Below are 68,439 nucleotides of genomic sequence, written 5' to 3'. Positions count from 1 at the left end.
ACGCAGCTTCATCGCAGGCAGGGAGATGAGTTCTGTTGGAGAACTCAAGCAATCAGAGACGTGAGACGACTGGCTGGTAAGCACGTGTTCCGTAGCCTTGGAACAGCTCGAACAAAATCCGTTTTACTATGTTTCTTGATTAGTGTTCAGTTGTTGTTTTGACCTGACTCTTTCAGAACCTGATCCTGCTAATAGCTGGGCCAGTCTCTGGTGGTACAGGGTGGCTCACCTGCCCTGCCATACCTATTTTGCTTTGCTTCTTGTATGAGTTCAATTGCAGCAGATGCAGTTGCTCCAGCAATGTGAGCTGTTTCCCTTAAACACCCCTTAAATGCCTCAGACAGGTGATGTTCAGCCTGGAATGTTTGCTGTGTGACACTAACTAGTTTGAAGATCTTCAAAGTTATTTTTTTTCCTGTCAATCTCTTCCTGCCCTGCAACATAACAGCTTTCAGGCTGTGGCGCCTGCAGAAGGAGCTGCTGAGCAGAGAGGAAGCCAGGTTGCTGGAAGTACGTGCCCTGCTGGAAAAGAAGCGGCTACGAAACATTTTCCAGTTGTGGCAGTCCCAATGCTTAGAAATGAAAAAGATTTTACAACTGACAACTTGTATCCAAAGAAATTTAATTTCCCGGTAAGTTGATGGGGTGTATTTTTAATGTGAGAAGTATTCACTCTGAAAGTCCAAGGAATTATGGAGCCAACCTAGACAGTGATGCATTGTTCCATCTTAAAGCCATTGCACTCTTCATGTTTTAGGAGTTGTTAAATGTAGTAGTGTCTTTTGGTTGGAGACCATTTCAATTTAGTAATAGCAGAAATTTAATTTAAGGGACTTGGAAGCCAAAGTCCTGAAGAAAATCTGTATTTCAGCATTCTGTTTTTCTTTGGTCTTCTCAGGTGCTTCAGTGTGTGGAAGGAGACTGTTGAGCAGAAAGCATTTTATAGATGCAACCTGGGCCATCTGAGAGTAGAATCACTGAGGAAATACTTCCAGCAGTGGGTTCAGATGCTGCAGATCAGAGAAAACAATAAGCAGGTGATGGTGAACTTCCTCCTTCGGAGACGGAGGCAACATTATGGTGAGCAACTTTGGGCACTTGCATAGTCTTAAGATTTGGAGATGCCTAGGCTCATTCCTCCTCTACTTGTACAGTGGAGGAAAATAGCCTGGTAACAGAAGCTCAGATGGTGTTAACAAATATAATGGGCAGTAGGTGGAGGGCTGGTTGTTCTGGATGTATCGATGATGCTACAGGCAGATTGGTCTCTGTTTTATAAACCCTGGAGGAAGCCTTAAACCTTGAAAGAAAGCTATTAGGGGGCTGAGCTGGACTGCTTCTTATGAATGCCTTCTGACAAATGTTGTCTTTTGTCAATCTGTAACTGGTTCAGGACCAGCTGGAAGCTCAGTAGCTGATGAGACTGTGACAGAGAGATGTGACAGTCAGCCATGGTGGACGGCAGGGAGATGGTTTCCTGAGAAAACAGGCTACTCTCTTGATGACTTGTGCCTAAAGGTGAAACTGCAGAGAGTGTATCTACTGTGGAAAGTGAGGCTTTACGAGCACCGCAGAGCTGAGTGAGTGATGAAGAGCCCGTTCCTGGAGCTCTACCCTCTTTAGTAGTATCCATTTGACTTCCAGTCCTTCTGGAAGAACTCCTTGTACTATCTGTCATGTCTGTACTAGTGTTCCCCTCTGGTATCTCTTTTCATTCACTTTACTATCTCAGTATCTTCTGTCTCAGTTCTTTCACTCAGGCTCTGGAGCAGTATAGACTGAGAAAAGCTCTGAAAGTATGGCATCAAAAGTTTCTCATGCTGAATACAACTGAACCAAGTCCTAAGCACTCTCACGGGACTGTCTGTGAAGAACCTCTTGCCTTGCTGTTTTGTGAGGACCTCTCAACACTCTCAACATCTTCTGGCTTCCACAGCAGTGCTACAGCTACTCTTGCTTCTCAAAGCTCACTGGAAAAGGTGAGGATGTCTTGATACAGGGCATCTCTGCCCCTACATTCAGACTGATCTGATGTATTATTGAAATTTTTCAAAATTTCTGTTTCAACATGGGACTTATTAAGAAACTGCTTAGTATTTAGGCCCGAAGAGCCCTCAGCCTGTAGGGCCTTGGAGTTTGTGTCATCAGAAATTGTAAAGTTACTTCTCTCTGCATGTTCCCTACTTCATCAACTTCATCATTTAGTAATATGGGGAGCAGCTGAGCTAATATGGTTCTCTTGTGTATTTGTTCCTGTTTGTGGCTACAGTGTGGAAAGGGTGAGATTAAATAAAATCTTATCACTGAGAAAACTGGAAACGGGCATATGCACTGCCTCAGTAATGGCTTGCTGTGTTGTTTTGGGGTTAACCATTCCCAGAGTAGTACAGAAATAACTTTCCCATGAAGGATGTTTACACTCCAGAGCTGCCCTCGCTAGCCTGCAGTTCCTTTGGATATATTCTGGATTTCCATGAATCCTTGCTGAAAAGAGGATTAAATGATATGGTTAGAACTGTTAACTGAATGATTCCGTTGTAAGAACACATCTCATGGCATGTTCTTCTCTCCACACATACAGGAATACAGTTCTAGTGACAGCAGCCAGCAGAGCTGCTTTTCCATTGTGACAGCTGAAGATGTGCCATGTGTGCCATGTTACAGTTCTTCCCTGCAACTGCACCAGCATGTAGAGCTGCCAGCTGAGCTCGATGGGGAGTTGTACTTGCAGGCTTCCTTCCCTTCCCAGAATAGTGGATGTAGGTGAGTTGGAGCCTGGTTCCTGGGGATGCTATTAGAAGTGGCCCCTTGTTTGGTCTGGCAAATTCCTTCCTTCTGGCTAGTCACTCATGTCATCTCACAGCAGCCTTCCAAATACTTTCTCTTTCTTTTCCTGTTCTGACTGATGCTTTTGTCTCACAGAGAAAATTGGTGTGTGGGAGGTCAGTTCCAGACTTTGGCACTGCAGAATCCAGAGAGTAATGTCCCGCCGCTCATTGGTAACTCTGTGTGGAAAGAGGTGAGACTGAAAAACATACGACTGCTTTTTTGCATAGCCCAAATTAGCAAAGAGCCTTTGGGTTTCAATATCAGCAGGTGAAAGATATCGCTGTTCTTCTCATTTTATGTTCAGACAAGAGGTTTGGAGAATTAAGGCATTTCTCAGAGCAGCTCTTCCCTTCCACTTTCTAGTTGAACTGGAAGTTGGCCGTGTATCTAGAATTTAAAAGAGGTGTTAGGCCCTCATGTTTGGATGTATGTGTGGTGTGACGGGGTTACCAACAGGAAATTGTCAGCTTTCACAGAAGGCACAGCAGCAAGAATGGGCTGAGCTGCATGGATTGACTGTGTCCGAGCAGGAGTTCAGGATCTTTTTGCTTTTCTGGATTACAGGACTGCAGTTCTGAGAGGGAGTTGAAGAGCTGCTGGAATCAAACAGAGAAATCCTGTGTGCAGAGGTACTTCTTTGTCTGGTCATCTCTGAATCTATTTGAGTTGTTCCTACAGTTGCTCCAGTGACTTCTGTCTTTCTCAGAGTCTTTCTCAGGTGGCACCACAAAGCTGTGGAAAACCAGAAACAAAATGCAGCAGCAATCCTTAAACATCAAGCTCATTGCTGCCAGATGGCTTTCAGCCTGTGGAAGAGGAGACTGGTCCAGAAAGTGGAAGCTGACCAGAGATTCAGGTGTCACATCCGGCAGATGACTGCTGATGCTCTGTGGCGTTGGCATTCCTACTGTCAAAGTGAGTTACCCCATCCTGCAGCAGCACTTCTCTCTGTATGAGAACACTGTGGGAATGGCTGGGATGGAGTTACAGCTGCTTCTGGCTGTAACTCTGCACTGCTTATCTGGAATGGCACACTAGTCCAGGGGCCAGGGAGCGCCTTATTGTTCTGCTGTTCTGCAGTGCTTTATGCTAGGGGAGATGCTCCTTGGGAGGCTGATTGGAGAAGGAGCAGATCTCACTTACCTGCACTACCAAAGGAATGATTAAGTAGTGCGTTTTAGCAGCTAGGGAGTTAAACAAAGTTCCTATGCTACACTGAACTTAAACATGTTTCTTCAGACCCAACTGTCAGGCTTTGCTTCAGTGGGAACAGGGCGTATCTTTAGGGACTGCTTAACAGTCATGATCCTGTCCCTCAAGGGATTCCAAGTACTTTAAATGTGTTAAATACTTACACTGTGCCAGGGAGGGAGCACTCACAATTTTTGATGTTAAACTGCCTTGTGGATGAGAGTGGAGTTGATCTGTGATACCTTGCTTGGAGGAGGAATAAAAAATGGAGGAGGTCTGATACTGCTTCCTGAACAAAAACCAGCTTGGGGAAGGGTGAACTGAATAGTCTTTTCAGCTGCTAAAGAGAGGAGAAATCTTAGTACGGCCCAATTCAGTATTTGCAGCAGGTATATTTTCTGCTCTTGTCTGGACTCAGTGATGGAGGGGGTGAGGGAAGAAGTAGGACTCAGCTCAGCAAGCTCTTGTGTTTTCTCACAGGGAATTGTGCTTTGAGAGAGCTGCAGCAACGGTGGGTTCAGCACAGCCACCAGAAGAAGAAGAGGTTGATCCTGCAGACATGGTATTGCCAAACAAGGCAACTGAAAAATGCTGCTTTATTCCAGGAGCGTCTCCTCCTGCACAGGTTTGTTTCCTGCCTTTGAAGCATTTCCAAGGGAATCTGAGTGAAGAGCAATTTATGCAGCGGTGGATCCTGTGCATTCAGACCAGAGGTTGGGTTTGAAAGTACTGTTAACTCGTGCGTGTGTGGAGCTTCTGCAGTTCTTTACCAGGAGTGTTCCTACATTAAAGGGTCTGTCACCCATTGCATCACAGTCCCTCCCTTGTTCTTCTCAGGAAGCAGTATGCTGTGCCTGGCTGGAAGAGGCAGGCTATGTTTAAAAAACAAAAAGACTAATTTCTGAACACGGTCTGAAACCTTGCTCTTTTTAAGTCTTGAACTATTGTGTCCCATGCTGCATAGAAGAGGAGGATTGTTAGCAAGTGAATCTCTGGACTTCTGTCAAACTGTATTTGTCCCACAGGAACCACCAACGTTCCCCTTCCCTGATAAGTGCTCTAGGGGGAGGCCTCCAAATGGGTAGCTCTGAGTTTTGCAAAGCAGTGCTCATTCATGTCTGTGTGCCTGAAAAGCTTTAGCACTGGAAAACTTGGTGCTGTATTTGTGCTGTTGTATACCTTGCTGTTTGGAAACTCTGTGGCCTACAGAAAGGTTAATGCTCAGCTTTAAGCTATTAGGTTTAGCAAATAACCCTTATCTGTAGCTATCAGCTATTCAAAACTGTTCTTTCCAGAACTTCTGCCTACTGTCAGTTATGCTGCGTTGAATTTGTAGACTAGGCAAGGCAGAGGCAAATGAATTGATCTAGCTGGGAAAAGTGGAAGCTCTGTTTCCACCAGAATTATTCAGTATTTGCAGAAAGGAATACTTATTTTTGGGCAGAGGCCTTATGTAGATCTGACCTTTCCAAACCTGAGACTTTCAGATTCTGGACGCAGGATGTTGATTTTTCACTTAAGCTAATGTGAAAAATCAAGATCACTATACTCCTGCAGAAAAGCACCATTCAGTAAAGCCTGTGTATGGGAGAACTGTGATACTCAATTAACCTCAGTGTTACTTACAATATAGGTAAAGCTGTAGTATGTTTTAGAGTCTTACATTATGGCACATAATGTAAGATCCTGAAAATATACACATTAAATCTGAAGAGCAAGGTGTTTGCTGCTGATCAATACCAGCTTCATTTCTGTCTTAACTGTTGTTCAGTAGCTTTCTCATTGAAATCTGTTTTGTCTGTGTTTTTGTTGTTCGAAGCTGTGAGGCAGTGAGGTTTCCAGCTGTAGTAAACCTGGAATAGCATTCAAGTGGTTCAATCTGAGATATTTCAAGAGTGTAAGGATGAGTAAGGTGATTTATGCCAAGGATTCATTTAAGGCATGGGAAGTGCAGGTTTGACCCTAGCAGATTTACTTTTGAATTGTAAGTTCAGCCTGAGAGGAGACAAGATCTGCGGGGGGGGGGAGGCAAAAAAAGGGCAGCAACAACAACAAAAAAAACATGGTAAAGTGGCTGTGGTGTTTAGGTTCTACACTCACCCCCACCAAATTGCATTTTCTTCTGCAAATCAATCCGTGTGGGGACACCTTAGCAGGAAGTGTTCCATAGAAGTCCTTAATGTTGCTCCTTCCTGTGGAGTGTCTCCATCGTTAATCTTCCTTCTGAGCTCTCCTTTGAGGGAGAGCTTCTAATTTCTCACCTGGACATCAGTAAATAAATCAGTTTACCAGTCAGCTTGGACATGGTACAGGCTGAGCCCCCTCTCTTCTGAGGGGTGCATTTTTCATGCTAGGATAACCTGCAATAGATTGTCTTGATCTTCAGAGAAGCCTGCCAGGCAGAAGATATTTACACCTCTGCCCTATGGTTCAGTGAGGCAATTTGCATAATGAAGGTCCAAGTGGAATGAGAAACCAAAAGGACGAGCCAGGAGTTAAAAGCAGATTTGCTTCTGGGGTTGCACAAGGGGCCATTCTTGAATCAGGTACAAGATATAGGAGAAATTATAGTAGGTGTAGATTTACAGTGCTGTTAATAGTAACTCCTTCTGTAGGTGTTTCTCTTTTTTTTTCTTTTTAAGATTGAGGGGGGGATAAAATGGTCTGCACAAAGATGTATTTTGTCTAGCCATATATCCCATGTATGGCAGGTCCTTGTTTTGTTTCAGGCAAGAAAAAGATGAAAATCTGCATCTTCATAACAAGCTATCTCAAATCCAGCCTTGTTTTACAGCAAGCAGATTTAACTGAGTCTGCTGGGATCTGTGCTGAAGGAGATTTTGGCAGTTTTATTCTCATCCCGTAAGAAAAAGCTTTTGTCTATAAAGCATTATCTTAAAGATCAGCTGCTGGCACAGAGAAAGATCGGACAACATTTTTTTTTGAGGAATCCACTAGCTGTAGTGGCAGGGCAGCCTGGGGAAAGTGTTTATGTCAGCAAAGGTAAAATGCTATAATACTGCATTCAGTTTGCAGAGGTGTTTGAAGAGCAGAAATGCTAAAATGGCCAGAAAGAAGCAGTCATACTCCTGGGCTTCAAGGAGTTGGAAGTACCAGCTCTGGGAAACTGAAGTAAAAGGAAGGGAATTTTTTTAGCAGAAAGTAATTGTAGTCAAGGAATCCGGGCTCATAGCTCCCAAGGACAAGGCACTGGAAGGTACATAACACAAAGAAAGAAACGTAAATGTTGATAGCAGGTGGAGTAACAGGGAACAGCCTGTTTTCTTGTTGAATGCTCTTTTGCTTACTTTAGTCACATGTATGTGATACTACACAGTGGGTCAAGAAGGTGGAATTTGGTCCATAATCTGTTCACTACTGTATCAGAAATGTGACTTTGGGTATCTGCCACTTTTCTGTGTTTGTATTATTTTTCAGGTGCCTAATCATCTGGGTCCAGGTCACTGCCTATAGACTGAGGCAGCAGGAAGCCCTCTCTTTTTTCCGAAGAGCCCGAGAGCACCATCTCCTAGTAGCAAGCTTTGCTGAGTGGAGGGTGAAATTCTTGACAGCTAAACAGCAGGTGCTGAGAGAGGAGAGAGACCACGAGTGGCAGGGACGTGCTCAGGCTAAAGCCTGTCACCGTTGGCGAGTGGCCTCGAGGGGACGGCAAGCCTTCCGCCTAGGGTCTGTGGCTGCTGTGAAACAGGTAAGAGAGGAAGGGCCCACTGAGACGATTAAGAACTCCCTCTTCTCTTCTGAAGACTACGGAAGGGTTGTTAGGCACTGAGATGCATGGACAGGGCTCATCAGAAAACCTGTTTGGACTTGTTGTGACTGTGGCGACTGCTTAGTCTCTGCCTTGAAATTCTTCACAGACTGTGCACACAACTTCATAATCTGGTACTGATTGCAGCCACCATCTGGATCACAGCATTAAGGAGCGGGGACACTTTGACCAGAGAGACAAGTGCACTCCTTCCTCTCTGCTCAAAGATGAGATAGGATAATCACTGCCCCTGCAGAGCAGGCAGAGCTGTCAGAGGTGCATACAATTTCAAAGGGTTCACAGCCAGTAAACCACAAGGAGCTGGATTGATTTGGAAGGGCTGAGTCAGTCCTGCTGGGATCTCATCTGTACAGTTTCTAGCCTGGGGTCTAGCACATTAAACTACCTGCAGGGTTATGAACATAAATGTACCTCTAAAGCTAGTTTGTGTGTCTGTGCTGTACGTGCAAGTGTTTAGTCTTGGCTACAGCTGTGTTAATTCTGTTTCAGGCCTGCAACTACTGGACAAAAACAGCTGCCTTTTCCCAGTGCTCACGGCAATGCAGTACCCTGATAGGTGCTAGGAAGAGCAGGAAGATGTCTCTGTCTTGGTCCCTAAGTAAGAAGATGCTCCCTTTTCTCTTCCTTTCATGGGACCATATGGGGAGGATGAGTGTGGAGGAAGGGGAGCAGTGTTTGCCAGCCAAATGACTGGGATTTCTCTGTGAAGTAGGTGCTCAGGGCATTCAAATATTGACTGTGAATTGCTTCTGGTTTTAGTGGCCAAAGGACTGATGGCTCGTGATCAGCTCTGATCTCTCCCTCTGTCTCTAGTGTTAACTCCTGTGTGATTCTTCTTTTCTTTGCTAGAAAGGAGAGGATGCAGAGAAAAGGCTTCAGCACTCGCTTCCTCCTTTGGGGTTTTTCCCAGTGCTGTTCGCCGTTGGCTGGTGATCTACAGAAACCAAAGGAGAGCTGAAAGGCTGCAGCTCCCTCAGCTGCTAGAAAGACATGGCTTGGTAGGACCTGCTCCTGCACATGCCAGGATCCAGGAGAGCAAAGCAGAGGTGGACTCTGAGGAGTGGGATGAGAAGTGGCTTGGGTAAGCAGAGTGGAGGGCTCTGAGCTTTGTCTTTGTGCTGCCACCAGACAAAGACTCCCCTTTGAACCCTGTTGGGCTGATAAAGCTCGTTTTACTCTCCTTGCCTATAGGAGGAAGTATCTGAGGTGGTGGCATCGCACAGTGATGCTGCGCCGGTGCCAGCGTGGCAGGAGGCTGCACTGTCTGGCAAGGGGGTGGCATCAATGGAAAGAAGCCAGCAGGGTGGTGACGCTGGCACAAGTGTTGGTGAGTGTCTGGTACTGCTCTGAGGGTGGCAATGATGGATGTTACTGGGCAAACCTGCTTTGCTTGTAGCCTCACTTTCACCCAGAAGGTGAGACCTGGGCATTTAACATGTGGTGTGCATGAGAAATCCCTTTTTGTTCCTGTGGTTATTTTTACCAGATTTCTCTTTAAAAGCCTGCATGGCAAACTGGTATACCCAGCTATTTAGCTGTGCTTTGCTCCATCTTACAGACAGGAAGCTGAGACAGGATGATTTGTACAGACTGTCTGCAGCCTGTGCAAAAAGTTCATAGCAAGTACTGCAGTCTGTGTTCCCGAGCATCCCTCTGGAGTCTGCAGCATGCTGAGAGATGTCTTGTGGTCTTCCCTTTCTGCCCAGGCCCCAGTCCTGTGGAACAGACCCATGGTCTGTCTGGCTTCCTGGTCACTACCTCTGTGAGATGATGTGCTCTGACCTGTCCGTGGGACAAGGTGATGTGACATGTGTAGCACATTAACTGAGGAGCTGCATGGTGGCTCTTAAAAGGGCACCAGCCTTGCCCCAGGGTACTGTAACTTAATTAGCCACGATATTTGCAGTAGACAGTAATGCAGCGAGAGCTTTGTTAGCAGCCAGCATTGCTTGTTGTTTCTTAGCAATGCAAAGTCATTCAAGAGGGCACTGGGAAAGCAACTGGAAGCAAGGTGGAACTAGATGGAAGTGAGGTGGTTTGGCTGCCAGAGTCCATCTAATCTGTGTAGTGCCTTTCTTCCTGGCAGGACCAGCAGCGGCTGATAGAAAAGGCCTGGAGGGCATGGAGACGACGATACTTACAAAGTTGTGTGGTGCAGAGCTTTTTGGAGGTAGAAGCCAGGAGCTTACTGTCCCAGGTAAGCACTTAAGACTGCTTCTATTCTGACATAGTCCTTTGACACAAGGCACCTAACAGTTGCACTGTCTCAAGGGTTAAAAAGTTTAGCTCAGGACACCAAATGCAGTTGTGCAGCCCTCGCTGAAGAGGGCTATTACTCATTCCTGCCTGGAAGGTGAAACAGAATGTAGGGATGTTGTCTGGGCCCACGTGCTTCTTCTCTTGCTCATGTAAAGTGTCATGTCAGAAAGAAAATTAACCACAAACTAGCCATATGCTTGAGGAATGTGAACCAAATCCTAGACACTCATGACATTTTGTTCTGTGGGAAACAGCTTCCTCTTAGTCTGTGGCTGGGTTTGTGCCTTTAGCAAGGAACCAAAATGTGGAAGGTGACAGGCTCAGGGACAGACCAACAAGCACCCCAAAGGGACAACTGGTGTTCCCTGTATCTCTCCCCTTAGACAAAGCGCTTTTGTAAAGAGAAGTTGAATAAATCAAGAGATTGGGCTTGTCCTTAACAAAGGGAAATAGCTTCCAGCTTTATCTGGGTTCATCTTTGGTTGTTAGTCACAGCTTTGTGCCAGCAGTCAATTTCCCTGACATGTGCCCCTTCCCCAGTGTTATCAGATGTTAATCCACTAATCCCCTGCTTCTCAAGAGTCCACTCAGGGAAGGAACAGGCTCCATGTTGTTGCAGGAGGGCTGTGGTGACTTGCACCCAGGGTCAGGCAAATAGCTATAAATTTGGGTGAGCAGGCAAAGCCCAAGATCTGAAATAGCCAGTTCCCTCCTCTGCTTCCAGAAGATCCATGCAGGATTAAGTCTTCCTTTAACAAAATGAGCAAGTACTGAAATGGAGGGCGTTGTCCCATTGATTTGTACTCTCCACTTGCCTTGTTGGCTACAATAACACAAGGGGTTCAGGGGGAGGCTCTCCTTGAATGGTGAGGTGTTTGGTATGGCCATTGCTAGAGGAAGAGCTGTGTTCATGGGTGCTGTGAGGGTGGCTGGATTCGCTCATGGGTAACTTCAGCATTTAATTTGTCCACTCTATTTAAGGCCTTTGGAAGGTGGCGCCAGCTAACAGCATTCCAGCTCAAGGACAAAGGACACTGCTGAATGGTGGGGGCCTGTCTGCAGCTGCTCATTTCAGGAGCAGAGGATACAGCTGGCTGTCACAACAAAGAGCTGGGCCGTTGCGATCAAGAAAGCAGCAAATGCTCTACTCACGTAAAAACAGTGCTGCAGGCAAGAAGTGTGATAGCCAAAGGACAACCAATGGTACCTAGTGAAAGGTCCTCTTTAAAGGACTGATACTGTACTTCCCTACAGCCACAACCTTAAACTTACTCCCTTTTGTTGTGAGATTACATCTCCTTCTCTTCTAGACCCTGATTTTGTTGGAGTTCTGATTAAAGGTCCAAAAACACCTTATAGGAGCTCCTTTTTTTTTTTCTTTGCTAGATGAAAGCTTAGTGTTGTGCATGGGAACAAACAAGCACATCGGTCTTAAAGAGGTGAGCAGGAGTGTGCCTTTGGATTCTACAGGATGTAGCATTTGCAAAGTTTGGCCTGTCCTTTGTCAGTGTGAACCGTAGGCCTTTATTTTTAGATTTGGCTCTTCCCCTAGGTGGGGGAATTCCCCCATGGCCCCCACCCCCTCCCCAAGTCTATCAGCTCTTCATTAAGGCTTTCAGTGGGTGGCCAACCTCTTGACTGCTTCCTGCTGGTTCCTTTCTGTGCTGAATGGGCTAGGGATGAAGAAACCTGCTGGGAACAGCTGAGCACCAAAAGCTTTGCTGAGGCAAGACAGGCGTGTCTGACCCCCCAACCTTCCCATTACTTGCTCCTGTGATTGATGCCCTGTAATTACCCTGGATATATGAGCCCAGTCTCAGACAGCTGTAATGAGAGGGTCTAAAGAATTTGGAAAAGGCTTTTCTTCCTTGCTTGTTTGAAAGAGATGCTTGCAGCTTGGCAGGGATCTTGAAATCCCACTGGGAACTGCCCCAGGGTCTTGTTTTTCCTAGCCTGTGGTAGCTTTGCAGGATTGTTAAGGACACGGTGTAGCCCCCACAGCCTCTCATTTCTATGTTGTGAGGCCTAAGGCTACTAGCGTCATTAGGTCAAGGAAGATTAGGTTGTTTTTCCATACTGGTACTGGAGGACTACAGCTCCTGTGGCCTTACAGAACTAAGCCAGAGGCTACAGCTGGTTGCGTTCGCTGAATTTTAAGATTTAAGTTTTCTTTGCTCTACCAGAGCTTTGTCTGTACTTTGTTTAGGGCATGTTGAAAATGGAAGCAGAATAGGCCCAGGTCCAATTGTTCTCTTAAAACTTTCCCTTGTTGTACTAGTGTGATTAGTTTGCAAACAACATTATTCTTTGGACTGCTTACAAGAATCTAGTCTAGTGCAAGAGACAGTTGTATTCATGTAGTTTATTATACTTGAAATAATGTGATTCCTATTTGGTCTCATCCAGAAGTGAAATTCATATACTCCTATTAAAAAACAGGAACTGTAGTAGAGGCAAGTAGAAAAGTGGGAAAACTTGAACCGTCTTCTGGAGTGAGCACAAAAGAGATATTGTCAGTTATGATGCAGTACATCTTCGGAGTGTAATACAAAAGCAGCTTGGGCTTCTTTGAAGGGCTGGTAACCACTGAAATATTTTTCTTGCATAGGCACTGCTGACAGGAGTGTTTCTGCCCCCAAGGCAGTGTATCTGGGATGAGAATGTTAACCAGAAACCCACTAAGTTTTGCCACATTGGTGCACCAGAGTTCTCCTATGCTATAATCAACATAGCTGTGATTAGCACCTTTCCATCCTGCAGAACTAGGCTTCAAGCTCAGGCTGGATCCTCACCTCAGAAGTTCAGAGGGTTCTGGTTGCTGTTCAGTGAGAGGAGGTCAAGGAATATTTGTGTTGGGGATAGAAGAGCATGTAGTGTGGGCATATATCTGCAAGCTTGCCTGGCTCTGAGCAGAGGTGCTCACTGGGTTTAGGAGTGCATGGTCCACCATCCTAACAGGAGCAGCTTTTTGGCTCCCTGCAGTCAGTGAATGGATGGAAGAAATAAGGTAGGTATTACGATTTTCACTGCTGAGTTGGAGAGTTCAAGAGCTCGAAAGTATCATCCACAACCTGCCAGAGGCAGTTCTCAAGTGGGAAGTCATTGTCCACCAGGTTGACCAAGTAATAATTGTCATGGATATACTGGATGATCATGCGAGAGGGTGACTCCTCTTCGTAGAGCTTGGCCCACTGCTCAATCCACAGAGCAAAGGCCTCATCCTGCCAAGGAAAGAGAGATGTTTGTAGGGGTGTCATGCACATTTTATTCTACCTCACTTGGGAAAAACTGCATCACACATGCCCGGCAAGCCTGGGGCTGGTTTCTTCTCAGTAAAAAGGGCAAGAGCTGAGCAAGGAGCATCCTGCTTTCCTGTCAGTGGGAGGTGCCCCAAGCATAACTGTTCAGAGCTGAAATGAGGCACGCTTGCAGTAAAATGGCTCAATACTGCCCCTGTGCGTGTAAGAGGGGAGGGAGAGCTACTGCTCAGAGCTCTGGGGACTAGTACAGCAACAATGTCCTCCCCAGCCCCCCAGTACAGTTTCTGTGAAAAGTTCTCACTGGAGCAAAGCTCCACATGCCCCAAAGGAGCAGGAGGAATGATATCTAGACCACATCAAGCTAATGTCACAACAGTCCTCAATTGCAGTAAGTGTTATGGACTGAAAATAAGCCAGACACTCTGAATTTCCAGGGTATCACAACAACATATCCAGCAGCAGGAAGGACTCACCTTCCATGAGAGGAAGCTCACAGGATCCACTACAGTGGGCTGGATGATCTCTCTGCCTGGGAAGATACCCCAGGTGACAGCATTGGGTTGTAGATCAGGAGCATTGGTGATATTCTGGCCCTGCAAAGAAAAGAAAGCCTTTGAAGCAGCTTCTGGAGGAGGGATTGAGTGAGTCAGCAAGTACATTTATCCTGTCCTTGTTAAGAGATCAGATGGCTGCTGCGGGTCACAGCTGACTTGTTTCACTTCCCCCCACCCTTCATGTTGCACTTTGTTCCTGGGGATGTCTGTATCTTAGCTATTTGCCTCTCTCCCAAGGTGGTGAAAGTATCCTGTAACTGCAGCCTACCTTGACATTGACAATGTGGTAGTTGACCCGCGACTCATATTTCTTCAGAACTTTGAGCAGTGCCGTGACGATCTCATTGGAGGTGAAGAACTCTAGGTAGGCCTGTGGGGATGTGGAAGAGGAAAGAGTAAGAGCCTTAACTCAGGGCAGAGCTGGGACACACAGAGGCAACCAAAAGAATGGTTGTAGACTGTGCTGCTTAGAAACCAGGCAGCTTAAGACTTACACATCCATTTCAGAAACATGCACTACAAAGGAGACTTGAGCAAAGGGCAAACCAAATTAGTAAGAGATAGGAGGAAAAAAAAAAAAGAACAGAGGTAACAGCCCAAGAGCAGCCAGTTCAGGAAAGCTACAAGCTTCTTGTTCTGCACCTGTGTGAGCAGACAGGCTGGGATATGCTCTAGGCACTGTAACAGTAACTGCTGGGCCTGGAAAGCAGCCTGTGCCAGAGCGCTTGGAAGAGGCCTGAGCTGGACTTCTGTTCTGTGTGGTCCCCCATGAACAGCAGTGTCTGGCCAAGGCAACCCAGTCTAGCAGGAGCAGAAGTCTGGGGTCTCAGCTGGGCTCTCCAACACACCCTCTCCTTTGTCCTGTCTCATCTTTTGTCCAGTCCTCCCTGTGAGTTTATCCAATCTAATTCTGTAGTTGCCCTATCTACTGCTGTTCTGTGCTTGGCTGCTCTCAACAACTGCTTCCCCTCCCCCCATTTCCTGGCTATTGTGTGAGATGATGGATTTCCCCTCACCTCAGGGGAATTTTTTTTTTTTTTTGGAAACATAACTGCATTTACCATCTGCTCATTTCATGGTTTCAGCAATTTGAATCCCTTTTGAACAGAGCTGCTTTGTTTCCTACTATGGGCCACTTGCCTGGCATTTACCTTGACACAGGAGATTCCTATCACAGCCATTAGTGGCAAGGCTGTAGGGCCCGAAAATGCATGACAGTAGGAGGCAGACAAGGGAGATAAGACTACCTGCAGGCCAGAGAAGTAACCTAGCAGCTGTCTGAACAGCACAGCACTAGTGCTGTGGTAGGAGCAATTGGTGGAAAACTCTGCCTTAGAGAAGGACAGATGGAAAAGTTAAATAAATACCCTGTTGAAGATATTGGGATAAGGAACCAGCAGAGGTATTGTCTGGGTGAAAGCCTAGGACCTCCCTAGGAAACTGAAACCAAACCTAGCCCAGAATAGTGCAGTACCTTTTGGAAGACATAACCTCCGCTAGGCCCCCAGCCTACGATGGGATCAGTGGATGGTTTCCCATTGATGTTTGGCTGGGAGTTGATGGTCAGGATTCCTCGTCTGTTCACCTTCTCCAGCTGCTCCTTCAGAAGGTTGGTTTCAGTAGCCAGAGGGTCATCGTTCCAAGGCATACATGTAACCTACCGTGGGGAGAGAGGATGGCTCAATATGTGCAACAATCCTTTTTGTTTACCAGCTGGGCACTGAAGGAATTCAGAAGTGCCCTAGTGGTCTTGAACACTTCTGCCTGAGGACAGAATCCCCGTGTTTGTTTCAAGGGGCAGGGTATTCTCAACTTTAAGAATGATTTCCATAGTCAGTGCAGACCTGTCTGTCTTGTCCTACTGTGCCCTTTTATGTTGAGCCCTAGCTCTGGCTCCTGGATTGCCTGTGGTAAAGGTATGAACTTTAGCCCCCTTCTCAGCAAGTCCTTTTAGATAGAAAAGTGCCAATTCTTGTTTAGAAGAAGAATGTGATACCAGGAGCAAGAGGAAGTAAGTTCTGTTGTCTGTGCCACGCTGGTGCTGGGTCATCACTCACCTTGTGTCCATTCTTGTTGGGCTCTCCACTGATGTAACACGTGAAAACTTCAAAAACACTTTCCTCACAAGTCAGTTCTTCTCCCCACATCTTCAGAAGCTCCTCCCGGGGAGACTTGCTCTTCAGGTAGAAGAGATAATAGTCCTTCAGCTCCCCAAAGGCTGGAGAGGAGGAATTACCCCTGTAAGCAGAACGGATGAAAGATTAAGAGGCCACTTAGGAAGATGCACCGATGTGGTGATGCGGGAACACAGCCACCCAGGAAGAGAAGCAGCCACCTACAGACCAGAAGCCTCAATGTCTTGATGCCATTCTCTTCACCTCATTCAAATCCAAGCAACTGGGACTGCTTTGTTAAGAAAACATCTCATCTGCCAGGCCCAAAGCATGCCTAGGACACCAACTACAAGGACCAACTGTTCAATACCACACCTCTACCTCCCTGCCATTACACGCTAACAGCTTACCATCGGCCATTAGGGAAATCATCCCATTCTTGAGTTCGATAGATGTAGCTCTTTGGCCTGGAGGCCCAGAAGATTGGCCGAACATCTTCAACTCTTCTCTTGGGGTGAGCACTGACTGCCCAGGGCAGAGGCCGCCTGCACAGAAAAAATGGAAGCTGAAGATCTGCTGACTGTCCTGGAGAATCGGCCCATGGAGAGAGCAAAGAACAGGGGATGAGAAGAATTCTATTTGTCAAAAAGTAGAACAAACCTCTTCTTGCTTTATGCAAAATCTTTTCCCACTCAGTTCCCTCACAGATGCTGGGTAGGTGTCTGTTAAACGCAGAACTAACACCTGAGATGGGATGAGGTAAGGGAAAAGCACTGTATGGAGCTATTTTTAACAAGAAAAGTTAACCCTTTTCTTTTGCTTCCTCTTGCCTGTGGACTCAGAGAACCCATTCCCTATCTCAACTGTAGAGCACCCTAGAAATCCACAGTGGAAGCTTACAAAGCACCTAGCCTTCAGGACGAGTATTGGGAGTCTTCAAAAAGAATACTTCTTCCAAGTGGTAGCCCTAAAAGTTTAGATTTTAAAGTTCCAGAACAGGCTACTTTAAAGCCACTTGATCAAAATTCTTCTGTCAGCTGCCTGCTCTATTCTCCCAGCTTTTGTCAGAGACCTGCAGGAAGGGTGAATTTCCAAATGCAGAAAGATACTTAAAGACAGCAGAAAAGAGATGCCAACCCATCCACCGCTTGTGCCTTTAGCAGATGGAATGTGTAAGATGAACTAAAAGAAACGAGCATACTCGTCTCACCTGGGGTCCTCCTTCCAAAGGCCAAGGCGCTTAAGGACTTCAGTAGTAGCCACTTCTCGATTGAGGGTGTAAAAATGGAGCCCATGCACCATGCCACTGTCCAGCAACTCCCGGCACATGGACACTGCCAGCTCTACCCCATAGTTCCGGATAGCCGCATCATTATCCTTGATGGGTTCGATCACATCTTTGATTTCTTGAGGCACTTCCAGCTTGGAGAGCTTCACCAGCTGGCGCAGGGAGTGGTAACCCTGGATGAGGATACAGAGGATTTCAGTCTTTCCAGACCCTTTTCTGATGTCCCAGTAACAAAGGTATTTCATCTCAATTGTGTAGCAGGAGACTTCGAATTGGGGGCTTCTGGATTTTGTGCTCCCAGGGCCTCATCCCTGAGATGGTAACACAGCCTGGGTATGTCAGCTGAAGTTATTGTTGAGGTTATTTCTTCACATTTCTCTGCTCAGTGCCTGAGCCCAGCATGCTGATGATAACTAACAACTCAAGAACAGTAGACTGTTGTCCTTTATATCTCTCTTTGCTATATGGACACAGAAAACCTTTTAAGCTTATGCCTATGCCTACAACTTTAATTTGGCAAACCACCTACGGATCTATCACATTTAGAACCCTCACTTCCCAGAAAGTTTTGAAGGGTATTTACAGACCTCTCTTAGGCCCTGACCCCAAAACACCTAACGTTCTTATTGCCTCCCCAAGCCAGAATTATTAGATTTAACCTGTATGGGGAAGATGCCAGGAATAATGGGGCAGGTGATGCCAATGGCTTGACAGTCCTTCATGAACTTGATAAAGGTTTCTGAGCGGAAAAAAAGCTGTGTAATGATGAAGTCTGCCCCAGCAAGAACTTTCTCCTTGAGGTGCTTCAGGTCTGCCTCATAGCTCTCTGCTTCAGGATGGCCCTTTGGGTAGCCTTTGGAAGAGGGGAAAAAAAAAAAAAGCCAAACCCTGATGGTCAAGACAACGCAATAGAAATTAAAAGTAGCCAATGTGATTGTGCTGTCATTTACACCCCAGGTCCAGAGAAGGACTGCTGGGCTGATATCCCCATCTCAGACCCTACCTCACACTCTGCAATGAAAGATACATACCTGCCACACAGATGTCAAAATAATCATCAAATTCATTGCGAATGTGCTTAACCAAGTCCACAGCATAGTTGAATCCATCTACTTCTTCCTCCCATTCCTCACCAGCAGGATCTGGAAAGAAAATAAATCCATTTCCTTCAGCTGTTATTTCTTCATTTTACCCAGAAGTTGAATGCAGCAGCAACACAACTCAGCACTATGCATTTTAAGTGCTCTAGAACAAAAGGATTCACCTCCACGCAATGCCATGATGTTCTTCAACCCCAGCCGCTTGGCCTTCTGCAGATGCCCTGTGATGTCATCCTTGGTCTGGTTGCAGCATGTCATGTGCAGGATGGTCTCCAGGCCGCAATAGTTGACTGCAGTGTTGGCAATAATCATGGAAGAAGTTTCCTTGTCAGATCCTGGGTCCCCTGCAGGATGCCATGTCACATCAATGAAGAGCGGACCACCTGCTCCCATGCGGTCAAACCTGTGGATTTTAGAGGTGTATTACCTTACCAGGTAAGCAGACTCCCTTCTTTATGCCAGGGATATCTTGCTCACTGCTGGAATGCCATCAACAAGCAGAGAAAGCTTGGATGACAGCAGTAGGAGAGACAAAGAAAAGTGTTGAGCCAAGAGTTTATTCACATTGGCCACTTGCTAAGGATAGTCATCATTTAACACTGTATGAGGAAGGGCTTAGAAACTCTTGAAGAAACAAGCTGAGTTGTCTCTGTAGAATAAATTTCCTCTCAGCATGCTCTGTTAGACTGATAGATCTGATAAACATTCCTTTTGAGATGGAAGGCTATGCCAGAACCTTCTGTTCCCAGCTGTAACTCATACAGGCCACAAATATGGAAAGATGGACCAGATCTCTGAATGGAAAAGACAAAGGCACCCCTAGCTTGTTGCTCCCCTACCTTGTTGCTCTCCTGCTCCAGGCCAGAACACGAGCTTCTGTTTAAAGTAGACCTGGCAATGGCACACAGCAGTAACAGAAAGAATTACAAAACTTCTCCTCCAGGTTGAGTACATGGTGGCTCCTGGGGCTTAGGCTCCAGGAGAACCTTTAGTGCTGGTGGAAACTATCACCGTTCATTTAGCACGTAGATGGGGACACCACTCTCAGACTAAAACTGTAGTCCTTAGTATTACAGAGGCACAAACCACAGCAGCTGGATGATTCTGAAAGCAATCTTTCCAGAGACTTGCACACACTGTCCATAAAATAGTATTTTCTGTTTTAAATAGGTACTTGTCTGCTCTGTTGTGCCCTAGTACTTTGTTTGAGACAGTGGCCTTGTTCCATCTTCAGAGCTTGTGAGAGGGAGAACAGTCTGGCACCCTCAATAACCCCACTACGACACTTAACTCTTCAGGGCCTCCAAGGAAGATAAGTTACCTGGTGTCCATTACCCTCCTCAGCAGGAAAGCACAGCCCCATTACCTGCTTCGTCACCTGAAAGGGGAGACAGAGCACGGGGCAGAGCCTGCCTCATTAGCTTTTTCCCAGCCCTCCACCAAAGACACTTCATCTGTCCCCTCTCCCACCCCGCAGCCCTCACCTGGAGATGAGATTGACCGCAGCATTGGCTGTGCGTGGAGGGAAGAACTCCAAGGAGAACCACCTGTCTCCAGAGTCCTGCCGGCGGCGCATCTTCTCCCGCAGTCGCTCATGACGCTCGGCATCGAGCACGGGGGTGGAGCAGCGCGAGCTGTCCTTGGAGCTCTCGCTCCCGCTGCTGCTGCCGCCATCCGACTTGGAGCTGGAGCTGGCACTGCAGGTATGCTGGGTCTCATTGACCATGGTGAGCTCTCTGGAGGAGGGGAACACAAGGAGCACGGTGTGTATAAGGCAGGATAGATCTCTGCTAGGAGTTAGCGCTGGGGTGGGCAGTAGATGGCAGCAGGTAAAAGGAAGGTTATGCCAAGACCATCGTTAATCATCAATCGGCTTCTTTTGCTAGCCCTCTCTGTAAGCTGCAGTGGGGGTTGTGCTGAAAACACAAAATGAAAACAATCAATTTAGAGCATGCTGGAAGGAAATAAACAGAGCAGTTAGCTTTGTGCCACCCTGATGCACCTCTTTTGTGCCTGCTGGGTCAGATTTGGTTCTCAGAACAGTCAGGTCAACATCACTTTTGCCCTGGCTACACCTTAACAAGCCACGATGCCCACATGCATCAGTTGAGGTCATCTTTGATCTTGTGGTCTTGGGCTGGACATGCCAGCGGACTTTTTCAGCTGCCCCTTGGACTGTATCCATCTTCACAAATTCCCATCTGTTTGCTCCCAAAAGGCAGGGTTTCTTTACAATAAGGGCAAGTGCTCATGTGGCGGGTAGACAAGAATGCACAAACTATTCCTCCGTCAGGAAAAAAAAGAAGAATCCAGTCTGGAACAGGGCATCCTGACAAATTCTATCTTTTGTTTTGTCTTTATGGGCAGCCTGTTGCATTTCTAAGCTTTAGTCATTCTCCACTAGACACATCTTTTCCACAGGCATTTGTCACCGTACACACTCAGCTATTTCCTTCACGAGGTACCATGCTCACGTTCCTTTCCTCACTGATTGTGGCTGCTTGGAAACAAGGTCAGCAGAGGCCATTGCTTTCTTCTCTGCCTTGTAAAACGATCAGCTGTACTTGTTTAGCTTTACAGAAAGGAAAACAGCACTGCAAGTACAAGTGGGTCTAGGATGCCCAACTCCATTTAGCTCCCTGGGCCATAACTGCTTGATATTTGCTCCCAGAAGTGTTTCACCCGATGCCTTGAAAATGAGGTAGTGATTACAGCTGCCATAAAGTTTGGATCCGCGTTGTTTGCTTATCCAAGTCAAAGCTTAGACTTGTTATGTAATGACAGCCTGCTGTTTCCCAGTGACATCGGAGGCTATTTTGGAGGAAATTGTTGCACAATCTAATGCACATTTTGTCCTTACAGGAACTCTGAGGGTCTGGGTCATCCAAGCAGACTCTGAACTCTTCTTCTACTGTTTACACTAAGCTGGCAACCAAGCAAAAACCCTTTGGGAGAAAGTCTACTTTTACCACCTGGGGACCTCTCCCGCTGGCAGGAGATCAGAGAAAGGAGTGCAGGGTTCCTGGGGCCAAGAGAAACCTGGAGTCTCAAATCTCTCGTGTACCAACGCAGCGGGTCACAGTAAAACCAGCAGCTACTGACAACTCCAAAAGCAACCTCTGGCACACTGTTAAGAGCCTGCCCACAAGCTCTTTCAAAATAAACATGCCTGGCATCCACATGGCACTAATCTGGGGAATTATCTCAAAGCACACGGCGGTGATCAAGCTAGCGGGTCAGAACTGCGCGTGGTCACATTTCAGAGGAACATGCTACAACCCCTCAGATAAATCAAAGACCTTGCAATGTAACACCCAGCATGCAGGAAGGTTTGCTCAGTAATGCCTCAGTAATGCCTCTACGCAGCGAGGCTTTCTCTGGAGGAAATCTCCTTATCTCGGCAGCAGTCTAGAACCACAAAGACAATAGAAACGCTTAAAGCGTTATCTACAAGCAGCCTTGGTAACAGCTTCCTTAGCCTCACGCGCATCAGGAACCTGATGGGAGAAACTCACAGCTGTCCTAAAGAGAAAAAAACATCTCAGTAAGCAGCAAAGGCAGTCGTAGCATATATAAAACGGGGGGAAACACCAGCAGCTGGGGGGGCAGCGCTCCCCAGTGACCCCTCTGCCACCGGCTGGGCTCGGGGCAGGGATCCGCGGCGCAGCACGGCGATGCTCACCGTGTTTACCCCATCCCCGTGGCACCCCTTTACCTCCCCTCAGGACATTTCCCACCCCACAGCCCGGAGCTGACCCCCCCCAGAGCTCCGCACCCCCCGGGGCAGCGCCTGCGGGGGCCCCACGCGCGCAAAGCCGCAGGGCTCCGAGGCACCGAGCCGTGCGTGGGGACAGCCCTAAAGCTGCTGAGCCCGCTGGGACACCCCCTATAAAGGGCAGCACGGCCCCTATAGGGGCGGAACGAGCCGCACCCCCCCGTCCCCAGGGCCCCGCTCACCTGGCGGCGGAGCCGGGCGCTGCGGCCCCATCCCGCGGCGCTTTAAGCGGGGCCGGCGGTCACGTGCTGCCCGGCGCTTTCCCTTACCCAACATGGCGCCGCGGCTTCACTTCGCTCCCCTCCCTTTCTCTCCCTATTCCCCCACCCAACCAGCCGCCGTCGCGGGGGTCACGTGGTGGAGAGGGGAGGGGGGGATTGACGCAGGGGTTGCCGGGAGAGGGGCGGCGGCGGGCCAAGATGGCGGGGTGCGGCGCGGGGCTGTGCTGCTGCTGCTGCCCGCGCTGCTGTGGGGAGAGGGAGAGCCGCACCCCTGAGGAGCTGGTACGGCCGCTGTCCCCTCCCCGGAGCCTGTGGGGCTCCCCGCTTCGGCCGCTGGTGCCGCAGCCCTCGCTGTCCCGGTCCCCCAAAGCACCGTTGTTGTCGGTTGGTCCCCGCTCCTGCCAGGCCTGGCACCTGAGGCGGTACCGCGCCTCCTGCCCGCCTCAGGGCTCGTCCTGCCCGGCCCGGCACCGCTCCTGCTGGGGGACAGGGTGCTGGGGCAGTGCCCAGCTGCTCAGGGCGGGGTGATGCTGCCCATGCAAGTATCTTGTCCTGTGCCCCCTTGTTGGTGTGAAGGAAGGGGGGACAGGGGCTTGGCACGCTGCTTTACCTCCCCACGGCAGCCCTTCACAGCGTAGGAATGTAATGTATTCGTGCTGAAGGGCAAGCTTTAAGGTAAGGCCCAACATACGGTCACCCCCATGTAAGTGGTGGTCTGGTAACTCATGCTCCAACATTATAAGTATCAGTGGGGTAAGCTTTCCCTGGTTTTGGCTTTGCTACCAGTGTTCATGAGCACCAGTGTATGCGTTCATTCCCCTGATGTTTTCTCATTCCCATGTTCTTTGTTTTGTAGACGATCCTAGGAGAAACTCATGAAGAGGAAGATGAGATCCTTCCACGCAAAGACTATGAGGTGGGAAGCTAACTGATACCAGCTTGTGGAACTAATGGGGAGAGAGCTACAGACAGGTTTTTATCTGCTTTGATTTAAAGGGGGTAGGCACTCAACTTGCATCACTGTAGCTAGGTTGTATTGACACCAACAGAAATACCAGGAGCTGCTGTGCTTGCAAAGACTTGTTGCTCATCGTTTGATGCAGCATTTGTAGATTAATGCCCAGTGCTCTGAGTAGAGCTTAAATGTTTGCTGCCTAAGTCAGACTGCTATTGAGAAAATGCATTTTCTGAATCTGTTACGTTGCTCCCCTGTTTTAATGGGACTTTACTGGCTCTTGTGGTCTTACGTCATCGTGACTGTAAAAAAGCATCTGTAACTAGTTGGTCACTGTTGCTTTACTGCTGTCTGTGGTGTCATGCTGGCTCAAAGCAGATCTTATCTATCACATCCTGATTCTTACAGAAGACTTAATTTTTATGTGTCTGTGTGGTGGCCCTGAGCTTTTCAGAGTAGTTGCTCTCAGCATGGGTGTCACCAAGCTGTTGCTGTTTAGTGTAACATCAACCTGTTACTGTTCAGCTTGAAAAGGGGAAGCTGATGTGGGTAAAAGCCAACAGTACTTTGTGCTTACAGTGGGACAGTTATTACTTTTAATTTTCTCCTGTGGTAAGGTTAAGAACTGGTCTAGAAAGGAACTTGTTTCTAGTGTTTCTGCTGTAGTGAAGAATTAGATTTCATGTTATCCCCTGTCAAATTGGCCATGCTTTAAGTCTAAATCTGTATCTTGTGACTTTAACTTAAAGTTGTATTAATCACTGGTTTAGTTCTGTCTCATCTTTGGCGGTGAATTTGGTCTGTTCTTTCACTTCCCAATTCTCCAAGTCTGCCTCTACTGGAAATACTTAAATGAAGTTGTTTACGGTAGCTTTTCTCCTACAACTGTTTGCCAAACCTGCTGTGGGGTTGTAATGACTTCTGTAATCTTTAACAAGGCCTTCTGTCCATAGCGTTTTGCACAATCTGTAGCAGGTGATTCTCATTGACCTTTTGGCATTCTTCCAGAGCTTGGATTATGATCGCTGTATCAATGACCCATACCTGGAAGTTTTGGAGAGTATGGACAACAAGGTAAAATTTTTTTTTTCTTTCAGTAGCTTGAGAGCTAAAGCTGTAGAAATACCTTCCACTATGGGAAGTTTGTTTTTTCTTCTTTATGATAGAAATTCTCTTTTTGTTTTTGATGAAAAGAGTAAAAATAAGTGTAGAGACTGTAGCTCCCAGCATCTGTTCTGAACCTCACTTTTGAAGTGAATGAGGTGTTAAGCACTTCCATCTCTCTGTTTTCAGTTTGCTGTTGTCACTATCTTCTGTTGATTTATCACTATAGCTGCAATTTACCTGTGGAGCCCAAATCCACCTTTGTCTGGTTTCTATTTGTATGTTGCTTTGATTTGGCTTTTTAAAAATCCTGTTCCTACACAGAAAGCACGGAAATATGAAGCAGTGAAATGGGTGATGGTTTTCGCCATTGGAGTCTGCACAGGACTAGTAAGTGTCATGCTGTTTGGGGAATGAAGACACTTCAGGACACTAGGCAGGAATAATTTAGAAGTCAACAGCAAAAGAGAAAAGAGGAGATACCGTTCACTGTCAGGAAGTTGAGAGCTTAGGAGTTGGAGGGGGCTTTGGGGAATTACGGCATGTTGCAGGTAGATGATTTTCTGAGAAGACTTTTTTTGCTTTCCTTTCACATCTTGCTGTGTTTTCTGTGTAAAGTATTCTGGCAAATTCTTTAATTCTGTGTACAGGAAAACTTGTCCAAAGTTAGCGTTAATCAAACAGGATGCCAGTTTATAGTTGAGCTTTATTTGTTACGTTTGGCAATACTTTCTTCACTGTACATGCTTGAAAACTAGCTTTGCTGACTGCATGCCTCAGTTAAAGTTAGCTTTTTTTGGTACCCTGAAGTATGTTGTCAGTGTTTAAAAAAAAATCACAAAACTACCATTTGAATATTCTGAAGTATATCTCTTCAGGAATAATTCTGGGATGGATCTGTCCAAGGGAGAACAAGGGTGGCAGAAAATCTGAGCTTTGTAAGCTACTTTACTCAGAACAATGCTTTTGCTTTCCTTATCCTTTGTCCTCCCTCATGCGTACTCATGGTAGGGCTTGCTAGAAGGTGGTCTTTGGTACATGTATGTAGTAGTTTCTGATGACAGGTCTGTCTTTTTTTTCATAGGTGGGCCTCTTTGTGGATTTCTTCGTGCGACTCTTTACCCAGCTCAAGTTCCGGGTAGTACAAAGCTGTATCTTTTACTTAGCATATGGTGTCCTGGTAGACTTGAGTGACCTTTTTCTTTCTGTTGCTAAGAACAGCTGACTCATAGACATCTGCTGTCACTCACATTGTTGGTCAATCAGGTTTTCAACTTCCTTATGTAATTCAGCTCTCGAAACCAAGGAAGTGGTTTGAATATCAATATATGGGCAAAGACTAATCCCTAAAAGAATGAGTGGTTTCTCTTCCTTGTACATTAACTCTGAGCTCTGAAAAGAAGACCTGTCTTCTTGATGGGTTGTGTCATCTGTCCTGCCTGGAGTAGAAAGCACAAATTTGGCTCCTGATGCCGGTGGGACCCCCAGAGAGTACCAAATGATTGTGTTGGTGGGAGACCGTTGTTGCTTTCCTTGACCTCTCTGCAGCAGTGGAAGAATGCACAGAGAAAGGCTGTCTTGCCTTGTCTTTGCTGGAGCTGCTGGGGTTCAACCTGACCTTTGTTTTTCTCGCAAGTCTTCTGGTCCTCATCCAAGTAAGATTTAAGTTCACTGCTGCTCTTTACACAAGCTTCCTTTGCTTTCATGTGGTCCTGGACATGAAGTTTCCTTCTTGTCCATAGCACTTACTGCCTGAAGGCATCTTACCAACTTCAGAGTGCTAACTGATTTAGCTAAACAGTGTGTCTCATTCCCTTGCTGTGGTCTCTGACCGAGATACTGTCAGTCTGCTATGGAGTCAATGCAACACAGTGTCAGTGTTTTCCTTTCTGCAGCCTGTGGCAGCTGGATCAGGAATTCCTGAAATTAAGTGCTACCTCAATGGGGTAAAAGTTCCAGGGGTTGTGCGGCTCCGGACAGTGGTGTGCAAAGCTATGGGAGTGCTCTTCAGCGTGGCAGGAGGTAAGAAGTGCTGCAGTGTCTTCATCTCTTTGGGGTAAGGAATCACTGAAGGGGGAGAAATGAAGGGGAAGGGCGTGGAAAGTTTCTTTTGTTCCAGTGAAATCATTTTGGGCTGGAGACCAGGGTGTGAACCTTGGATACGTACAGGGAGTAGAAAAGCAGATAAGACAGAAGGACCGGGACTATCAGGGGAACAAATATCTTTTCGAAGTGGTCTAGTCAGAAGTGGCTCTTCATGGCTCAGTCCAAGAAGGAGACCTGAGAATTATCCAGAACGCATTATGTAGAATGACCTGAAGGCTGTGTTGTAGCCAGAAGGGCATGGTAACCTGGAGAGTTCAGAGTCCTTGAAACAACAGTCTTTGAATATTTTCACCCACTTGGAGTGCAAAGTCTGTGCAAGTCTGTTCACAAACATCTTGGGGGGGACACGGGCCAGCAGCTCCCTTCACCTTGAGAGGAGAGGGCATAGCTGCCTGAACTCAGCTGAGGTTTTGGAAGCTACCGACATACATTTATGGCCTGGTACAGGGAGGTCATGCTATGCTATGGGAGTGGTGAGCTGATCTCTTCTGCCATTGTCAGCAGGGGAGAGGGCGGGGAGCATGCTGTCTCATCAGTCCTGTTTTTCCAGGTCTTTTTGTTGGGAAGGAGGGTCCAATGATCCACAGTGGTGCTGTCGTAGGTGCAGGTTTGCCACAGGTTAGTGCTGGCCTGGGTCACTGAGATGGGTGAGCTGTGGAGGTCGTTTATCCTTTTCCTGATTGAAATGCAGCATTGCGTTGGGTTGCCTCTTGGCCATAGTGTTGAGCACCATGCCTTTGCTTGACTACCAGCCTTGGTCTCCCTCGGATGCCTGCTCATAGCTCAGTTTGTTGCTAGAGGAGTACAGAGTGTTGGTATTGTCTGTGCTAAGCGGTGCAGAAAAGAAAATGATTCTGATCTCCAGGAGAGTGTTTGCTACTCTCCCACTGAGGTGGGAGTAGAGTTAAACATCTCTTGTAAGCCAAGAGCAAACTCTGCAGGAGATTGTGCAGAGACCAGCAGTTCACACCCCTGCTTTGTAAGAGTACTGTGAGGAGAAAGTTTCCTTCTCCCATGTTTCTAAAGCTTTGCTTTCTCTGTAGTTCCAGAGCATCTCTTTGAGGAAGATCCAGTTTAACTTCCCGTATTTCCGCAGTGACAGGTACTGTGTCCAAGAGGGGGAGGAAAAGAGGAGGGGATGGTGAATGAGCCAGCTTTCCTGGGAGGAAGGTGGCTGCCTGGGATGAATCAGTCAGTTGTTTTTTTCAGTTTCTGTCTAGTACCCTGCAGTCTCATTCTGCAGGAGGAAGGACAGCACTGGGATACATAACTTGATTCTTCCATGCTACCCTTAAGGGATCCCAGCTCTGGTCTCCATGTTCATTGATGTTCTCTTGTACTGCTCAGCAAATCTCTACCCATTTAAAACCTTTAATCTGAATGGTTAAACATCATTGTTGGTAACAAGCTCAATTATGCACCCCGTATGAACAAGATATGGACCAGCCTTCTCTGGAGCCTCTGCAGGTGAACAAGAGCTTGCCTTTCCGTCTCTAGAATTCTTTCAAGTGATGCTGGAGCACTGTGGTTTGGGGTGTTTACTAGTGTACTTAGCAGTCACGTAATGCCACAGAGTTGTATTGGTGCTCTAGAGAGAGCATATGCTGCTGCAACAACTTACTGAAAAAATGATGTCTGCAGTGGCCAGTTCTTCTCACAGCTGTCACTCATGTATTTGTGGGATATACCAATGAACGGAAACGGTCCCTTGCTTTGCAGAATCTGAGCATGTTCACAACCCTTTGCTAAACTGACATTGCTTTCCTCTTCAGGGATAAAAGGGACTTTGTATCTGCTGGAGCTGCTGCAGGGGTTGCAGCTGCCTTCGGAGCCCCAATTGGGGGTACTCTTTTCAGCTTGGAAGAAGGTTCCTCCTTCTGGAATCAGGGACTTACATGGAAAGTGGTAAGTAATGACTCTATCTAGTTCTGTTTCTCTTTGAGCTGTACCTTGGGGAGGGCATATCTGTGAGGACATTTGCATTATCCTGTGTCTCCTGTCCGTCCTGGTAGGGAAGAGATTGCCTTCTCTATCAGTCCCCCAGGATTACTACAGATCAAGAGCAGAGATTAGTCTGGTACTACCTAGAACTGCTCTATAGGTAGCAGATTTATTGTACCTGAGAGAAAAGTGTTTTGTACCTGGACCTTTGCAGCCCAGTTCTCTGGGAGCAGACAGAGTTAAGCAGGTGCTGGATTTCTTTCTGCTGTCCTCTGCCTTGGGGAGCTGTATTGCAGCAATACCCTGTGCCTTCTAGTTACGGATTTCTCTGCCTCGTGCTTACTTTCATGATGTCTATGTTTTTTTGATGAATGTATCACAGCTCATGATGCTTTTGGCATTTCTCATACCAAATGACATGTTGATGGGATTCATCTAGTCTACTCTTTCACAGCAGGGATGGAATGAGCAAGGGGTTTGCCAAAATCGCAATGCTCTCTGAGCCAATGAAGACTTCAATTACAGCTCCAAACAGGCTGTGTTAGTGCCTTGTAATTGGTTTCTAACTACAACTTAGCATCTGTGACAAAAAAAAAAAAATCACTGCGGGAATTACTGGGTGAAATTCCTAACTCTTTGTGTGAGGGAAGCCAGATCAGATACGGTAGTACATTTTGGCCCTGCTGTCTTCTGCAGCAGGGAGTGGGCACTAAACCTCAGTAGGACTGTTTTCATAAAGCTTAGTGTTCTATAAGCTTGATGTTCGTTGTCATAAATGCTTTGATCACATTGAACCCTAAGTCTTAATGAAGAGCTAACTGTCAGTCTTAATTTTGGGAGTTTTTATTTCTTCTATTTTTCAACTTCCTTAGCTTTTCTGTTCCATGGCTGCCACCTTCACCCTGAATTTCTTCCGCTCTGGGATTCAGTTTGGAAGCTGGGGATCTTTCCAGCTCCCTGGGCTGCTCAACTTTGGGGAGTTCAAGGTACGATTTAGTGCTATTATTTTTCTCCCTCCGGTCTCTTGTCAGTTCAGTGTTTCTTTCTGTTTTTTTTTTGTTTGTTTGTTTGTTTGTTTGTTTGTGGTTACATGCTTGTATTTGCGTAGTTCATGTTTAGCAGGAACACGCTGTTAGCTTATGACAGTGTTATTCTGCTATGGTCATTGCTGCCGAAAGTCTCCTGCTGTCAAGGCAGAAGCGTTGGTGGGAAATTCCAATGACTAATGCTTTCCTTATGTTTTTCTGCATGTAGTGCTCTGAGTCTGATAAGAAATGTCACCTCTGGACAGCTGTGGACTTGGGGTTCTTCATTCTGATGGGGATCGTAGGAGGCCTTCTTGGAGCCACTTTCAACTGCTTAAACAAGAGGCTCGCCAAGTATCGCATGCGAAATGTGCATCCCAAACCAAAGCTGGTCAGGTATTTGTGCTTTCTTGAGTTTGTGTAGGTGTGTCTGATCTGTGTTCAGTGCCCCAGTGCAAATGCATTGATGTAGAAGACCAATGGGAGGAGCTGGTGGAAAACCTGTTCCTATGTGTTACTGAAATCAAAAATGAAGCATCCATGGAACTTAAGTGAACACCAGATACCAGATGTTACAACGTCTCTACATTTCTGTAATTACTCTGGTGGTGTAAGGAAAGCTGTAACCCTCTTACAACGGCTGTGAAAGGGGCTCTTTATCATAGTGGCTACAGCTGAGCAAACTGGAGCTGCGTCTCCATGCAGGATTTTTGTCTTGTCCAAACAGATGTGGAAAGAATAGCTGAATCCAGCTTTTTTACATTATTATTATCTCGGATAATTAAGTCCACAACTGAGCTCTGTGGTATTTAGAGAATTGCCATGTAATTCTGGAAAATAATGTCTGGTGTAGACAGAATTCCTAAATAAGAAGCTCATTTTAAAAAAAAAAAAAAAAAAAAAAGTATTTCAGTAGCTAGAAAAGAAATATGAAAGACTATGCATCAGGCTGTCCAGTTCTGTCTAGACGAGAGAATTTTTTACCCTGTAAAAATATAGAGAACATCGTTTCCATGTGAACAGTCTCACCACCAAACCCTGCCCTTCGGGTTTTTATATGTGACTGTGTTCTGAGAGCAGAAGTATTGCCATTTGGGGGCAGGCAATGAAAAAAGGAAGTTAACTTAATCCTGGCAACCAAGCTATAATTCAGCTTGACTTGCAGGCTCCCCTGCTTCAAATATTAAGCTGCTGTAACTGCTTCTTCCTGCAACCATTTCAGAGTTGCGAAGAGCCTGGACTGTGTTACAGGTCTGAGTGCAGTTTAAGAGTATGGTTTCTGCTGTGTGTTTGCAGAGTCCTGGAGAGCCTGCTGGTGTCACTGACTACCACGGTTGTGGTCTTTGTAGCCTCCATGATACTGGGGGAGTGCCGGCAGATGTCTTCCACCAGTCACAGTGGCAATGACACTTTGAGCGTGCAGGTGAGGAACGTTCCATGAAGATTGTAGGTCTCCTTCACATTGTTCCTCCCTTCGCAGTAGCACAGGCAGGTAATGAGCCTTGAGGGCATGTAGTACCCACAGAGAACTTGAGTTAAAACTTATGGACAGTTGTAGGACCTTAAACAGTGAAAGCTGTGCTTTGTGCTTTTGTAGTTTGACAAAGCAGCTCAGGCTATGAATCAAGGAGCCTACTGTCTGCAGGCCTAACGTCTGCTATTGATATTTTGGTCTAAACATGTCAAACTGTGGGTGGACACCATATACAGGAGGGTTACACCCGTTCTGCACAAAGGCTAACATAGCAGGGAGTGGTTTTTAACTGTTCGTGTCCTTTATGTCCTGCATTAGGGTATGTCAGAGGATGTGAATTCAAGCATCAAAACGTTTTTCTGCCCAAATGAAACCTATAATGACATGGCCACACTATTCTTCAACCCTCAGGAGTCAGCTATCCTGCAGCTCTTCCACCAAGATGGTGAGTAGCTAGCAGACAGTGCTTCATGCCGTCCTCAGGCTTCAGAGCTTCATCTTGCTTGAAACAGTTTTGTTAAGTGGACCACAAAGCTAACAGCCTCTTCAAGCCTTTATGGCTCAAGAGGGCTGCTGGTACAACAGCTTAACATCCCCTCTCTGGGAAGAAAGGCCTGCTTTTCCTTTTTTTCCACTTACTCAATGTTTTCATGTGTGTTTGGACTGGAAGACTGTTTTGAGATGGGTCTGCTGTGAGCTGAAGGGTGGATGGTGTGAGACTTACCATCTGTCCAGCAGGCCTTTTCCCCTCTAGTCATGATTCTTCTTGTGTTACAGGTACTTTCAGCCCAGTCACACTCTCCTTGTTCTTCCTTCTCTATTTCTTACTTTCCTGCTGGACATACGGGATCTCTGTGCCCAGTGGTCTCTTTGTGCCATCACTGCTTTGTGGGGCTGCCTTCGGACGCCTGGTCGCCAACCTCCTCAAAAGGTGCATTGAGTGTGTGTGAGAGATGTGCTGCAAATGCATGCTGACCTCTCAGTCAGGTTATTCTAATCTTGGGGCTCTGTCTTGCCCTAGCTACATCGGCCTGGATCACATCTACTCAGGAACCTTTGCACTGATTGGAGCAGCAGCATTCCTGGGAGGAGTGGTCCGGATGACAATTAGCCTGACTGTCATCCTAATTGAATCCACCAATGAGATCACCTATGGGCTCCCGATAATGATCACCCTCATGGTGAGTGCAGGGCCTTGGCTCTAGCTTCTTGAACATGTACTAGTTGTGAATCTCTTCCTGTCAGGGCAGTGATGAGCCAAGGAGTCTTGTATTTGGATCAGCAACTCAGTACACCCTGTTTTTTCTGCAGGTAGCCAAATGGACTGGAGACTTTTTCAACAAAGGCATCTATGACATCCATGTGAACTTGCGAGGAGTACCTCTCCTGGAGTGGGAAACAGAGGTGGAAATGGATAAGTAAGGCTGCCCCTCTTGGCAGGACTGTGGGTTAGAGTTTGTCAGTAGGGTTCTTGGCTCAGAAAGGAATGTTGTAATGGGGGGATGATGATTCATGTCCAGTGAACCAGTCTGCACCAGCTGCTGTGAGAAGAGCTGGAAGTTGTGCATCAGGCCTGCAGCAGGAAAGAGGTGCCTGGAGCCCTTGCTGGGGAGGAATGGGCAGGTGGAGATCTGAGAAAAAAATTTGTGAGGCTTGGGAAGAAGCTTGATATGAAGCACGGAGCGATCTTGGATTTCTGTGTTTCCTCAGACTACGAGCCAGTGACATCATGGAACCCAACCTGACTTATGTCTACCCCCACACCCGTATTCAATCTCTTGTTAGCATCTTGCGCACAACGGTTCATCATGCCTTCCCTGTCGTGACTGAGAACCGGGGCAATGAGAGGGAGTTCATGAAGGGAAATCAGCTGATAAGTAACAACATCAAATTCAAGGTAAGAAGTTGATTTTTCAGTAAGTTGAAAGGATAAAGAGCTTGGTTGTGCAGGAAGAAGGTCCCTTCCTTTATTATCATAGAATCATTTAGATTGGAAAAGACCTTTAAAAATCATCTAATCCAACCTTTAACCTGTACTGACAATTTTAGTATTGTCACTGCAGGATTCAGATTAGACATGAGCAATTACTAAAATACAGTTATTTAGTTAATTACTAAAATGCAATTTCAGTCCATTCTCCTGGTTATGGCAAAGGCAGAGCAGTGCTCTGCATTAGTATAGAAGCAAAACTGAACAGGACTTCAAATAACCAGTTTAGGATAGAGGTGGAAAAATTTTGAATTAAGTACTGAACCCACCCTTGAGATCAAGAATGGTTGCCTAATTGCTTCTCTCCTTCACGGGAGGAGAAACAGGCAGAATACTTTAACTTCCTGGGAAACTTGAAATTTAGGGTTGGAATTAACCACGTTTGTGGCATTACCTGTGCTCTAGCAAAAAGGGTGCCTGACTTCCTAAATTGCAGGTTTCCTGCCAAAAGAGAGTCCCACTGGCTATTCTTACAACTACTGTGACAGCACTAAGGAACACTATCGGGTGATAGAAAGCTATAAAAAATATTTTATAGTTAGTTACTCTTTGATAATTGTTGGCCTGCTAAGTGGGTATCTGAAAATTGTATCCAGAAATCTAGCATTCTCACCCGAGCTGGAGAGCAGCGCAAACGGAGTCAGTCCATGAAGTCCTACCCTTCAAGTGAGTTGCGTAACATGTGTGACGAGCACATAACAACGGAGGAGCCACCAGAGAAGGAGGATTTGCTACAACAGATGCTAGAGAGAAGGTGAGATACTTGTAGGAACAAAGGTAGGAAAAAAAGATATTTCTTAACATCGGGATGTATTGTGATGCTTCATACAGTCCCTATTATTTCATATTCAGGAGGAAACAGTATGAGTATCCATGTTATCAGAAGTAACTTGTCAGGACCCATCAGACAATGCTCAGACCCACACCTGTGCCTGAGTCCTGAGCTAATGACTTGATGACTCAATTGTTAAATTTCCATCAAACGCCTGCCCAAAAATATTTCCTGGAGAGGATAGAATACCTGGGGAAATTACTTGTCTTTAGAAATTAACGCCCTCTTGTACACAAAAACCTGAGGGCTCTGCAAAGCTCACTCTTACAAGAGAGGAGATAATGACCTGTTACCATACTACTTGATACCATCTTTCTGGTAACTGGACTGAGTCATAGACTTTTATTGCAGTTGTTTCACGCAAAAGCCCAGTGTAGTTAATCAGTTTCTGACCGACTGAGTGTGACACGTACAGGTGAAGTTATGACCTGACACTATCACATGCTTCAGATGTTACTAGAATCAGTAATTTTGAACTGAAAATTGCTTCAGTAGCAAGTGATCTGAAACTGAAAGTTAGGAGACTGTCTCCATTTTACTGCTTGTATAATGGCACTTGACTATAATGGCACTTTACTGTTCTCTGATAGTTTGCTTGGAGAAAAGACTTCTTACTCTCTAGAAAGAATCCCTGAAATATTCTAGAGAAGGTTGCAGAGATAAAATAGCTGTTGGTTTGGAGGCTGGTGTGTGTGTCTCATTAGGTTCAAGTGACTTACAATATGTATTCAATCTGTTGCAGATACACACCTTACCCCAATCTGTACCCTGACCAGTCTCCCAGTGAGGAGTGGACCATGGAGGAACGCTTCAGACCTCTGACCTTCCATGGCCTGATCTTGCGCTCGCAGCTGGTCACGCTCCTTGTCAGGGGGGTTTGTTACTCTGAGAGCCAGTCAGTAAGTCTGCCTCATCTGGAGTTGTAGCAGACATCTCCACCCTGTGAGCTAAGCAAGTTGGGGATGATATTTATAAGCTGTCATGAAGAATTCACCTATTTTTCCATTTTAAGGAATGCATCTTTGCTTTGAAAGCTGAAGGCAGGTAATGTGAATTCTCCCTTGCAGCTCTAGAAGAAAGAGAATGGAATTTCTGTTTAAGCAGCCCAAGGAAAAGTGTACAGCTACTGTATTTGGGGAAAAATATTAACAACCATCACAATCTGCATAAAAATGCAATCAGAACTGTAGAATGGAGGGCAAATCTTAAATACAAACAGGCAAACTGGTGGTATATACTTTGTGTTCTTAATGCCACATGCCAAGGTCTTAGGAGATTGGCAGCTGTATTGCTAAGATCAGTATGAGCTTTTGTGTTTGAGGCCCAGCTTCCACAGAGCTATTTTGTTGCTGCTCTCCAGTGTTGAGTATAGGTATTTCAGAGGTTGGAGAGTATATCCATATATCTCTGAGCTAAATGCTTGTATGGGCTTGTGCTTCCGTTGCTGAATTCTAAACAGAGATGTTAAGAATGCCTTTACAGAAGTTTTGTGTGTGGGTGTGGGGGAAGGAGTCTGGGTAAGCACAGGGTGTTGGGAGGCATCATTTGCTGTGCTTGCAGACTGTGCGCTCTCATGGAAGGCAACACACTGATTTGGTGGCATTTTTAATTTCAGAGTGCAAGTCAGCCTCGTCTATCCCATGCAGAGATGTCAGAGGATTACCCTCGCTATCCAGATATCCATGACCTGGACCTCACGTTGCTGAACCCTCGCATGATAGTGGTAAGAGATGCACTGTGATGTGATAGTAAGACTCTCGACCTGTCTACTTCAGTTTCCTTCTAGATTAGATTTCTGCATGAGGGTGAATGGACTGGCAAACTTCGGAGTTCTCAACATTTCAGTGAATTAGAGCAGCTGTAGCAATTGCTTATTAGTGATTCTTGGAACTACTGAAAATGCCTCTTGTAAATAACATCGTTATTTCTTGTTTCTTAGGATGTCACTCCATACATGAACCCATCTCCCTTTGCTGTCTCTCCAAACACTCACGTGTCGCAAGTCTTTAACCTGTTCAGGACAATGGGACTCAGACATCTACCAGTTGTGAATGCAGTTGGAGAGGTGAGTCCTTATCTCAGTTTTGTCCTAGCTGAGCAAGGAAGCAGATGTGTTTTTTGCAATGCTTTCCCCTTTGAGAGAGTTGAGATCTGTTTTAACATTAAACAGATATGTTTTAATGGGATCAGAATGTGGTCTTCAGGCTCTGAAGCATTGTTGATTGCTGTGACCTCATTACCATCCTTAGTGTCCAAGTCTGCTCCCTGCTTTCACCCCAAAGAACAGGACACACAGTCTGTCTCCTTTTTCAGGTTGTCAGCATGTGGAAGCTGTTACTGTCTTGTACCTTTTCAGAGTCCTTGAGCTCACCAGAGGTCACTAATTTGGCTTCCCCTTTGACAGCTTTGAGGCCAAGAGCAGAATTTCCTGAACGTTGGGCAGGAGGTTTTTCTTTTGGACAGAAACTTGCATTCTGTTCTTATTCATAGGAGTAGAAAAATAAAGAAGCTTTTGAACGGTTTGCGCTTGATTTGCTGTACTTATCTCTTTGCCATCTACAGTGCTCAGAAATAGTCAGTAGGTGTCAGTAACTTCCTATCAACATCATGAGAAACTTCCCTTAAGCCTGAACAAGGAAGCAAAATCCTTATGATGATGATAATAGCCTGAACTGGTCTTTCCTTATGAGACATCAGTGCTTTTTTCTTTTTTTGCCTCTAGATGTTCCTAACAGTAGGTATGTGCTGGGAGAGTGGGGTGTCTGTTCTGGTGAAACTTTAGCTTGAACCCACTGTAACTGCATTGGTCGAGAAGTGTTTGAAGGTTTTCACATGTTTTTTTGGGTTGGAAAGTACAACAGCTCTAACAGCTCTACCATGCACGTCTCTTAGTGGCACATCTGTGATACTGACATATCGTTTTTTTTTCCTTTTTTCTTCCTCTTTAAGATTGTTGGGATAATCACTCGGCACAACCTGACCCACGAATTTCTGCAGGCAAGACTGAGACAACACTATCAGACCATTTGATGCCCCTGCCCCACTGCCGGTGTGGCTACCTCCCTCTTCCAAGCCTGCACACGCGCTCGCATTCTGCTTGGACCCCACAAGGCCCAAGACTTGCCGTTTGGCTTCTCACACGCATATCAAGCCTGGGGAGCTGGAAAACATCTTGCTAGCCAGAGAATTAGAGGAGCTGCCTGAGCCTGGAGCTGTAGACTGGTCTCAGGCACTTGGTTTGATCACTCTTGATCCAGGTTTTATTTTTTTTCCTCTGCGCCCAGCCTTTCATGAGATGTTGTCTTGACATTATACATTCAGCTTTTTGTTTTTTGAGGCTTGGACAAAAGAACCATCTAGCTCCACTGTGTCCTGTGCAGAGAACTGCAGCATCTTTTCCCTGTCTACCTGTGCGTTTCTTTTCCTCTTCATCCCTTGTTCCTGCAACTGTTGCCTTACTTGTGTGAGAGGGGGGTTGCTGTCAAGGCAGAGAGGAGATAATGAAGTTTGCAGTTATCAGATAGCTGCTTTGCAGGATGGCTTTTCTCAAAAGTGGTATAAAAAGCCAGTTCTTTGGAAATGCACGTCTCTTTGTGGGTGTTCCCAGTTGCCCATATTTTTCCACTCTGGCTTTCTTTTTTTCCTTATTTTTCTACTCCTTACATGGGAGTGTTCTTGCTGTGACATTTTTGACAACAGCTGACTTTTGAGAGCATCTCAGAGAATCAGGAGTTCTGAACAGTTCAATTGCATTTACTGTTTGGATTATAAATGTTCAGTACTTTTGCAGAGCATCTCAGAGAAGGAGGCTTTCTTTTTCCCTGTTAGCTGTTACTCTTATCTCCCCGCAAGAAACTCTACTAAGGTACTCTACTTGTGGTACTCTGCTTTGTCACTACCTGTATTTATAGGCACGGTGTCCTTTCCAGCTATGGCTATAGACCAGGAAACCCCACTTCCTCAGAGCACAGAGAATTGTGGATTTCTGGAGGCAGTTATAACTGATGCCCTGTCTCTGGGTTTCATTGAGTTACCTCTGTGTTGTGAGAGAAGCTGGCGGGACTTTAGGCTGCCATACAGGAAGGATACTTAGTGCTAGCAACTAGCAGGCAGGATTATACTGCAGGCTGATACGTGGGGCTGTCTGGCTTTAAAAACTAGGATAATGTTTGCAGCTGCACAGCCAAATGTCTAAGGGTAAAATGAGCACTTAGGAGCCAGTTGCAGCCAGTTCACTGCTTTAGCAGGTACCATCCTGGCCAGCACCTGTATTGTTCCAGCAGGCACCTGCCTTTGTGAGTTTTGCATACAGATAACCCTGAGTGGGAAGTCAGCGTTGTGCCTCTGGGGACTGTGGAGCTGATTGGCTTGATAAAGCACAGAGCATTCTCTCAGCCAAGAGACTGGGCTAAGTAACATGGGGAATGTATCCCAGGAAAGCTTCTGCACAGCCTCCAAGCACTCCTGTTAACCTCTTAACCTGTTGTCTGCCATAAGGAGCTAGCTAGATGAGAACTGTGGCAGAAGGAAGTCAGACACTGTTCCATTTCCTGAAATCAGGAACTCACCTGTGTTGAAAACTATCCTGAATAACACTGGCAGAGTTGTGCTCTTTCCTTGCATGTCAAAACACTACTTCTGTTACAGCAGCCTCTTAGTGGAAGCTGACTGTTGCAGGGCAGTGCTTTGCAAGCCACTGACACCTGCTACAGTTAGGGCTAGGAGGTTTTGTGCCTAGGGCACCAGCCATAGTCTTAAGTAGGGCTCTTTAAGTCACAGGAGCTCTTTAAACATTCATGTAGCCATTGCAGTCCAGGTAGTTGTGGGACAGATGTGTTCTCTGGCTGTGCTTGCAGTAAACACAGATGAGTCACAGGATGCTCTTGATTTCTGTCCTGCAGATGAGAGAAAACTTGGTCTTAAAAGCAGTTCCTGAGGCAAAATTCTAGGGTGGAATTGATCCTTGTCATACAGGGCATAACACATCTCAGCTGGAAAGTTTTTTAGCAAAGCTGTTCATAAGCACTTAGTTTTTTTTTTTTAATTTTTTTATTCCTCTCCATTGACATCTGGAGGCCTTGTTTTTTCTTTCAGTGTTCTTTCTCTCCGGCCTTCTTATAAAGAGAGGAATGGTGGATCTTTGCTTTCAGGAATGGAGGTTACAGCATTTCCACAAAGGACAGAATGGGCTGTGGTACATGCAGTAGCAGTTGTTGCAAGGGAAGCTGGATCCTTTGTTAGCCATGGCGAGTGTCCATTGGGTAGTATCCAGGGCTTCTTGGGAAAGGACCTATGCTAAAGAGCAGGGAACACAATTCATTCTTTCTCTTACTGTGGAGCTAGCAACAACAGCTCTTGTCTCTGCCACTAAAGTTGTTTTGCTGGCTTCTGAATATCTTAGTTCCATTTCAGGTAAGGCATGCAAGCTCTTAAACTTTCTAGAGTAAAACAAAGGTGTTTTCCTACAGCTAGTACCCACCTTGTGCCTTTCAACCTGAACTCCTTAGCTGGGACAGACATAGCGTTGTTCCTAGAGCACACAAGTCAGCATTGGCCTCTGCTTTTGACTTGCAAGTTGTTTCCCAGGTAGGGTAAGGACATTTTCTCTGGATAGTATGTGTAGTTGGTTTTTAAATGCCTGTGTTCCCTGAGCACTGGTTGTGCACTGAGCTGCCCCAAGGAACTTCTAGCACCCCTTTGTACTCCCTGAAGCTGGACTGTGGGTTTGAAATATGCTTCTGGTAACCTATCTTTCATTCAGAGGATTTGTGCTCTTCTGCAGTTACAAATTACAGGAATTCTGTTCTGGGATTTCACATCCTTCTAGTGTGGAAATAGCAATCCCATACTGTCAGAAAACCTCTGAAGAGTGCCCTCTCTCTGTGGTAAATCCTTTTCCTGTTACTTATGTTGAGTGACTGCATGTGGAAGGTTCCTTCAGTCCATGCACCTGAACCTGAGGTCCTTAGATTGTTGCCTTGAGCCAGTCATCTCTTGTTTTATTTGTGAACATGAGCTGCAGCAGTATATTTTGCTGTAGAATGTCTTACCCTTGCTGCTAAGGCCTGTAGTTAGGTGATCCAGGCCAGACAGACAGAAAAATCTTGCTAAACGTCGAGCTCCAGCTGTGTTTCCCTGTGAGAGTCAGCTGTCAGCACTGTCTGCTCTGCCTGTGCATCTGTCTTACTGAGAACTTTCAGCTGGAAAACACGCCTGCTTCACTCTGTCAGTAAAGAAGTTTTATCGAGTGGCGGTGGGGGACCCTGTCAGCCTTTTTAAAGGGAAATCTGAGTGTGCAATCACCAGTTATGTAGTTTGCAGAAAGGAAGTTACAAGTTCTTGTGACGTCTGGAGATGCAGCGTTTCACCTCTGACTGTAGACTGTTGCAAAGAGCCTGAGTTGAATTAGTCCTGTTCTCACACTTCGGTCACTAAATTCCTTTCTAACAACGTGCTAGCTGCTTTTGTTCTGGCTACTTAGTGGTTTACCAAGAAACTCTTAGCATAGGTGCCTATAACCTTTTACTCAGAGCAACACTAAAGGAATACATGTAGTAACCAAGAACTGGATTAGTACTGATGGCAGAAGTTCGGGGCAATATGGGGCACTCTCCCCGCCTCATGTTTTCCTGTGCAGTGTTAATTATGCAGTTTTGAATTAACTTACTGTGAGCCATTCCAATGGTAGCAACTTACCTTTCCATTTGTTTTATTTTGCACTGTTTTTGTTATAAAATGATGTAAGCTAATTCCACAATGTATATAAACTGTATTTTTTTTAAATTTGTATGAACATATTTTTATTTGAACTATGGCACTTGGGAAGTATTCATGTAACCATAACATGTCTGAGAGTAAAATGTTTGTGTGTCTCCTTCAGCACTTCAAGGCCTCGTGATGTTTCTAGTGTTTTATTTTTTGTCCTTTACTATAATAAAACTGGTAGAACATTGCAATATTCAAGAACATGATTTGGGATAGATGAGTAGTTGCTATTTATAAGCTGTCTGGATCTGACAGTTTCACAGGAGGTGCCCTGAGGCTGGACAGAAATAGGAGTTGTTATAAACCTGTAGGCTGCAACCACTCTAGCCCCATGTTCTCTCACAACAAAAGGAAGGAATTAACAAATGTATGATAAGGAGTTGAACTGTGCACACTGTGCTAGAGGTGACTGCTGCTTTTCTTATCTGGGAACTCTTGCTTTCTACCCTCCTGTAAGTTAATGAAAGACATTTAGAGTGTAGTGTTGCACCTCTTGTCTTACAGGTGATTTCTCCAAATGTGAAAAGTCTTAACTTCATCTTCAGCCCTTATTTAGTTTGTGGCTATACAGAAAACCTGTGACAATTTTTGATCTTTCATCAAATTTGTGCATAAGTACAGCCTTTGAGCACAGTATTTGGCCCAAAAGCTCACCATCATCCCATGCTTGTTTTTCTTCATCGGGTCGCTGTGCTGTACAGGGTGCACGTAGCAGCTCTCTGATGCACTCTCGCAAAGCCAGCAGCTCGTCTGGCTCCTGCCATCAGTCCCCTGTTTGGTGTGTGTGTAATGACACAGAGGAAGGGCCTGAAATTGATAAAAGCATCTGTTGGGAGGAGATGGCAGAAAATCTGTGGGTGGGAGCAAAATAAGAAGCAACATAGTCTGCTTAATTAAGTTAATTAATTCCTCCTAGCAAGGAATCAGTAGAAGAGAGTCAGCAGGAGAGTAAGTGGGGGAACTCTGCTTCAGCTCTGTTACTGTCTTCAGTCCTAAATACAGTAATGTAGGAGGAAGTGAGAGCAGTTAATTGTCTTTTTAAAACCAAGGCACATCAACTGCTGCTTTGGAGTAACAGTAAATAAAGGAGGCCAATAGACTGTTTTGTCTTTCTCCCTCAAATTTCACACAAAAAAGGGAGGTGTCTGGCACATTTATGCTTAAAGCAAATGGCTTCATGTTTAGATTAAAACCTCTTTCTACTGAGGTTTATAGGCTCATAAATCCAGCCATGTGTTGTGACCCCAGTACTTGTAAACTGTATTTAACAGGAGAATTTAGTGTTCAGTGACATTTTCTTCTGCTTTGCTGACAGAATACAAGCCATCAGCTTCAGGGTGTGTATGCACGTCCAGGTGTGTATCATGCAGCACCCACAGGAAGAAACAGCATAACTGCCCCAGGCTTTCATTGCACGTATGCATTTGATGAGATAACGAAGTTCTCTTCTTGTCCAAGGTGCTGAAATGCTTTTCAGCAGCAGCGAGAGACACTCAGCTGCTTTAACATCCACTGTAGGTTTTGAATAGCAGTGTGGGAGATAGTTTGTTCACAGCTAGAAGGGAGGTGGCAGTGAGCCTTTCCTCCCTTCATCATCTGGGAAGTGAAGGAGGAGAATTTTCAATGGGCTTCAGAGGTCACTATTTAAAATTAGATAAGCTGTCCTTTATTCGAGGCTGTTTCAAAACTTCATGGAAAGGAAAAAACAAGCATGAGTAACTCTATGGGCTGTGCGTAGTTTATTGCACATTTTACTCATCTTTGAGCGGCTAGGAGCAAGAGGCTGAAACCCATTTATACCGGTCTGTGGAGAACACACAAAGTAATGTTATGCTGAGGTACGCTGAAGAGCTCACAGCTCCAAAGGGAAAGACAAGACAACCTTGAGGGCCTTACTGCTTGTATTAGAGAATATCTCGGTGAGATGCCCAACTTTACATGCTGATTTTACCTTCCTTTTGTTTCTTCCTAGTTCCTGCTAGTAGATCTCACTCGAACTGCCTCCTCTGTACCTTGCCTCTTCTTAAAAGTTTCTACTCTCAACTGTGCTTCTGTTTCTGTGCAGGATTCTGCTGGTTTTCCAAAAGAACAGTTAGGATATAGGAAGGGAAGATAAGGGAAGATCCTACAAATCCTTCTTTCTTCCTTTCCTTCTCACATAAGAGCCCAAATTCTGATTACAGCTTTAAGCTTTTTTTATTTTCTTTGTTCATGAAAGCATGTCAGAATCTGCAACAAAATACAGACAAGATACAACTCTTGTTCATAAAGGGCCAGCTGTACTACTGAGATGGAACTGATGTGCCTGTGACTCTTCATGCTAGGAACAGCAGTTGTGCTACTGATCCATTTTGTTCAGGTGGGTTGACAGGAAGGGAGGCCTCAAATATTGCAAGCAATCAGTAAAGGGAACAGAGATCATGGCAGCTTCTGGTCCAGCAGTGAGGCACAAGAGCTTGAAGAACGAAGCCCACTGCATTCTGTCACTTGCTCTGGTAAAGGATTTGAGATTGGAGTCAGCAGAAGATTCCCTTTTGAAGTTGCTTGTCACAGCAGCTGTCACTGGCGTGGCAATGGTTCAGCCCCAGCAGAGAATGACAGCACAGGGACACTCTTGACTTGTTTTGAGAGGCTTCACAGTTGAAAGGTGTGAGAGAAGCACTAGAAAAGATCCCCTGTCCTTTCTCTCCCAGCAATGCTGCTGACTCTTGCTTCTTCACTGGGGAAATTAAAAGTGTTGGACAACTGCGTGCCAGCTGTCTGAAGGAGCTGTACGTCTGGGGAAGTGTGCAAGAGACCCAGGGAAGGGTTGCTCTCATCTCAGCAGAATCATCAACAAGCTTTCTGTTACCGTGGTAGCCTCTGTCTTTGGGCATGGTGCCATCGTACTGTCAGCTGTAAGGAGCTGCTGCTGGGGATGACTGGGGTGCACTCATCAGCAGGTGTCAATCGGCAAAGAAGCCTTTGGGGGTAAGCTTCGGTGGATGTAAATCAAGCAAGCTGGATAGGGCCACATTGTTATGGAAATTGGCACAGCTTCACTCGTCCCTGCAGCAGCTGAGGATATGCACCCTATACTTCACGTACGATTTCTTACAAACACAAAGCAGTGGTGACAGCTCCTCTTGGCATTCTTGCTTGCAGGCCGGGGTTTTGGTGATGTTCAGTGAAACATTTTGTGTAGCAGGAGGCTGGAAAGGGATAGTGCAGCCTCTGAGGGAGAGAAAGAAACTCACAAATCTGATTTGCAGCAACAAAAAACCTGCAGGCCAACTGGGTCACTCTTCCAAATGAGGTTCATGTCCTACAGAGAGTATGAAGCATACCGGTGTAATTACTGTATTTCCAAGTTCAAAGGAAGGAAAGCTGCTGAATTATGCACTACCAGTCCGGGTTATTGCCAGAAGCTATTAGGAAGCGAGGATGGAGTCTGGCGTCACAGGAGGTGGCAAATGTCATCGGAGCCCAGCAGAAGGCGTGAGGTTGGTCTCTCTCTGATCTCCCTGGGATGTTTCTTCCTTCGCACAAGAAGTGTGATAGCACTGGGGTAAGTCCTAGGTTCTGTGCTGGGGGGGTTGATGAGTGTTTATAAAGCACTCAGATACCCAACAGTGTGGAGGAGGGCAGGATTTCAGAACTCTGTCCCGTGGTCAGTGCTGAATAGTTGCTGGTAATGTAACTGCTGTTATCTGGCTTTGACATCAGCTCTTTGTAGCAATAGCTTTGTCCCAGAGGCATCCTGTTTCTGAATTGTTTACAATTACAAGCTACATTGATTCTCTGTCGCAGGTCTGACTCATAGCACAGTTGCTAAAGCTGTGCTCTGAAGTGCTGGTGTGGCTGTGTGGCCACCAGTCTTTTTCCTGTGCTGTTATTGACACGCACTGCAAACCTTGCCTTCCCTTAGGGGGAGTTTCTTTAGAAGATTTGCAATGGTCCTGGATAGGTGTGAAGTCTTAGCAGGAATACATTAATCTGCAGTTCATGTTCTCACAACAGCCTGATACTGCTTATTTCTTCTCCAGTCTGGTTCCCCCTTTTCCTCCAAAAAGTTCCTTCAGGATTAATTTCTGCAATTTATAGGCAGCAAAGGCAGCTCCACCATAAATCCAAAGGAAGCTGCCTCCATTTCCATGTGGGTCTGTGCTGCTGGCAGAGAGCATGCCCTAGTTAAAGGGAATGCCCGCATCCTTTCATGGCTAGCATGTGCAGCTGTGTGAATCTGCTGCAGTGAAAAGAGCAGAAGAAACCAAATGCCATTAGGTGTCTGCTTCTATCTGCATGAAGGGGAAAGACTGCAGCATGGCTTTAGCACCTCGTGTGTACGTATGGGACAACGGAACCCTCCTCGGAGTGTCTGAGCCATGAACACAAGTCCAGGTTGCTGCGAAGTGAGGCAGAGCACGAGCACTTGATGCATCTCACCCTGCTGTAAGTGCTTGTGCCTCGGTCCTTCCCCTTCTGCAGACGTCAGCCTGCTGACCTGTTCTGTGACCCAGCTGATAAATGAATTCACACGCTAGCTTGTTCCAGGACCTTCCATTCCTGCACACACGGACTGAAATTCCTCACCTCGCTGAAGGCAAGTTCCCAGCGGAGCCTTCTGGGTCTCTGTAGGCACTCTCCTGGCCAGAGTCTTTCTGTACCCTCTTCAGAAAGCAACCGATACAGCTCCAGAGAGGAGTTCAGCTTTCAGGCATCCTTGCTCTCTCCCCAAACAGTGGGCTGCTTTTGTCTTGTGCTTGTTTGGGACTGCCTGTTTGTTCCCTAGTCTCTTTCCTGCCCTCTCTGACCCAGTTCTCACAGCACCAGTGACTTGCAGTGCTTTGCTCATCCATGGGGGTGGTTCCTCTCTGCCCGTAGAGTTTATCAGTGCTAAGTTTCCCTCGTTCAGCTCTTCCAAGTGCTCTTTTCCGTGTGCAGTCCTACTCTGACCTGGCAGCGAGATTTCCCTGGGGGAGATTTACAGCTCAGTGTGTTTATGGGAGCAGCAGTAAAAATCCGGCCACAGAGATGCTTTTTTCCTAGATTGCCTGCCCTCAATTAAGTTCTCCCAGACTGTAGGGTCTATTAACATGCTGTCTGCAAGCCAATACAGACTTGTTCCACCAGGAACTGGCTTGCTGGCAGTACTGGACCCACCTGGCTTCGGGTCAGGCAGCGCCAACTCTTCTTGCCATTTTTAGCACGTTCCACTGAACCCATTAGTGTTTTGTGCCCCGGGGGGCTGACAGGGAGGGATAATTTACAGGGTCTTGCTGCGTCCGTGCCAGTTTTGCTCAGCTAGCTAAAATTCAGCTCCAGCAAGGGCTCTTAGTGTTAGAACATGAGGGTTGGTTGTAGGGCATGGGGAGCCCAGTGTGGAGGGATCCACCTGTGTTCCCATTAGCTGCAGCAGGAAGAAAGGGGCTGCAGGGCTGCGTTTGGAAAGCCTGTTTGAAGGAACAAAGCTGTGTTGTCCTCACAATAGCTCCCAAAAGCTGTTTACCAGCTGGAGGGCCCTTGATTTATAAAACCACCTCTGAGTAAATGCAAAGTCACTGTAGCTTTTTTCTACAGAGCTGTTTTGTGGCTGCTGCTGGGAGCCTTGATCTGGGAACCAGTTCTGCTAGAAAAACCCTTGTGGACGCTATTGCATGGAGTATTTTATCTTTGGCTGGTGCTGGCCAGAAGGAGATGTTCCGACGTTGGAGTGGAGCAAAATGATTCCCTCAGGCAAGTTTCTGCTCTCCTTGCCTGGGGAAGAATCACGAGGGCCGGCACGGCGGGCAGCATCAGGTGCCTCTTGGAGGCCTTGTCAGCAGCACAGAGAGTGCCTGGAAGGGCAGCTTGTCAGAAATGCCATGTGTGGCATAAGCCTTTAAAGGGATACAGCAGCCTTAGCTGTAAACGCTGTGTGCAGGAGTGGTGTGCCACTCAGCACCCCATCCTACGGTGTCGCTGTAGCTGGGGTTTCTGAGAGCTGTTGTCAGCAATTTGTGTGTCTCTGGCACCTCTGCCTGCCCATGGCCTGCCTCAAATATCATTCCTGTCCCTACAGATCCCTTCCATGGGGGTGTGTGTGCAATCACAGGACAGTTGCACACAGCCTGGGCTCAGAGCTGTTGCTGCAGCTGACCAGGGAACCCAAGCGATTTGGTCCTTGGGATGCCAACTGGATGTGGTCTTGGAGACATAACCCTATGGGGGGAGAGGGGGAGTGGCAGGGAAATGGGGTTCAGGACCAATTCAGATCATAGGTATGAGACTGAGCTAAAAAGGTTTAAATGAGATCTGTATCAGGCTTGCAGTCTGTGTGTTAGTCATGTTTAGAACAACCGTGTGAGGGACTGTTCCCAGAAAGTGATAAATGTTATGCCCAAGCTGCTCTGTAATAGGAGTGACCCCTTCTTCCCTCACACGTAGAAATACTGAGATAGGATTCACACCCTCTGAGGATCCTTCAGGAAGAACTGGGGCTCAGGAGCTCAACCCCATAGAGAGTGAAACAAGACACAGTCAGTGATGTATCTTTCTGTTGATGCTTGTAGCCTTTATTCGGTCAGTGCTAGAAAGCATATACAATGAATTCCCTTTCCTCCCTCTGGTTATCTTCTTACTTGTGAAGTTTTGCTATCTTTCTAATTTATTTTCTTGTAAATTTTGCTTACGTGAGGGATTTATGGCAGTGGCGTGGCAATTGCCTTGACTGAATAAGCTATATCAGCAAAAGGACTCTCTTGGTACTGAAACCTGTCTACAGGAGGGCTCGTGTTGGTCTTCCAGTGTTGAGCAAGCTTTTTTTCCTGATAATGTTATAATTTCTTAGTGCACAGAGGGAAATTCTAGTGAAAACCTCCTTCTCATTTCTCCCAGGTTCATACTTTCTCAGTATTGTGTAAGATCCAGCCTTGCGGGTACCAGAGTACCAATAAAAAGTAGGCTTTTGACATTAGGAAAATACAAGAAATTTAATGCAACAGACAGGAGAGAGGTCCAACATAGATGTCTGATGTGTTAGTTTTATTTAAAGATGGTCTCTTGGTGCTAGAGTAAGAAATGTTCTTTAAAAAAATCAAATAAATAAATAAATAAATAAATAAAAATAGGAATAACTTTCTGTTGAGGAGTTTAGGAAGCATCTGGCTTTCATCTTGGGAGGAACGGGTACTGTAAAGCATTCTTCAGAGCACGGGTAGGGAAGTTGTCCTAGTTCTTCCTGGAACCTGCAAGCCAAACATGCAATAAATGTTACTCGAATCTGTCTCCCAGTGTACACCGCTATTGCCAGCAGTGCTTTTATCCATCAAATCAATAGACACAGTTTAAGTTTCACACTAGCTTAAGTTTCATGCTGAAGCGAACGCCTTTCTCAACCTGTGTAACTATTTCTTATTATTAAAGACTTAAACGAGATCCTGCTCCTCCCTTGCTGCCTAACACAGCTGTAGTCTGTTCTGTTCACCAAGTTGGCTTAGGCTGGACTCACCATTGCATCCCATTCCACTCAGGGAGCCAATTCTATCAATTCTCCTCCCGAAGCAGCCAGAATCTCTCATCATCCTGGGCATCTGCATCCCCCTCAGTCTCTTGAGGAAGGGGTCCCTGTAGGACAGAGGGGTGTTGGGTGCAAGCTTGGACTCAGCCTTCTGGTCATCACTGTCATCTATGAGTTCTGGTGGGATCTCCTCCTGGGTTTTGGGCTCTTGCAGGTCAGGATTGGACTCCAGGGCTTCAATCAGTGCAAACTTATCCTCCAGTCTCTCCAGCAGAGCCTACAAGAGAAGAATTAGTTTCATGAAACTCAGAGTTTCATGGTCATTTGCTAGTCCTTCAACTCATCTGATTCTGCATTCACTTATGGTCCTAAATCTACCCCTAGGGAGTCTCTCAGGTTGGATTCCAGATTTGCTGGTGGTTCTTGAGCTAGGCAGTAAATCCACTAATTCCACACTAATTCTGTCTATAGGTAGGTCTAGCCAAAAGCTGCTAGAAGCTGTCTTCCACAGCAGTGTTTCTTACTGGCAAGGTTAAAACAGCTCTTGGCAGAGAAACAAAGTAAGGTCTGCCTTGCACCGGGACTTAAAACTCAATACGTCAGTGGTACACAGTCTCAAAGTACTTCTAAATCCATAATGACCCCCACGTTCTCAGAAGCTGTCTGCAATGCTGCTTGTCAGCCATCGGCTTTCTCTTCTTTTTCTGCCTAAGATCACCTGCTTGCTTGTCACCACTTGCTGTTGCAGTGGCAGCACTGTGAGGAGCTCTTGGTGTTTCCACTAATCTCTGCATTTGGAAGTCACCCTCCTCAGCTAGCTGCTGGAGATAGCGGAGCCTGGAGGCATGAGGCAGTTTGGCTGACACCGTCCTAATTATCTTAGGGAGTTCGGTCTTGGTCTGATGCTGCAATAATCTGGCCTTAGCTGGCCAAGGAAATGTTGAAGTTGTCAGATTTGGTCTTGCAAGACTGAATCTTAAGTTTGTATTGCTTCCCAAGCTGTTGTAATAATGTTCTCTAAGGATCACCCTCTGTTCTCTAAGTATCACTCTCTGTTCTCTACCTATCACTCACAAGTTTGCATGTGGTAATTTTGTAGCTGTAGGGTCTTTTCTGGATGAGTCCCAGTACACAATGATACTGCTCCTTTCGATTTGCGCAAGTAGTGCATCTGAAAGTCTTACTTTGGGTGCTCTGCTTTGCCTCCTCAGCTCCCAACTATCTGCAGCTCAATTCCCTTAAACCCACAAAGCTGGAGCAGTGTGACTGCCCTGCTCCTCTGGACCTGCCATTTAGCAGGACAGACAGAAGGAGCCCACCCAAAAGTTGTCTACTTATTCTTACAGAGCTACTGCAATGCATCACTTTGTTCTCTGTCTGGGACATTGCTCCAATTCATTCAGAAACCTGAAGGGAGGTGGCTGTTTAAGAAAATAAGAACCAACAGCCCAAAGCAGACAGCCCACATCACAATTCTGTTTCCCCAGGAGCTTGGGTGATCCCAGAGCTGGAGGGGGTTACTCTACAAAGCTTCGTTAAACCCCTGTGAAGAACTGAGACTTCATCCCCCAGCATGTGATCGCTAATGCGGCTACCTGGTTGTACAACAGAAAGGCAAAGACACCACCTCACGCTCCTCTAAGCCCCCTGAAAGTTTAACCTTGCAAAAGCAGAGAGTCCTCACCTCCATGCTGGCCAGTTCTTTGGCGGGGCTGAGGCTGTAGATGGGGTTGGCTCTGCTGGCTTGGAGCTGGATGAGAAGCAGCAAGAGGAAACCACAGGAAAATGAGCCTTTAGTGTCCATGGTGCTGCCTTCGTTCGGAATATGGGGCGTTCGAGCTGTTTCTTCTGAGATGGCTCTTCAGGTCTCTCCCTTCCTTGTCCTATCCTCTCTCTTCGGAAGCTTCTCTTTTATACTGTTTGGGTGTGATCTCTGCTTCCTAGGTTATCAGTGGATTTATCTGGGGCGCATTCCAGTTCTCCTGCAGGCATGCAGCTCTGTCAAGGGAAGATTCCCTTTATTAGCTGTCATTAGGCAGCAGCTGCTGTTGCTGAGGAATGTATGTCACAAGTCAGTGATTTCATGTCACTCCCCCTCCTCTTGATACCAGGCGCTGTGATTACATAGTCCAGTTGGAAATTCTTCGCAATTTTCTTTCAAGAGACCCCTATGGTCAGGTTTATGGAGATGGGAAAGAACCCCGAAACGGCTCTAAACTCTGCTCATTCAGAAGATTTCCATAGGGAAATTACCTTTTATAGGGAAAGCAAAAAAAGCTTTTCAGATGAGCGCTTGGTGGAGAGCGAAGGCTGAAGGATACTTTTAGGACACCTAAAGTATCATGCGCACTTTCCTTCTATATATGGCATACGCGTAGCCACCGCATACCACCGACTGTGCTGAAAATCTCAGGTTTGGGCCACTTCTCTTTCCTCATTGCCGTAGAGGTGAGATCACCGTTGAGTCCTTGTATTTGTGTGTTGCCAACAACAGAGGCGCCCCGATCCGCACCTCATTACAGCCGCTAACGTCTGGACCGACTGCGGGGACACCGAGTGCCTCCAGCCCCTAGGCAAACGACTTTGGCACCGTGGAAAAATTAGTCCTTATTAGCAGCTACACATTTAAATCAATGGGATTTCTTTAGACTTCGATGGTAAGGCTTGACCTTGCATTAATAAAATGTAAAGAAGAGACGGTCAAATTTCTTGTACTAGTTTCTAATGCCATTGTACCAGAAAGCAACTTGCTCAGCAAGAACTTGAAATAAACGGCTTTCAGTGTTATTCAGCAAAGGTATCGGAATCTGTCCCTAAGGGAGAAAGAGTGAATTTTGTGTGTATGTTTGTTTGTTTGGGGAGGGGGTTAAATGAAACAGTTAATATTTATATCGTTTGAAAAGCATTTATTTGTTTCTTCAAGTGCTGAAGCTTTCAAGATTAGCTGAAAACTGCCTACGTTTAAATGAGAAATTACAAAAATGCAGATTTGCTGCAATTTCCTCCTCCAGCATTGTTTTTCTCTGTACAGTGCAAATAAAGGTTGCTTTTTTTACATAACTATGGGAGATTTCTAAATAATAAAATGTGTTGTTTGTGCTGCATTTTCCTAACATTTCTTGTTATTTGACATAGAAACAAGAAAAAATATATAAGGAATTTGTATACAAATATATAAGGAAGTTGCATACATAACAATTTTTTAACTATTGATATTAATATAGATCTTATATGAATGAATCTCCAAGGTAGAATTGCTAAATAATAGTGGAATAATAAAATATTTTTCATGCCCTAACATAATGTTTGTATACAAACATGCACACAGTTCACATGATCAGCTTCCCAAAATTATACTAGAAAGGACATTCCCAAGGTTGTGAAATCAAGCTCAAACACTACTTTTTCCTAATATAGCATGAAGTCAGCTCAACTCTGCATGTGTTATTATAAGATCACTCCCTATTTTTTCCTCAGCACTTTTTTTTCTCAGTACATAGAGGCAGTGCTCATTTCTTTTATTATTCTGTCTATATTCAAATTGTGGTTAAGAAAGAATTAAAAACCTGATAGCTTTTTTATCGACACTCCATGCTGCACTGTCTGTATAATTCACTAATTACAAGTATTTTCTTTCTGCTCTTCTTGAGTGTGTATTCGTTTATTTGCACAGGGCATTATCTTCACTTTCTAAACTGAGAAAGGTGAGAATTCGTTAATACTGAGTGTCCAATTTAAGATAACTAGGGTCTGTTACTGTTCCATTTTTTTGTTTCTTTCAGCCTCCCACACGCCAAGTATTCTCTAGTGCTGCCTCTGTGCTAAAAAAACGCTGTCGCTTGATCTGAGTTTTGCCTGAGAGCTCAGCACATTTGTAAAGCAGCCCCCGGAGGCACAAACCCAGCTATAAGAAACTGAGGAACATGATATCAGTCCCAGTTGTGAAATATTTAGCTTTGAGTGACCTGTCCCTGTGAAACAATCTAATATCCCAGGATTGCTTTCAATAACCTGGACCAAGAGATACTCCTTTCTTTCACTGGCTCGTTCACTTTCCATCTTCCATATGCCACAGCAGATAAATGAGATCTAGGGGCTTGACTTCAACCTTGACAGTATTTTTCTAAGCTGGGGATGCCTGTGTGCTATTCATGTGGGACATATGAAAGTACCTAGATGAGATAAAATGGCTGACCCTCACAGGAGCTCCTGTGTTTACAAAGCCAAATTCTGCCCTCTATTATCCATCTCACATCTGTGCCAAAACAAATGGAGCGTAAAATGTCAGAACTCAGCTATAAAGCTCACTTGTTTGTTTGCTTGTGGTATCTCAGTATCATCACCCTTGCAAGGCTTGTACGAACTTCAGGCTTTACAGTCCAGCGATGGAGAGAGAAACCCAAGTCATTGCCTGTGCTGCTCTGCTGGCCATTCAATTGGTAAAAACCCCATTGGGAGAGCAGCAGGTTCTTATTAAATGTGTACTGTGACCAGTTTTGGAAGAGGAAATCAGCACATTGTCCCACTCAGCCCCCTGGGGTATGGGACAGGAGGTATGGGGACTTGAGGCTGCATTAGGAAGCAGCACAGGCTGTTGAGAGCAGAGAGGCAGAGCACCAAGGGTGCTGCCCTGTGTCCGGATCCCTGTGAGGAGGAGGATGGTACATAGACAGAGCTCAGCTGGGGGTACTTCTGCCCCTTCCCCAGCAGGATGAAGCAATGTCCTTTTCTTCCAGCCCCATGAGGCTGCCTTAAGGGCTGATGTTTTGTGGATCCCTTCTGCCAATACACCTATTGTACCCGATGCCCTTGCCTGCTGCACATCCTTCCACGGGTGTCCATTTCATTGTCATGGTGCAAGTGAAGACTGCTGGAGGGTGGGCTGACAGTAAAGAGCCTCTGCAGTCCTGGGGCAGAGGCTGGATCTGGATTCCTTTCACCCCCTGGTGACCAAACCCTTTGACAAGGCTCTGCCATGCCCTACCCAAGCTCTCTTTCCTGTCAGTTAGGTTAGATTAAGGAGGAAACACAGAGCCAAGGTGGCCAGCGTGGGAAACAAAACCAGAAAGTGATGATGCCTGGTGAGCTGCCCGCACACGGCGATCACAGGACAGGCCACGCTGCAACTGAGATAAGTGGTGCCTCACTTTTTCCACTGGGGAGGAAACATCTTCATCCCAGCCACCCCTCACCGACGGGGCTATGGGTTGGGGTGTGGGGTGGCTGCTCCCGGGAGGGGGCCCCCCTGTCCGCCTGTCCGTCTGCGCAGCCTGTCCGTGCTCCTTGCCTTGCCTTGGGAAGCTGGAGCGGGCTGTGCAGTGGCTCAGGGAGCTTAGCACGGGTTAAACCGCACTGCACAACCCCCGGGAGGAGGGCAGGGAGGCTTCGCCGAGGCCGGGCTGGGTCGAGCCGAGCCGAGCCGAGCCCTCTGGCGTCTGTCCCCGGTGCTGAAGGCCGGCGGCCCGGGGCCCGCAGCTCAGCCCTGCCGGCAGCTCGCTCGGAGAGCCGCCGAGCCCCGTGCCCGAGGGGCTGCTCCGTGCCCGACAGTGCCCGACAGTGCCCGATAGTGCCCGACAGTGCCCGACAGTGCTGCCACCACCCCTCCTGCTGCCGCAGAAAGCTGCCCCAGACCCGGCGGGATGCTCCAGCCAGTGTCAAGGACCCTCCGTGCAGAGGAGGAGATCTCTGTAGGGGCTTTCCGCGTGCTACACCGTGACCCCAAAACCCCACAAACCACTCTCAGACGGCCACGCTTTGTACAAAAGGTTTATTGCTGCGTACCCAGCCCCTTGGAAGCTCCGGGGGGGGGGGAGCGTGGCTGCCCGGCGGCTGGACGCCGGCCCGGAGGCTCGAGGATGCCGGTCCCGACTTCAGCTTCTCCTTCTCCTCCAGAAACCTGGAAGAAAAGGGGCGGAGAGCTGCGGGGGTGCCCCAGCGCCTGTCCCGGTCCCCTGGGCTGTGGCAGGCGGGGTAGAGCCGCGGGGCAGCGCTGGGGCCGAGCCGGGACCTACGGGCTTTGTAGTGGTTGCATCCCAGCCCCGTCTGAGCGCCGATCCTCTCCATCCTCGTCCCAAAGCAGCCGGAGAAATGCCTCCGTCGGGAGGAGGAGAGGAGGCTCCTCCAGCGGCTCTGCCCCTCCGCCGGCTCGGCTGGGCTGGGGGCCGGGAGAGGGGTCCCCGGCAGGTCCCACTCGGGGCCGCCGTCCTCAGCTCCAGCCTCCGGCTCCTCGTCCAGAGCCAGTTCCCCTTCCTCGTCCCGCAGCTGCCCCAGCGCCTCCAGGAGGTCCTGGGGGGGAAGGAGAAGGAGGGAAGGAGCCGTGGCAGAGGGACGGGGAGCCCCGCTCGTGCTCCCCGGTCCGCGGCCCGCCCCGGTCCCGGTCCCGGTACCTGCAGGGAGCGCAGCTCCGCGCCGTGCTCGCCGCCGGCTGCCGGAGCCCCGGCCCAGGGCAGGACGAGCAGCAGCAGCCAGGCCCTGCAGCACACAGCCGGCAGCTGCATCCTATCCTATCCTATCCTATCCTATCCTATCCTATCCTATCCTATCCTATCCTATCCTATCCTATCCTATCCTATCCTATCCTATCCTATCCTATCCTATCCTTATCCTTATCCTTATCCTTATCCTATCCCACCCTACCCTACCCCAGCTCGCCCCGTGTTTTTGCTTTGCCTACGGATGCCTCCCCTTATATCCCCGCTCTCTGCCCGCAGGGAGCTCAGCTGCCTCCTGCCAGATCCCCGCAGGAGCCGGAGCCCTGTCCCCCGGCTCCGATAAGGGAACTGGTTACAACTGGCCCCGCAGGTGACCCTATGGGAGAGGGGGGTTCCTTGGGTGCAGCACCTCCTCCAGAGGGAGAGAACAGCCCCGAGACATCTCCTCCCCTCCTGCAGCACTCATTTTCCCGGTGATTTCCTTCCCCCCTCTCTCCCCTCTCCATCACCGGTAGGTAGGAGGTGATGCAGTGGAAACACCTTGTGCTTTCTGCCGGTTTGCTCTGCCTGACATCTGCAGGCACACAGGAGCCGTGAGCTGGCCCAAGCAGGGTGTTGTTTTCCCCTCCAAGAGGTGAGGGATGCATCATTTCTCCTCCGTGGGAGAAAGAAGAGGGGGGAGCTGTCTGTAGCAGTTCCCAACAGTTTTTTTCTTCTCTGTGTAGATATTTTTGTGCTCTGTGAATAGACCGAGGTCTGAGGCTGGCTCTTAAATTTTCCTTCCTTGCAAGTTCATGTGGTGATGCTCATTGCCTTCCTCTGGCATTTCCCCCAAACCCACCGCTCTGTAGCTGAGCCACTAAATTTTTGGTGGCTTAAGTCTGCCTTGAGCAATGCTACAGCTGATCACTTTGCTGGACACGTTCCTAGCTCTCCAGCCATGCCTTGGCTGTAGCAGTCAATCAGTCACCAGCCTCTCCCCATACTCCACCATTTTACCCGTAAATGCTGGTGCGTTCTGTCCCTTCACAGATGGGGTTGGAGTGAGAAATCCCTATGGAAAAAGTGCTCCTTCCAGAAAGGTCGGTGACTTCACCCAAAGATAGATTTTTTAGGACTTTGGATTTAAGCTCCCCAGACAAAAGCGTTGCAATTACCAATTTGGCAACTGTAACAGACGGCCACTTTGTATGAAACTTTCTCTTACTTTGCCTCAGAGCTTTGCAAGCACTTTCTTATTAACTTTCAGCATCTCTCCTGTGTAAGTGGCAAATTTCAAATATAAATAAGTACAATTTCTACTGGTCCTGGGGTGCAAATCAAGATGACCCTGTTAGATCCTTAGAGAATTCAGTGAGCAGAGCAGCACACAGGGTCCTTTCAATCACCACCTGGATGACATTCGAGCAATTACAGTAAGTCTCTGCTTTCTGCACCCCTTGTTGGCTTAGACAGACACTCATAAATCTCCCTGGTTTCAGTAGATATCCAGTGATTTCTGCTTGGGCTTTTAGCTCAGAGTCTGTCTTTAAGCTCAACAAAGCCAAAGCAAATCTTGCCTCTGACTTTAGAGAGTTTTGAACCAACCTTTTGTGGACTTTTACTGCCATGTGTTGCACAAGGAGCAACATATATTAAGTTTCTACATCTTCCTCCCCCTTTTGTGTGTGTGTGTGTGTGTGTCTTTCTGTTCCACAAACTTGCTTACAGCCGGCATAATTCATCTTAAATTGGAAGCAAACCAGCAACATCAGATGGTATGGGACCATGATCTCTGCATCCAACAGTCTTAACAGCTGGCAAATTATTTTTTTTAAGGCATCACAGCAAAGAAGAATTCAAAGAAGAATCTGGCAGAGAGAAATGAAGCACTTATTTTGAAAGTATGGTGCCCAAATGAAGGAAGGAGCTGTTATGTTGATACAGAATGAGAGCAGATAGCTAAGGTGAGGGCGTGGAACATCCTCCATTTTGCATAGGACAGGCAGGAGTAAGAAGGGGTAAAGCAGTGAGAGTGTACGTGACCAAGACAATTCAGCCCTCTGATGATAAACTAGACCAAATCTTGATTGCTGCCTAGCATCATTTATAAATAGATACACAAAAGGAGACACTTTTGGGAAAGATATCCGTGTGTTTCTTTCTGTGTGGCAGTCACTTCACTGTAGGCTTTTCTCTTCAACTACTTCTGTAACCCCAGCTGGTAAATTCATGCTTAGCAGAGATGGAAATCACACAGCTAGAGGTGAGCTTCCCCTGTCTGACTGGCATGCTAACTTCAAAGCTTAGCCCTGATTATTTAAATGCTAATAAGACTAAGCAAATTATCTAAAGTACAAACACACCTGGCTTTGGTCCTAGGGATCTAATTAGGGAGCCTTTTATGTGAAATAAATTGTTCTTAGTTTCTGAAAAGTGGCTTTTAAAAATATTCACAGAAAATGCCAGGTGAGAGAATGGCACATTACAAGTTCAGCCTCTGTGGGATTGGAGCTCTTGTCGGTCTCATCTTCTGTAGGACTCTGTTCATGAGTGGGCAGCTCAGTCTTCAACCTCTTCTGATCTCTGTTATTTTATTTGAAAATATTTGCAGTGCAGTGTAGCTGAGTTTAGAAACAGGATGAGGATGTTCAGGAAACAGACCCAGCAGCACTCACCCTTTATTAGGTTTTTAGTGTATTCAGTGTTGAAATTCCAACATCAAGAAGCTTTCATGCTTATGAGAATACACCTGCTCCTAGGGTTACTGAGGGGGAGATCTCACACCCAGCATTGTTAGGAAGAAGGCAGAAACCTTCCCATTGTCAAGGCAGCACAGAGTACAACAAGTGAATTACGTGGCCTATTCCATTGTTTGAGAGCTTGTGCTCAGAGGTGCCTGTGTAAGTGATGAGGCTATTCCTTGCCTGCAAGGGACTGTTTAGTGTGTTTTCACTGTTGCTGCTGATTTGTTATCAAATTTAGCTTAAATACACTAAGTAGCAAACAGCAGAAGACCTCACAAAGACTGATAACTAGAGAGGCTTCAGGATATGCTGTTGGATTTTCTGCTTAGGACTTGTGGCTCTGTCACATTGTTGATAACCTCGTGAATACTGGTCTGAGGAGGTAAAGATTCTGAAGGCTGAAATAGCCATAGACAGGTAGAATTAATGTTAATTTCTATATATGCAAGAGACTGAAAGGAGAAAAGCTTGCAAGAAAATATAGAGAAGAGCTGTTGGTAGCTTGGGCAAGGGGAGACCCTCCATTAACAAATGATTCTGTGCTTTCTTGTCTCTGGTAGTCAGCTCTTAAGTGTTGAAATCTACTTATGAGCTTGTACTATTGATGTCCTTAATAGAGCAAGTCTGTGGCTAGAAGTGAAAGCTGTATATTGAAACACGAGCAAAGAAGCAAACTTTCCTAGTTTGGCTCTGAGTAGTACTCCAGCAGGTCCTGGATTGCCCTCAGTCCATGGGAATTGCAGTTGGAAGGAGCAGAACCAAAGCATAGAGTCTGAATGATTTGGACAAGTAGAAAGTAGAGTTCTGGATGTTCTGTGCGAGCAGGTTTTCTTAATGAGAGATGAACTGCCAAAAAATCATAACACATACAGCTAGGGGATTGTTGATAAGCTTGCTTTATGTATATGCTTGCACTCCGTGTTTTTATCCAGGGGTCCTATTAGGACTAGGCTTATTACCAGAATATTTTCTTCCAGGAGCATCTGTCTTGTGGACAAGAAAATGGGAGGAGTACAGCTGTGTAGCCCATCTGTCTGGAAGTATACAGCTGTGCCTTCATTTGTGATTGTTGGTGTAGACATTCATGTGAGCAGCCTTATAGATTTCCATGGAGCTGTTAGCGGGGTTCAAGCTCTCACCAACACCAGGATAGCACAGTCATGATCTTGGCAGACCAGCTTTCATACAGAATTCCTTTTTCTCAGGATGTTTGCCATGTATCTGTTCTCCAACTTGTTCATTGTTTGATTCAGTGAATACTTGGCTTGCTTTAAAAAAAAAAAAAAAAAAAAAAAAAGAGCAGATCAGATGTGTTTTTTATATAATCTTGACTTTACAAATCATTTTTCTAACAGAAAAGTAATATCTGGATCTATCTGTGGAAGAGTAGGGTACCTTTGAACTTTTGTCTAAGGTTAGCATTTTTTAGGGACAAGATGAGAGATACTAGTAAGAAACACGTTTGTTTTCATAAAAATGTCTCATTCCTCTGTCAATCACAGATCCAAATGCAGAGTAAACTCTTTATAATGATGTCTGTTAATACAGCTAACCTTTTAGTTCACATTTAGTTCATTTGGTCAAAGACTTGGTGCTTTGTGTCCTGGATTCTGATTATTCTCTTGTGAAGAATGTTATACATATGTTATATCTTAACCTGAGTATAAAGGGCTTGTTTGGTTGTGTTTTGTTGCTGCTGTTTCTTTGCTTTTTTAAAAAAAAAGCTGTTAAAAATACATTTTTACCAGAAAGCAGCTTTCAAAATATTTCTGACTTCTAGTGTATTGTGTTTAACTGCAAGCAGCAACACTGCTTTACTTTCAAAAATGATATGTGAAAGGGAATCACAACAAAAAACTGAAGCAAATCCACCCAGTTATGGGAAAGAGTTTATTATCCATGACATAATGGAACTTGTTCATTTATACATTTAGTACATAAGCAAAACAAATGTTTTGGTACTTAAATTTCAGATAGAAGTTCACAAATCATTATTCTGGTACAAATACATGGCACGGCGATGGTGTATTGTATTCTCTCTCCCCTAAGAAACTCAAGGGAGAGGTGGAGTACAACTTGTTCAGTATATCATCTATAGATGGATCGGTGGAGCCAGTGTGAATAAGGGTTGAATATATCACTCAGTGCCAACACGTCCTTTGAACCTTCAAAGACAGTCCTGTCAAGAAAGAGAAATAAGTAAAAGAAAGAGAAGTGAACGGGATTTCACACGTGGAAATTAACTGATTTCTTACTGTTCTAGGGACAGGTTCATCTCCAATGTTCTGTTCAGAGGAGTTTCCTTGGATTGACACAAAAATCCCTAAGGAGCTGGTGAAAACCTCTCTGATCTGGTTTCTGTGGCGAGATGAAATGCATACATCTGACTTGGAGAAAGGAGTGAAAAGCAGGTAAAGCAAAGACATGGCTTTCACAGGTTCTAAGTGTGCATCTGATGATAATGAATTCTGAAGAGGGTGAAATTAGTAAACAGTGTTTGCAATAGGAGGGCAAAAGTTACTCTAAGGCACCCTTTCCTGAATTAAATCAGGTCTTCTACATACTTATACAAGTTATAATCAAACATGCAGGCCATCAGCCTCTGGCTTTCTCTTACCATAGTAAGCAGTTAGCATCCCAGTCCACTCAGTGACCCAATTCTGTCCAGCTTGACACCAAAACAGCTCCTGGATATGCCCTTTTTGCTTCTGTCTTGGTATGGCTGGGGTAAACCTAGGAGCTCACCAAGGAACCTCCGGACAGCACCGTCCCCAGTGGAGGTGCCCCCGGGCTGGTCCCTGGTGTTTCGGGTCCACTGGAACTCAGCATCTTGCTGATCAAAGGCATCTGTTGAGATCCTGTCATCTTGCTCATGGTCCCTTTCTTCAGAAACCAGGGGATGGTCCAATTCCTCATCTAACAATTTGGACAGACTCTGAGAGGAGAGGAAAAAAAAAAAACGAAAGGTAGAGGGAGGAGAGAGGAAAATAGAGGGGTTTTGAGATCTTTCTTACTATTTTTGCATAGGCCATGCTTGGTGATAAGTTTGGATAAACTTTTTTTGGTCTTGTATCAAAAGATGAAAGTACTGAAGCAATTTCTGAAGCCAGGGCTGGTCATTTTTAGCTGCTTCTGACCCACTAAGCTTCTCTGAGCTAACGCTATACTCTCACAAAATGCTGTAAGGCTCTCTATACACTGTTACTGTACTCTGTTAGTTCTGAGCTGACAAACTGCTGGTTAAGTCTTTCCTGGAGCTGGGAGTCTGGGGTGTGGAATGAATTGTGAAAGGCAATGAAAGAGGCTTGATCAAGAGTGAATACATAAAAAGAAAAAATGGTTTGGATACCTTGGAATGATATGAGTAGACAAAAGACATGCTGAAATTGGTGCTAGAGGGATTCTATGTGTTTTTTACAGGTTGGGAGGTTACTTTATATTTGGGAACACCAGATCACTAGTCAGATAGCTGAAATGTGTTTGTTTGTTTTTTAATGATTTGGAATTCCTACACACAAATACACCCCTGTGCACACACTTTCTTCCTAATGCTCTTCCTCTGGGGCTGCATTGCTGCACTGTAGAGCCAAGGAGGCAGTCTTCCTCTTAGTCACACAGGCCCAATCCATTAATTCGATTTTCAGTTTAAAGTAGGGCTTTGAGGGAAGACTGTGCAGTTGACTGCTCTAGAGCTATAGTTAGGAGTTCTTCAAGGCAAATTTCTTCCACTTGAAGTCTGTTGCTTCACTCAGTCATATAATGACCCTAAATTTGCAATCCTCAAACTGACCCCACAGAAAAGTAAATTAATTAATTAATTTCAATTCCATTAATTGATCAGAAGTTTAAATCCATTAATTGATTACTTCAGTTTCCCTCCACTTAATAACTCTGTTTGCCCAACTCCTGCTTGTTTGCTCAATTCCTGCTGTCATGACCTCTTTGAATGTCTCCTACTGCCTTAGCTGGGGTTGGAAGAAAAATAGCTAATCTGAAGTGCCTAAATCCTAATAACATCAGTTTCTTTCAGTTCTATTGAGCAGCCAGTCACTTACCTGTAAGCTGGAAATAGTCTTGGTCTTTGCCTGGTTCTGACTGACAATAAGCAGCAGGAGGAATCCAGGGCAAAAAAGAAGTTTCAGGTTCATCTTTGTGTTTTGCTGTCTCTGTTTCCTCCTCCCCTTGAGTCACTCCACTTCAGTGCTGCTCTGTGTCTCCAGCCACCAGCTTTTATATCTTACTCCAACCCCTCCCAAGTCTACCTTTTGAGTTCCAGCCAGTGCAAGGATTGGTTTGAGGTTCTGATCTGTTTTCATCCTCCCAAGAGGAGGAGGAGGGAGGAAATAGTTTTTTATTTATTTATTTTTTTTTTTCCTGGCATGGAATAAAAGGAGCATTTTACACTTAGGCAATGCAGTATCATTCTCTTGCTGTGAAGCTGAAGGTCTCTGCAGCCTGTGATCTTCCTGCCACTAATGTATGTCAGTTTGCTTAGCTCAGTGCTCCTTGTGTTGATCACTAAACCTTTCCTTTGTCTCCAGGAAAAAAAAAAAAAAAAAATCCTTTCTGAGTCAGTACTTCTCTTACAATTATATTTGCTACTTATTCACCTGATTCCTTTGTCACTGTGAAGTATGAAATCAGAGGGACAGGGGTCTCAACATATGTTATTTAGGAACTAAATATTATTACCTAATATGGTAATATGGCATTAGTAACTCATGAGAGAAAAGTGTAATTTGGAGAAGGGAAATCCAAGTCCTAAAAATATGACAAGTGGTGTTACAGTGTAAAATCTTACTGGCCTGAGTGACAGGGAGCATGGCTGAAACCAGGCTGACATGCATAGAAAGATCCTCCATGGCTTAAGGTGAGGTAGGAAGCAGTCTTCTCCCCTGGATACAGCTTAAATCATTTCCTCTGTGCTTTCTTTTTCTTAGGCAATTCATAATAAATCTGAAATTAGTCTGACAGGAAGCACAGCTCAAACATCTTTCTTACCATGTGTACAGTTGCATTAAAAAGCTGTGTTTAGTGTATTCTCTCACTTTTATTCTTATTTTACTCTGTGTGTGTGTGTGTGAAGTGAACTGATGCACCAGCTTCACGTAAATGGATTTTGTGAAGTGTTAGGGGGAGCAGAAGAAATAGAATCAGTTCTTAGCCAGGGCCTCAAGGGTATTTAAATCATTACTGTTGGCCAGACCTCTCTCTAGTGTAGAGGACCTGGTAGATGTGTGGGTGCCCTGATGAAGATATATGTAGGATATAATTGATATATATGAGGATATAATTGATATATATGAGGATATATATGAGGATATAATTGATCCTCCAAACACCATCTCTTCTGATGAGCTTTTTACTAGGTTCCAAATCAAGAAATGACTATTCCTTGGGCAATGGGGAAGAGCAGCAATGACATTTGTTATATGTTTTCTGGGTGCTAGAAATTTGGCCCCCACTGAAAAATGAGAATGTTCATGAGTACACAGCAATACATCTTGGTCTTTTACTGCATTTTTCCACGCATGTGGTGCAGAAAGTTAAAGGCCATTAGTCTGGATCTGTATGGAGGAAATGGAAATGAAGGACCATCTGGCACTTTTCATCATATCTTTGAGGTTAAGATTCTTGTTGGTACTGAAATCTTGGAAAAAATAATTCTGTGATGTGCCAGCAGGTTTAACATTTTCAGCCTTTTTTCATCTGCAGATTACTTGAAGATGTAATAGTTACATGTCTCTAGAAGTAGGTATTCTAAGGAGACAACTTATAAACATTCCTCTATCACAGAAAAAGAGGCCTGATGTTATTACATTGTTGGGATTTTTTTGTTGTTAATGTTGATTAAAACCACATTTGATCTGAATCTTATTAGAAAATGAAATCATAGCACAACTTCATCAGTGGCACATGAGCATTCCTCCTGGAGAAAGTAACTTCTCATTTCAGAGGACTGAGGTATGTACTTTGCAGTGTAACAGGATATTAAGAGAAGGTCAGAGCAGTTTCAGGCTCTCCTTTCTTTAAAAATCATAAGGTTGTTTTGTTCATTTGATGGCTTGTTACAAGTCTCCATATATATGGATAATTAATCTCCTTGGTCAACTTCTTCAAACTTTTTTTCCTGCTTGAGCTCAGAACTTGTAAGTGTTTTATGAGGCTCCTGAATGGTCTCTCTGCTAACTGTTGGAAGCTAGCACTTGCTAGCTCCACTAGCACAGTGGTGTCCTTATCCATTACCATGATGGTAAAAATAATAGAATAACTAAGGTTGGAAAGGATTTCTGGAGGTCTTTGCTCCAAACCTGTACTAAAAGCAGAGCCAACTTGGATCAAATTGCTCAGTGCCTTGTCAAGATGAGTTTTGAAAGCCTTCAAGAAAAGAGATTCCTACAACCTCTTTGGGCTCTGTTTCAGCATTTGTCCGGCCTTGTGAACAAAATTATTTCCCAATATCTAGTTGGAATTTCCCTTGTGCAACTTGTCATTGCCTCTCATCCTAATGCTGGTACATAAACAGAACAAAAGGATGTTCCATCTCTCAAATCAATGCTACTCAGTGTGACTGCATTTCACTGTGCTGCATTACCTAGAGAAGGAAGATATCTTCAATCCATCTCGTCTGCAGCTGCCTTCAAATCAGACTTATTGCAATGGGCAGAAGTAGTTAGAAATAGAAAGCCATCCAGCAAAAATCTCTCCTTTACTGTCTGGGTCTCTTCAGGGTTCTGATTAGCATCAGAAGTCAGTGTCTGAATGTTCACAGCAATTTCAATAATTACCATTGGGATGGTGGAATTAAAAGGATTTTCAAAAACAAACATTCTATAAGAAAGGAGAAACTCCTGAGAGCAGCAGAAATTATTTAGGGGGGCAGGAAATAATAGCTTTGTGGCCATTTCTGATGTAACTAAGTGTTCATTTGCTTGACAAGTCCTCCGTATAGGGTAGAAGGAGGTATGAAGAAGGCAGGTTGGCATGTGTTACTCATCTCCAATGGGATTTTTTTTTCCTAGTTTACTGAGATGCTTCTGCTGCACCAGCAGAGATCTTATTAAAAAGAACAGGGTTAGGGCACACTGTTCCTATTAGGGATGTTTCTGCCCCATCTCTGCAGGCTGCTATGAGAAAGCCGGGTCCTAAATTTGATAGCATGTGGCATGCTTAGATAGTGTCATTAGAGCACTGCCACGGTAACTCATTATCCTCCTCTTTCCTAGCTCAGTGACCCCTTTCAGTCTCCCCATCCTTCTCAATTGCTCAGGCCAACATTTCCTGGCTTGCTGCAGCTAGCTTGAAAGGGCAGTGACGTGTTTGTAGTGCTTTCGTCAAAAGGGGATCGCCAAATTCTTCATGGAAAATGGCACAACGGGGCCCCTCATTATAAGACATTAACATTTAGCTGTGGTATCCAAGCAATTCCCTGGTTGTTCCCTTCCTTTGCCCTGTCCTGAGTCTTTTAGTATCTGAGCTCGGCTGGTAATTACCCAGCCGCAGGTGCTCTGCTTGCTCTTCTGGCACTTTATTGCCTTCAGCTTAGATTTTGTGTTGACAGCAAGGCCCTGTTGCAGGAGGGGGTGTGGGGGGATCCGCAGCCGTAGCTCTCCTCACAGAAAAGGCAGTGGGCACAGAAACTACTGAGCTCACTTAGCTGGTGCAAAGCTGAATGTGTCCCCTGGATCTGTATTAGCATAATCCAGAGCAGAATTTGGTCCCTTATCTGAAGGATGGCTAGGACTGTGTAGTGGAAGGAGCTCTGATCTCCCAATATTTGTGATAGTCTGCCTGTGGGGAATAACCCAAACCTGAACTTCCCTGGTGGGCAGGTCATCCTACAGCGGCCTACTGCATGCTTTTCCTCTCTCTGCTAATGGCCTGGTGGGGCACCTTGGCAGAGTTAAAGCCTGGACTAGTTGGACTCTGGCTTCAACCCATCCTTTTACCTCCGTTCGCCCTGTTCCTTCGCTGATCCAGCCAATGCTGCTGTCGCAGCCTTGAGGGCTCTCCTCAGGAACTCTCACGTGAGGGATGTCAGCACAGGGGCATCAGGCAGACAGAACTCCTCAGCCTGCTCTGCAGGTTGTTGCAGGTCCTGAGCTCACCAATCCTACAGCAAGGGTGTTATGTTAGCAAATTGGCAGAGCAGACTCGTGTGTGACCAGGCTGGAAAATAGAGAGGGGATTTTTTTGTCTCTACATCTGTCTGAGAGGACACCTGGACAGAAAGCTGGTGGTATTGCCTCCAGTTTCACTCAGGTAGGGCAACTTCTCTCAAAAATGACTACCCAATGTTTCACCTTAGAAGAGTAAGAAGGGGGAGAATATTAATTCATCATAGGGAATACAAATGACAGTATCCAAATATTGATGTTGAAGAACATCTCTGCATTAATATACTACCTTTCTGCCCAACAGCACTTTCTGAGGGACTGAAAAAGACGGTAGGAGGGATTCTGTGCTGTCACTGCTCTTCTCTGGGGTCCCAGGAATGCATTTTGCCATTGCCTGATCTGACCTGCTCTCATTAATGCTCACTGATCTCCTTGATGAGGTGAGGCAGGGATATTTTCCTCTGTAACCCTCTGGGACAAGAAGGGGCCTGGGCCACTTGAGGATGAGGAGGGCAGCAGTCTGGCATTTCGCAGCAGGTCATAGGTGGTTCTGCAGCATTGGGTTTTGATGGCAAAATTTTAATATTAGGTTTGTCAGGCACATTTATCACATTCAGCTGATGCTAATGAAGCCTAGCAGGGAAAGAACAGTGAGGGAGGGGATGATATAGCTGCAGACTGTACTCAGTGTTAGTCAAATGGCTGTCTGTGCTGTGCTCACTGCTGCTTGCTGGGAGAGAAGGTGGGCCCAATTCTGATCTCTGTGACAGCAGGAGTGGAAACAAAGCAGCCACATGAGACTTCTGTATCTGGCCTGTTGCTGCCAAGATCCAATTCTGATTCCTCTCATTATCTGCCAGTGTTGGTGCTTGGATGACATTAGAGAGAGAAGTGCAACATCCAGTGATTCATTGCTGGATGTTCCTGGCCCCCTTTCAATGATTCATCTCTCGAAGGAGCCTTTTCTTCGTGCATAAGGGCATTCTTAGGTTCAATGGTCATGCTGTGTGGCTTGGTGCTAAAGATCCCTGATTCTGCTCAGTGCTAGTGTTGCTGATGGTTATAACAATTTATCTGTAAACTCTTTTGTCATCTAGAAGCCAGCTGCTTTTTCCAATGTACTTCAAACACACAGAGTCCCCTCCCCCCCCCCCCCCCCCCCGCCCCCCCCCCCCCCCCCCCGCTGGTGCAGCACTATTCAGCAGATGGAATCCTTAGTTCTCAAAGGAAAAAGTGGAGAAGGAATGGATTCAGTTGTAGATGTAAATAACAGTAGTAGAGCAGTGTAAAGTGGGTGAAGCGTGAAAATGGCTGGAGACCAAGTATGAAAATCCCAGAAGTCTGTTATAGGCTGTAATACTGGAGAAGTTTCTCAGATTAATCATGTCAGGATGACAGGAAGAAGGGAGGGGTTTTGTATTAGATAAATGTGAGAAGTTAGAAGGGGGGTGAAGGTTAAGCAAACATTGTAGGAACAGCTGAAACAAACCTTCCAGGTTTTGGAGACACTGGTAAAATCAAAAACAATTCGGAAATGAGCTGAGGTTTTTGGAGCAATGGCACAAGGTTGGTGTGTGGTGAGCGGCAGACACATAGAGAAGTATTCATGTTCCATAAGTCCTCATCCCAAACTGTTACTTTAGGCTTAGCTTCATCTCCAGGGAGATGAACAGAATCTTACTGCATAGTTGTTTTGGAAAGGTGGGGATGACTACACAGGCAAGTTGTAAGTATTCACACTGCTTTCCTCCTCTTTGTTAGATACCTCTGGTATTTAAACTGAGATCTAATTGGTATATATATTATTCCTTACTGTGGGGAGATGGCACGTTGAGTGGGAGCTACGTGAGATCTCTGTTGGTAAAATTCTTTGTGTGGCAAAGCATGCAGCTAAACCACAGCTGGAAGAAGAAAGGCTACTACATTAATCCCCAGTTCATGAGCTCTGACAGGAGGAAGAGAGGGAACCATTCCTGAACAGCATGGGCATTACATATCCCCAGTTATTTTGAGCACAGAGGGAGATTTCCCCAGCAAAACTGGGAGACCAGTCTGGTGAGATCCCACCTAACCTCCTTACTTTGGGTTGGCTGTTTCCGTCATTACTGAGGTGTGTGGTGACCTCTTCTGGTGAATGCCTCAAAGTTCGGTTAGAATAAGTTCAGGTTTAAAAAACTCAAACGAAACACACACAAACCAACCAAGCAAACAAATCCACCCCAGAAGATTAGAAACTTGAGAAGTTTGGATAAAATGACCACTTCAGCCTGACTCATGAACAAACTACAGACAGTACCAGAAGAGGATGAGTGGCTCTATCACAAGCTTTAGCCTCTAGTAACTATGTAAGAATGTGTGAGTGGTTCAGTCTAGGGAAGGCACGTGGTATGTGTATGATATATGAATGAGTATAAATGATGTATTAAAGTCCGTGTGGACAGCAGACTGTCAGGTGTTTTGGTGGGTGGCCAAGTGTAGATCCACCACTAGATACATTGGTCTGGACTCATCATGGATTTTGCAGAATATCTCTTTCTGTAAGAAGAGGTGGCATTGAGAAGGACGTCTCTGAAGTCCTTTTGGCTGGGGTAACATTTGCAAGGTTTTTCTCTGCAACCTTGTGCATCCTGGAATATCTCTGGGCAGTGTCAACAGTGCCCATTGATTTAGAAGGTTTGCTAGCCAAGAAGCCAAATAAAGGGACAAGAGTTCACACTATCCCATTGTGCTATTTATTGCTGCGTGCCATTTGTCACTATTGAGCAAGCAGAATGAGAAGCCATTTCTAGAAATGGCTAAGCAGCTACAGGAATGAAATGGCACCTGTCCTAAAAGTTGCCTGGGTTGTTTACTTCCCCTCTCCCTTTCCTGAATGACTGGTGATGAACCCAAGAGTAGCTAATTAAAAATGTTGCTGTTCCATAAAGCCACTCCTCCACTAACAGTCTGTAGAAGTTGTTCAGCCTGTAAGAGAGTGGCACAGTGCATAACGTGAATTTTGCATTCCCAGGGCAGGATCCCAATTCCCTACTAGTTTTGACACATCTAAGACCTGTGGACTTTCCTTGATTGGAGACAGGTAAAAGGAGACAGCTGGATAGGTTTGGTCCTGCTC

General features: G+C 45.9%; 5 protein-coding genes across 6 annotated transcripts; 1 reads left to right on the top strand and 4 right to left on the bottom strand.

Annotated features, from left to right (window-relative positions):
* Nucleotides 1-12,416: 12,416 nt before the first annotated feature.
* MTHFR (methylenetetrahydrofolate reductase) lies at nucleotides 12,417-22,405 on the bottom strand. Of its 2 annotated transcripts, none has more exons than XM_032201647.1 (12): nucleotides 22,343-22,405; nucleotides 19,870-20,301; nucleotides 18,550-18,788; nucleotides 18,317-18,427; nucleotides 17,945-18,138; nucleotides 17,208-17,458; nucleotides 16,408-16,542; nucleotides 15,941-16,121; nucleotides 15,358-15,540; nucleotides 14,152-14,253; nucleotides 13,803-13,922; nucleotides 12,417-13,290 (listed from the first exon to the last, which is right to left on the bottom strand). In XM_032201647.1, the coding sequence occupies exons 2-12, from the start codon at nucleotides 20,109-20,111 to the stop codon at nucleotides 13,093-13,095; spliced, it is 1,956 nt and encodes a 651-aa protein (XP_032057538.1). In that variant the 5' UTR covers nucleotides 20,112-20,301; nucleotides 22,343-22,405; the 3' UTR covers nucleotides 12,417-13,092. The 2 variants fall into 2 exon arrangements, with proteins under 2 accessions (XP_032057538.1, XP_032057539.1); XM_032201648.1 differs by having other exon boundaries at nucleotides 19,870-20,121; nucleotides 22,343-22,397.
* A 174-nt stretch (nucleotides 22,406-22,579) lies between these two features.
* Nucleotides 22,580-40,760, top strand: CLCN6 (chloride voltage-gated channel 6). The gene is made up of 23 exons (XM_032201329.1): nucleotides 22,580-22,663; nucleotides 23,238-23,297; nucleotides 24,345-24,410; nucleotides 24,765-24,830; nucleotides 25,525-25,591; nucleotides 25,989-26,095; nucleotides 26,336-26,462; nucleotides 27,097-27,164; nucleotides 27,590-27,648; nucleotides 28,319-28,451; nucleotides 29,360-29,473; nucleotides 29,742-29,908; nucleotides 30,809-30,935; nucleotides 31,305-31,431; nucleotides 31,764-31,917; nucleotides 32,008-32,167; nucleotides 32,298-32,404; nucleotides 32,697-32,883; nucleotides 33,573-33,730; nucleotides 34,551-34,707; nucleotides 35,424-35,531; nucleotides 35,748-35,873; nucleotides 36,758-40,760. Exons 1-23 carry the CDS (start codon nucleotides 22,580-22,582, stop codon nucleotides 36,836-36,838), a joined length of 2,610 nt encoding a protein of 869 aa, XP_032057220.1. The 3' UTR covers nucleotides 36,839-40,760.
* A 6,953-nt stretch (nucleotides 40,761-47,713) lies between these two features.
* LOC116497646 (natriuretic peptides A) lies at nucleotides 47,714-49,854 on the bottom strand. Its single transcript, XM_032201514.1, has 3 exons — nucleotides 49,735-49,854; nucleotides 48,042-48,327; nucleotides 47,714-47,778 (listed from the first exon to the last, which is right to left on the bottom strand). The coding sequence occupies exons 1-3, from the start codon at nucleotides 49,852-49,854 to the stop codon at nucleotides 47,762-47,764; spliced, it is 423 nt and encodes a 140-aa protein (XP_032057405.1). The 3' UTR covers nucleotides 47,714-47,761.
* Nucleotides 49,855-53,858: 4,004 nt separating this feature from the next.
* LOC116497777 (natriuretic peptides A-like) lies at nucleotides 53,859-54,547 on the bottom strand. The gene is made up of 3 exons (XM_032201709.1): nucleotides 54,437-54,547; nucleotides 54,062-54,335; nucleotides 53,859-53,946 (listed from the first exon to the last, which is right to left on the bottom strand). The coding sequence occupies exons 1-3, from the start codon at nucleotides 54,545-54,547 to the stop codon at nucleotides 53,921-53,923; spliced, it is 411 nt and encodes a 136-aa protein (XP_032057600.1). The 3' UTR covers nucleotides 53,859-53,920.
* Nucleotides 54,548-59,836: 5,289 nt separating this feature from the next.
* LOC116497750 (C-type natriuretic peptide 1-like) lies at nucleotides 59,837-61,355 on the bottom strand. The gene is made up of 2 exons (XM_032201680.1): nucleotides 61,263-61,355; nucleotides 59,837-60,142 (listed from the first exon to the last, which is right to left on the bottom strand). Exons 1-2 carry the CDS (start codon nucleotides 61,353-61,355, stop codon nucleotides 59,837-59,839), a joined length of 399 nt encoding a protein of 132 aa, XP_032057571.1.
* Nucleotides 61,356-68,439: the final 7,084 nt, after the last annotated feature.

This window comes from Aythya fuligula, chromosome 21 (assembly GCF_009819795.1).
Source record: "Aythya fuligula isolate bAytFul2 chromosome 21, bAytFul2.pri, whole genome shotgun sequence".
NCBI lineage: Eukaryota > Metazoa > Chordata > Aves > Anseriformes > Anatidae > Aythya > Aythya fuligula.
This window is presented reverse-complemented; position numbering and strand designations above follow the sequence as displayed.

Coding starts and splice junctions, on each gene's coding strand:
- CLCN6 (XM_032201329.1), top strand. CDS start 22,580: ATGGCGGGGTGCGGCGCGGGGCTGTGCTGCTGCTGCTGCCCGCGCTGC. Junction 24,411..24,764: donor TGGAGAGTATGGACAACAAG/GTAAAATTTTTT, acceptor GTTCCTACACAG/AAAGCACGGAAATATGAAGC. Junction 24,831..25,524: donor TTGGAGTCTGCACAGGACTA/GTAAGTGTCATG, acceptor TTTTTTTCATAG/GTGGGCCTCTTTGTGGATTT.
- LOC116497777 (XM_032201709.1), bottom strand. CDS start 54,547: ATGCAGCTGCCGGCTGTGTGCTGCAGGGCCTGGCTGCTGCTGCTCGTC. Junction 54,336..54,436: donor CGGAGCTGCGCTCCCTGCAG/GTACCGGGACCG, acceptor CTTCCCCCCCAG/GACCTCCTGGAGGCGCTGGG. Junction 53,947..54,061: donor ATGCAACCACTACAAAGCCC/GTAGGTCCCGGC, acceptor CTTTTCTTCCAG/GTTTCTGGAGGAGAAGGAGA.
- MTHFR (XM_032201647.1), bottom strand. CDS start 20,111: ATGGTCAATGAGACCCAGCATACCTGCAGTGCCAGCTCCAGCTCCAAG. Junction 18,789..19,869: donor GCGGTCAATCTCATCTCCAG/GTGAGGGCTGCG, acceptor TAAAATCCACAG/GTTTGACCGCATGGGAGCAG. Junction 18,139..18,316: donor TTTTGACATCTGTGTGGCAG/GTATGTATCTTT, acceptor CCTCTTCCAAAG/GCTACCCAAAGGGCCATCCT.
- LOC116497646 (XM_032201514.1), bottom strand. CDS start 49,854: ATGGACACTAAAGGCTCATTTTCCTGTGGTTTCCTCTTGCTGCTTCTC. Junction 48,328..49,734: donor AAGAACTGGCCAGCATGGAG/GTGAGGACTCTC, acceptor CTTCTCTTGTAG/GCTCTGCTGGAGAGACTGGA.
- LOC116497750 (XM_032201680.1), bottom strand. CDS start 61,355: ATGAACCTGAAACTTCTTTTTTGCCCTGGATTCCTCCTGCTGCTTATT. Junction 60,143..61,262: donor AGACTATTTCCAGCTTACAG/GTAAGTGACTGG, acceptor CTCTCCTCTCAG/AGTCTGTCCAAATTGTTAGA.